Raw genomic sequence first — 72,089 nt, forward strand, 5'->3', positions numbered from 1 at the left:
ATTGGTGGAATACTAAAGCTTCAGTTGTTCCGAAAGAAGAAATTACATGGGAATTCTTTCAGACTGAGTTCAGAAAAAAATATATCAGCCAGAGGTTCCTTGACCAGAAAAGAAAAGAATTTCTTGAGCTGAAACAGGGCAATAGATCAGTATCTGAATATGAGAGAGAATTTGTTCGATTGAGTAAATATGCTCGAGAATGGGTACAGTCATAAACTGAAATGTGCAAACGATTCGAAGAAGGGTTGAATGAAGACATTAAGTTACTGATCGAAATTCTTGAAATTCGAGAGTTTGCTACATTGGCAGAGAGAGCTTATAAAGCAAAAGAATTGAGCAAAGAAAAGAAATAGGCTGAGAGGGAAGCTCGAATTTTTTGTAAAAGACCGATGGGAAAATTCCAGTTTTCTACTTCAAAGAAATTGAAGAAATATCAGGATCGTTCTACTTCAGCCATTGGGTATTCGGGCAAAGAGCGAAGTTCTCAACGCACTAATCCAAGGCCTTCTACTCCATCAGTGACCAGTGTTGGCAGTGTTGGCACTCCTAAATCGAGATGCCAGTACTGTAATAAAGCTTATTTTGGTGAATGCCGATTTAAGAGTAGGGCTTGTTACCGATGTGGTTCTTTTGACCATTTCCTCAGAGATTGTCCTGAAAGGGTTGAAAAAGAAGTTGAACATATATCGAAGCCGAGTAATCTAGTTTCGAGGGGCAGACCACCTCGACCATCTGGTAATGTCAGTGGTAGTCGAGGAGCTGCAAAAGATACTATAGGTAGGCCTGAGGTACGAGCACCTGCTAGGACATATGCCATTGTGCCAGAGAAGATGCTTCAGCACCCGATGTTATTACTGGTACATTTTCTTTACTTGATACTGATATTACTGCATTGATTGATCCTGGTTCTACGCATTCATATATATGTGTTAAACTTGCAATTGTTAAAAATTTATCTGTTGAACCTACTGAATTTGTGGTTAAAATCTCGAACCCCCTGGGCCAGTCTGTGTTAGTGGATAAAATTTGTAAAAATTGTCCACTGATGGTAAGAGGTTATTGTTTCCCGGCTGATTTGATGTTACTGCCATTTGATGAATTTGACGTGATATTGGGTATGGATTGGTTAACCGAGCATGATGCGGTAGTAAATTGTAAACAAAAATATATTGTGCTAAAATGTCAGAATGGTGAGTTGCTCCGGGTTAAATCTGACCAGACAGAGGGGTATCTGATATGATTTCAGTAATGGCAGCACAGAGGTATGTCAAAAAGGGGTATGATGCTTACTTGGCTTATGTACTCGACAACAAGGTATCTGAGTCAAAGATACAGGCAGTTCCAATGGTATGTGAATTTTTCGATGTGTTTCCAAAAGAATTACCAGGATTGCCACCAGAAAGAGAAGTGGAATTTTCTATAGATTTGATTCCAAGAACTACTCCGATCTCCATAGCTCCGTACCAGATGGCTCCTATAGAATTAAAAGAGTTAAAGACACAGTTGCAAGAGCTTGTTGACAAGGGTTTTGTCCGACCGAGTCATTCACCTTGGGGTGCTCCGGTTCTGTTTGTGAAAAAGAAAGATGGGTCTTTGAGATTGTGTATCGACTACCGACAGCTTAATAAAGTAACCATAAAGAATAAGTACCCATTACCCTGGATTGATGATTTATTTGATCAGCTGAAAGGTGCTACTATGTTTTCAAAGATTGATCTTCGATCAGGTTATTATTAGTTACGGGTAAAGGAGTCAGATGTGCCAAAAACAGCCTTTAGAACCAGGTACGGGCATTATGAGTTTCTAGTTATGCCGTTTGGGCTAACTAATGCACCTGCAGTATTCATGGATTTGATGAACCAGATATTCAAACCTTACTTAGATAGATTTGTAGTAGTATTCATTGATGATATTTTGGTTTATTCTCGGGATGAAGAAGAACATGTAGAACATTTGAGAATTGTGTTGCAAATTCTACGAGAGAAGCAGTTGTATGCTAAATTCAGTAAATGTGAATTTTGGCTTCGAGAAGTGGGTTTTCTTGGACACATTGTATCTGGTGAAGGCATCAGGGTAGATCCAAGTAAAATCTCAGTTATTGTCAATTGGAGTCCACCGAAGAATGTATCTGAAGTTAGAAGTTTCTTGGGTTTAGCTGGTTATTATCGGAGGTTTGTACAGGGATTCTCTATGATAGCTTCTCCAATGACTCGATTATTGCAGAAAGATGTAAAGTTCAAGTGGACTGATGAATGTCAACAAAGTTTCAACCGATTGAAAGACCTATTAACGAAAGCACCTGTATTAGTGCAGCCTGAACCGGGTAAGGAATTTGTTATTTACAGTGATGCCTCATTAAATGGTTTAGGTTGTGTTTTGATGCAAGAAGGTAAAGTAATAGCCTATGCTTCAAGACAACTTAAACCACATGAAAGAAATTACCCAGTACATGATCTTGAATTAGCTGCTATTGTATTTGCGCTAAAGATATGGCGGCAGTACTTGTATGGTGAGAAATGTCATATTTATACTGATCATAAAAGCTTGAAATATTTGATGACACAGAAAGATTTGAATTTGAGACAGCGCAGGTGGCTTGAACTGATAAAGAACTATGATTTGATTATTGATTACCATCTAGGTAAGGCTAATGTTGTAGCTGATGCTTTGAGCCGGAAATCTCTGTTTGCTTTACGAGCTATGAATACCTGGTTACCATTGACTGATGATGGTTCAATCCTAGCTAAATTGAGAGCTAAACCGACATTTTTTACAGCAAATATGTGAAGCTCAGAAGAATGATGAGAAGTTACAGGTTAAACGGGCACAGTGTGAGTCAGGTAATGATTCTGAATTTCAGATTGGTTCTAATGATTGTTTATTATTCAGAGGTAGGGTATGTGTACCTCAGAATTCAGAGCTCATACAGAAGATTCTACGTGAGGCCCACAGTAGTACTATATCTGTACATCCGGGGAGTAATAAAATGTATAATGATCTGAAAAAGATGTACTGGTGGTCGGGAATGAAACGTGATATCTCTGAGTTTGTATCAAGGTGTTTAATATGTCAACAAGTTAAAGCTAAACATCAGGTACCTTCGGGGTTACTTCAGCCAATCACTATACCGGAATGGAAATGGGAAAGAATCACTATGGATTTTGTAGCGGGGCTACCTTTGTCTCTGAGGAAAAAAGATGCTATTTGGGTGATTCTTGATCGATTAACAAAGTCAGCTCACTTTATTCCGGTACGTATGGATTATTCTTTAGATAAACTAGCTGAACTGTATATATCTGAGATTGTCAGGTTACATGGAGTGCCTATCTCCATTATATCAGATAGAGATCCCCGATTTACGTCTCGTTTCTGGGACAAATTGCAAGAAGCCTTGGGTACTCAGTTGTATTTCAGCACTGCATTTCATCCTCAGACAAATGGTCAATCTGAGCGTGTAATTCAAGTATTGGAAGATATGCTCCGATGTTGTATACTAGATTTTGAAGGTAATTGGGAGAGGTATCTACCTTTGATTGAATTTGCTTACAATAACAGTTATCAGTCTAGTATTAAAATGGCTCCGTATGAAGCTTTGTATGGTAGAAAATGTAGAACACCGTTATATTGGACAGAGCTCAGTGAAAGGAAGATACATGGGGTTGATTTGATCTGGGAAACAGAAGAAAAAGTAAAGGTTATTCGAGATAGTCTAAAAGCAGCTTTCGATCGTCAAAAATCATATGCCGACCTTAAGCGAAAAGAGATTGAATTTCAAGTCGGTGACAAGGTATTTCTGAAAGTGTCTCCTTGGAAGAAAGTTCTTCGATTCGGTCGAAAGGGTAAATTAAGTCCAAGATTTATCGAGCCCTATGAAATCATAGAAAGAATTGGACCGATCGCTTATCGATTGGTATTACCACCGGAACTTGATAGAATCCATAATGTTTTTCATGTATCTATGTTACGACGATATCGATCAGATCCTTCACATGTTATTTCTCCAATAGAAGTAGAGATTCAACCGGATATGACTTACAGGGAAGAACCGGTCAAGATATTGTCACGGGAGACAAAAGAGCTTAGAAATAAAAAGATAAATTTGGTGAAAGTATTGTGGCCAAAGCACGGGATTGAGGAAGCAACATGGGAACCGGAGGAGGCAATGAGGAAACAATACCCAAACCTCTTTACTCGTAAGATTTTCGAGGACGAAAATCCTTAAAAGGGGGGGAGAGTTGTAATGGCCTAAATTCAAGGTTATCAGAACAATGGTTTCGTAACCATAGATTCGATTTAAAGAGAAATTTATTTCAATATTTTTGCTTGAAAATTGATATGATAGGAAAATCGTATGAAAATATTGATAGGAAAATTTTATCGATTTAGTGATTAGTTAGAAAAAGAAATTATTGAAGAAATTGGGTAAAATAAGGTATCGGGACCTCTATCTAGTAAAACCGAGTCGAAAATAATTTTATAAATATTTATGAAATGTTATTAATATGGTATTAAAATTTCGTTAGGAAATTTTAATGTTTGGGTAGTCAATTAAATGAAAAGGACTAAATTGTAATAGGTGTAAAAGTTGTTAGAGTGATTAAATAGCTTAAGAGTCTAATGAGAAAGGATTTAAAAGGAAATTAGACCCAAAAGTTATTTGGGCTAGACGGCAAGGGTATGAAATCAGCAGAAAAATTGATAAATTAAGGGTAAAATTGGAATACTGCAAAATTAACTAAATAAAACTAGGACTAAATAGGAAATATCTAAATTTCTCTTCATTTCTCTTCAATTCCAGCAGCTAAAAATGCCATAGGAGGGTTCTCTAAGCTGGTATTTCATAATTTTTGCACCAAGTGAGTTAATCCTTGCCTTTTTCTTGTAATTTTTATGTTTCTAAGACTTTTACAACTAGGTCCTACTATTAATTCATTAGTTTTTGATTTCATGGATGAAATTGAAAGTCACCATGGTTGAGTGCTGTAAGTTTATGATGAAATAGAATGAAATTAAAGTTTTAATTTGTTTATGAGATGATTTTATTAGGCAATTTCAATGGAAATTGATTTTTAGGACCTAATTGTGAAAATGTTTGGAATTAAAGTCTATTGCTGAAATTCTGATTCCTAAAGGTTGTAAACTAGTTTAAGGTGATAGAATAAAATGTTAATTGAGAAAAATCGGCTCAATTGAGAGGCTAATTGAGTAGGGACTTAAATTTATATGTCTAGAATTCTGAATGAGTCTATTTTTAATAGAAACAAACGAGAACATCATTTGAATTCTGTATAAAGAGATAATTTATTTTTAGTGAAGAAGGGTCAGAACTGTTAGACAACAGAACAGGGGTGACTTTGAAGAATAAACTGTACTGATTGGCTAAACCAAAAATTCTGAAAATTTTATGGTAAAAATATATATGAGTCTAGTTTCAGGGAAAATTAACGGATCTTAATTTGGAGTTCCGTAGCTCAAGTTATAAATAATTTAGTGACTATGACTCAAGTAGACAGCTTTGAATGAACTATAAATAATAGTTGAATTATAGAGAATGTTGCATATGAACATGAAATGTATTAAATTGATAATTAAATTTATTTATTTAGATCTACAAGATTCAAATACGAAGCTAGATCGAGGAAAGGAAAAAGTTCGGGATTAGTAGATTTTTACTGTTTACAAACAAGTATCAAGGTAAGTTCGTGTAACTTGAATTATATTCTTAAATGCTTGAGATTGTATGTTATTGATGTGAATATGATTTGAATGTTCATTGTATGAAAATGAATGAAACATTGATATATTTGATAAAATGGGAAGAAATCCCGGTTGAATGAAAGGAAAATTCGATGGATCTCTGAAAAGGAATTGACAGTAAAAAGGATCTAGCCCGGACGGGTGATCCTATCTTGATATAGCCCTCCCGAAGAATATGTGTAAAATGGATTTAGCCCGGACGGGTAATCCGAATTAGGGTCTGAATTTAGCCTGGACTGGTAATTCAGATCCAAGCTCATTAGAGTAATTGTCGTTGCAGGGGATTTAGCCTGGACTGGTAATCCCGACAATACTCTATAAGTTTATATTGCAGGGGATTTAGCCTGGACTGGAAATCCCGCTGCAAGGTTGAGGTCCGCGGGAGTGTGCTCTCTGAAATGGAAATGTGCGTACATGAATATGAATTGACAGACCCGAAATTGTACACTAAAAGAGTACCTCTGAAAATCCATCGAAAATTCCAAGAAATTCAACGGGATAAATATGGAAAAATAACAAGGAAATGGAAATCATGGTATTGACGAACTCATCAATCATAGTATATATTATTGGTACATGGAAATTATTGTACTAACTTGACTGTTGAGTTTGTGCATATTAGGGTAACAATGCATTGAATGGATATATGGATGTTTATTGTATTGTATTGAAAATATTAGGTAAGTATAATTCTTGTTACATGAGCTTACTAAGCACAAAGTGCTTACCCCGTTTCCTTTTTCCCTGTTTTGTAGTGTTAAGAGCTCGGAGGTCGGATTTGGTCGGAGACACATCACACTGTCAACCTCAGGATTTCGGTATATAAAGAAACTTTATTTTGGAAATCAATGGCATGTATAAGCTAACAAAGTAAATGTTAACGTGAAATGAATGTAAAGTTAGCCATTAGTATGGTTAACAAACCTGGTTTTAGATATGTGATGACGTTATCTTATATAAATGCATGAATCTATCATGAAAATATGTTGAATTGATTTGGTTGATGTGGATTGGTCTCGATTTAATATTACAGGGAAGGTTAGATATTTATAAAAGGGCTATATTGAATATAAAAATAAAATTTAATTCGTAAACTCCGGTAATGCCTCGTACCCTATTTCGGCAATGAATACGGGTAGGGGTATTACAATGAGGTTCGCAGGAGTGTGCTCTCTAAAAAGGAAATGTGCACACATGAATATGAATTGACGGACCCGGAAATTATACACTAAAAGTGTACCTCTGAAAATCCATCGAAAATTTCGAGAAATTCAACAGGATAAATATTGAAAAATAACAAGGGAATGGAAATCATGGTATTGATGAACTCATCAATCATGGTATATATATTATTGACACATGGAAATTATTAGACTAACTTGAATGTTGAGTTTGTGCATGTTAGGGTAATAATGCATTGAATGGATATTTGAATGTTTATTGCATTGTATTGAAAATATTAGGTAAGTATAATTCTTGTTACATGAGCTTACTAAGCACAAGGTGCTTACCCTATTTCCTTTTTTCCTGTTTTGTAGTGTTAAGAGCTCGGAGGTCGAATTGGATCGGAGACACATGACACTATCAACTTTAAGATTTCAGTATATCAAGAAACTTTATTTTGGAAATCAATGACATGTATAAGCTAATAAAGTAAACATGAATGTAAGGTCAGCTATTGGTGTGGCTAACAAATCTTGGTTTTGGTATATGATGAGGTTATCTTATAAAAATGCATGAATCTATCTTGAAAATATGTTGAATTGGATTGGTTGATGTGGATTAGTCTCGGTTTAATATTGCAGGGAAGGTTAGATATCTATAAAGGGACTATATTGAGTAAAAAAAATTAATTCGTAAACTCCGGTAATGCCTTGTACCCTATTTCGGCAACGAATACGGGTAGGGGGTATTACACTTCCAAAGCAACCGAACCCTAGCTCATTCCTATGGCTATTTCTTCTTCTCAAAATCGATTGAAGACATTAAAGATGACAAACTTTTAATTTGTTTTATTTATTTTTACTTAAATTAACCAAATTACTAAATTAATCTTATTATTAACTCAAAATTTCAATTATGCTAAGCCATTATCATCCACTAACAACATAAATGGTCTATTTACTACTTAAGGACCTCCAATTTAATATTGCATGGCTATTTTAAACTTTTAGCTATTAAAACTCAAGTTTTACACTTTACGCGATTTAGTCCTTTTTATCGAATTAACTAACCAAACGATAAAATTTCTAAACGAAACTTTCACATAATCACTCAATCATGCTATAAATATTAAAATAATAATAAAATAAATATTTTGAATTCAGATTTGTGGTCCCAAAATCACTGTTCTGATTTGACTAAAAACGGGCTGTTACAGCAAACCAGGGATGTGAGATATATTTCAGCCAAAGTAGTAGGAAAAGTTATTTTAAATTTTGATAATTTTAGGAAAATTATTTTAAATTATGTGTTTTATGTACCTCATTTTAAGAGGAACTTAATTTTTGTAGCATGTTTATTTAATGACGGTTTTTCTGTGATATTTAATAAAGGGATTGCTATTCACAAAAATTATTTTTTGATCTATAATGGATGGATGGAAAATCTCTACTTTATCAAACCAAATAACTACTCGATACTTCAAACTAAAATGGTGAATAAGAAGCTTAAAAATTCTCACTCTAATAAGGGGTACCTATGAAACTTAAGACCTGGTCATATTAACCAAGAAAGAATCACTAGACTTGTGAAAGATGGTCCCTTAAGTATGCTTAAGGAAGTTAGTCTTCCACAATGTGAATTTTGCTTAGAAGGTCAAATGACTAAGAGGTTTTTTAATGCGAAAGGTACAAGGGCCAACCAACCTTTAAAACTTGTGCACACTAATGTATGTGGCCTCATGAGTATCAGTGCCCTAGGAGGTTATGATTATTACGTGACTTTCATCGATGACTTTCACCATTGGCTATGTTGTCAAAGGAAAGGAGCAAAAAGTTTGCAAACTACTAAGAGCCATTTATGGACTTAAGTAGACATCCCGCTCATGGAATAAAAGATTTGATCAAACGATTAAGACTTTTGGGTTTGAGAAAAATGCCAATAAACTTTGTGTTTATAAGTGTATAAAGGACAAAAATTTAGTCTTCCTCGCTCTGTATATCGATGATATTCTACTTGTCAGAAACGATATAGGAGAATTGTTATCGATTAAATTATGGCTAGCTCAATAGTTTAACGTGAAAGACTTGGGTGAAGTTGGTCATATTCTTGGAATTCGAATCCTTAAGGATCGAAAGAATAAAAAGATAGCTCTATCACAAGCTTCATACATCGATAAAGTATTGGAATGGTTTGCAATGACTGATGCAAAGCCAGACACTCAACCGACTGCATAACCAATTTAGTATATTTGTCAATTATCAATACTTAACCATATACTCATTTAACATTATTCATGAATCAAATGCATACATTTGTTTACCTTTATTAGTATGTTATCTAATGTCATATTCAATTTAACATCATTTACTTATTTGACTATCTTTTAATCTCTTCTTGGAGTCGTTTGACTTATTCACAATCATTTTGGCCCCCGAGCTTGTTTCCAACTGATTTGCACATAAGGTTACTTGTTTTATCTATCACAAATCACTTATGCACACAATTCATCTCATATCATTATAATATCTCATTTATATGCCATTTACCAACTTTACCAATTATATACCCCTATTAATGTGACTCGAACGAATACATGGATCGTCCAACCAATACAACAAAATAGCACCGAACTGCATCATTGAATAAACTAAAGTAGGGTAAACTGGTACGTAAAGTGCATCATCGGATAGACCGAAGTAGGATAACCTGGCATGTAAAGTGCATACTGGAGCTTGAAATGCATCACTGGCGTACAAAGAGCATAGTGGCAATGAAGTGCATCCTAGCATACAAAAAGCATCCCAGAACACAAGGTGCAACCTGACGCATAAGCGCATAATCTCGTACACAATCAAATCCTATGGCATGCCAACTATATCCGACTCGACCTAACTAGCTAATAAGGTATCAATGTTCAAGTATATTATACAACATGATACGTATACCATTTATCATCATATACATAATCATAAGCCTATTTCATCATCAAGCACATATATTTCTTATCATATGGCATACCTCATTTCAATTCTCATTTTACATATTGCAATTCAAATATTTCATGCCATTTTCCATTTTATTCATTTTAGTCCTCTATTTCGATAATCTATACCAAAACAAATCAAAACCAATCACAGCATCACCATGTACTTACCTTGACATATATTCATCTAATTAACACATATAGGCAATCAATTAATCTATCCTAAATCATAAAAGTACAAATTATGGTCTCGCATCACTCATCGATAACGCTCATTTTTTCTTTCCTTCTCTAAGGTTTCGTGCCAATGTTAGCTACGATTAGCCATAAACCATAACATACTATCAATTTCCAGCCAATTCATAACCAAATATCAATTTGCACATATTTTTTATTTCTTCAATTTAATCCCTAAAATCGAGACAAGCATAACTTTCAATTTAAAACTCTAGATTAAAATTCGATTTTACATATATTCATTAGGGACCCTCTAGTTCCTATTCCTATCAAAATTTCATGACAATTTTTCATTTTATTTAATTTGATCCCTAATGTACCAAACTAACAATTAAGGTTTACAGTTTAGTCCGTATCTTAATTTAAGCTTAATTTCTAATACTTTTACACCTAAATCATTCAATTATCAACAATGTAAACTTACCAAAATTTCACCAATTGATCAAATTGATCCATGGGCTAGCTTAATCTAACTCCCATGATAAAAAATACATAAAATTTAATGAAAAATGGCTAAGGACTTACTTGGAATCAAAACCAAAAGCTCAAGGACTAAAAATGGCGTCCTCCCTTAGGTTTTCTTACTTTGGCCAATTGGAGAAGATGAATTATCATCTCTTATTCCACTAATTTCCTTTTTATATTATGATTAAGTTTTAGTTAATCTTATTTAACTTTTAATTAATCATGTTCTTATGTTTTTAACTATAATTAATTAGCTAAATTACGAACCATCATTACATTCCATTATCATATATTCTAAAATAGTTTATTTTCTATTTTAATCCTTTAGATAATTTCTATCTAAGTCTCCAAGTCTTTTTTTAATTAAAAATCTATAGCGATTAAAATTTTACAATATAGTTCCTAAGCCTGAATTAACCACATTTTCGACTAAATTACTTAACCAAATTTTAATTCATCAATATAATAACTCTGTAAACATCTCTATTTATATTTACGGACTCGATTTATGAAAACAATGTCCCAAAATCGCATTTTTCAACACCACTAGAAACCCAGTCATTATAATTCTAAACTTCTAAATGGTTGCATGGCTAATTTTATTATTCCTTTTTTAAACTCTCGAAATTGTTTTTATAGAAGAAAAACTTCCTTATATATATAAAAACTAGGTAGTTTTTCAGTAACTGCTTCTTAATAACTTTAGTGGGCTTAAGTTCTACCCCATTATGGGTGGATCCAATCCGATTCGATCTAATATTTCCAACAAAATAATAAAAAAAGAACATTTTAAGAAAATTAGAAACATACTAGGTATGAATTTGATTAATACATTACTCATACGATGTAAAAGTATATATGAACAATTGATGTGGCTGAATGGTTAAAGCCTCATACTTATCTAAATTTTGCTCAGTCAAGAGCCAAAATTAATGTTGACATCAAATTTTTCACCATTCTCGAAAAGATAGAATAAAATAATTCAATCAAATAAATCATAATTAATCATGAATTAACTAATTAAAAAAATTAATTCAATATAAAGCATTAAATAAAAGAAACTTCCTGAAAGATTTTGCATCTTGCTGTCTGTGATCTCAAAGAATAAATCTGATATTCAATCTTTGATTGAATAAATCTAATCAAATATAGATAAAAGGTTTTTATAAATTTCGTGGCATTGTATAGCCTAAAGGTTGGAGTAGCTGAGTGGTTGAAAGCAATGATGATATTCAGAGGGCGCAAGTTTGATAAAGATGGAATGTTTACAATACTTTTTCAAATTATGTATTTATAAAAATAAGAAGTATATATAATATAAAACTATACTTCTAATAAACATTATAATCCTAAAATACATCAAACTTATCTTAATCTTGATAAGCATCTGCTTAATAATATAATATTTATAAAACAATATGTTTTTATTTGTTGTTAATAGCTCTAGCTAAATTACAATGACAATTTTCAAATTAATGTTTTTGCTTAAAGCTTAAACTATCATTTTTCTTTTATCTACTACTATATAAATTTAAAGTTCAAATAAATAGTTTTTTTTTAAAATAATTTTTCAATTTTTTATAGATATTATAAGAAAAAGTAATTCTGTTAATTTTGATATAGAAATTTGCAAATAATATCTATTATATGTTATAAGGTTTAAGACTCAAAATTAATATGAACAATTTACTTAATTTACTTAACTAGCATGTGGATAATTATTATTTTTAACAATTTTAAATAAATAAAATTTGAAAGGATTAGGTAAATTTTGAAGATTTTACATAAATTTTTATGTAAAAGAAAGAAAAATGTAATATTATTATAAATATAAATATAAATATAAATATAAATATAAATATAAATATTATTTAATTATCATTAATATAAATAATATTTATTTTAATATTTAAATTTTTATCATTCGATTTTAAAAATTACCATTATAATTTAATTTAATATAATTTAATTTTGAATTGTTTAAAATTTATTTTAAATTACTGTATTAAATTTAAAAACTATCATGAAATATGTATTATTTAATTTAAATTTAAATTTAAGATAATTAGATATATAAATTTTTAAAGTTTAAAAATTCTATATAAATATCTGCAATTATTATACAAAATTATTTTAAAAATTAGTATTTTAATTTCTTTATTTTTAACATATCTTTTTATTTTTTATGTTCTTACTTTTATGTGTCATTAATTCTTTTAAATTCTTTAGTATTAAATTTAAAATAAATTATATTTTAATTAATACAATCAACATGTCCATCACTTGTGAAAGAAACTAGTATATATAATATAAACAGGTACTAAAGCATAATATTATGGCAAGTGACACACTTCTATTTTTCTTTTTTAAAGATACTTAAATAAACAATTTATTTTTATAAATTAAATTAAATAAATAAATTAAAATTTTCAAATATTTATTTAATTAACTATTTATCTTCAAAATAAAGCTTTAAAATGTTTTTAATTAACTAATATGTTAAAATAAAAATGTATTTATCCATTTAATCTATAACATCTATAACAATAAATAAAAGTGAGATAGATGGGAGCACGGTAGATGTGCCTACCCATGTATCTTACACATGTTTTCAAGTGCTTCTTTTTTTTATTCATCTAAGCTAAAATTTCACCTACATAAGTTATTAAATCAACTATATTTTTTAAGAAATATTTATTACTTAATTTTTTTTATTTTATTTTTTAATTACATTTTTATTTTTTAACTAAAAAATGGATTTAGAATTCACAAGTGATCAATTAAGGAAAAAGTTCAAAAAAATATTTGAAAATTAATTATTTTAAATTTAGATAATGTATTCAAAGATTTTTGAATATTTACTTAGGATAGTAGAGAATTTTCTGTAGTTTATTTGCTTGCAAAATATTTTTTATTAAATAACATATTTAAATGATTTAGTTTGTTTAGCCACATATTAGTTTAACGTTATGTGGAGTTTTTTTTTTTTAATTTCACGAGTGTAATTGAAAAAGTGATATGTGTTTTATTTGTTTTTATATTTAATATTTAAATTTTACTATACTTTTTAAGAGAGGAATTATTAAATAAACTCATCCTTTCATATCTACCATGGTCACGATTAAATTTCTACTAAATGCCGAAAATTTTTAAAATTTATTAAAGAATTATGAGAATATGTTGATTTTACAAAATACTTCCACGAAGACGCATTTTTAGGTGAAATGTCAAAAAATACTTCCAACCGAAACTGCTTTCTACCAGATCAGCACTAAAAGTGGCAACACCAATATTTTTTCTTATTTCCTGGTACCACTTATTGATGTGGAAATAAAATTTACAAAACAGGTTTTTGTATAAACCCAAAGTCTCGTTTCTCTTATTTTTTTAAGCGATGTGGGATATGAGATATGGATATATATAGACTCATAATCCATTTCTAACTTGTTACTAGACAATGTGGGATTACTATATCTTATACCAACATCTTTTCCCATGTTTGGTGTTGTTAATTAAGGGATGTGTGTGTGAGAGATATTATTAAATAATAATTTAATTTAATTTAATTTTTAATATTATTAAAAATGCCATGTATCAACTCTTAATTAGTTGAAAAAAATTTTCTAACAAATATAATAGTAACGCTCATAAATAGAATTTTTAATATTATTAAAATTTTACTTTAGTAGTCGGCAAAGCCACGGTAGTTTGAAGTGTCACTTTCCAACTAATGACACAATTCCCGAAAGCAAATAAGTAACCTGTGAGAAACCTTTTTTGATCTAAGTCTCTTACATAATCAAAATCAACATATCCAACTAGACCCTTTTGAGTTCTTCCAAACTCTAAGCATATGTTAGAAGTACCCCGTAAATATCTGAAAATCCATTTAACTGTATGTCAGTGTAACTTACTAGGATTTGCCATGTATCGGCTAACAACACTAACAACATGTGAAATATCTAGACAAGTGTATACCATTGCATACATCAAACTTCCAACTGCACTTAAATAAGGTACTTTTGACATATACCTTTCATCTTCTTTATTCTGTGAGGAATCTGAAATTGAGAGTTTAAAGTGTGCAACTAAAGGAGTACTTACCGGTTTTGCATCTAGCATCTCAAATAGTTAAAGGATTTTTTTGATATACCTTTGTTGCGATAAAAATAATTTCCTGGAATGTCTATCTCTCAAAACTTTCATCCAAAAATTTTCTTTGTTGCACCTAAATTCTTGATTTCAAACTTAGAATTAAGCATAATTTTAAGACGATCAATTTCAGATGGATTCTTAGCCGCAATTAACATATCATTAACATAAAGCAATAAATATATAAAAGAACCATCATTAAGACCTTGTAGATAAACACAATAATTATACTTACTTCGAGGAAAACTAATACTCAACATGAAGGAGTCAAACTTTTTATACCATCTCCGAGGAGACTGCTTCAAACCGTACAATGACTTTTGCAAGAGACAAACATGATCTTCTTTACCTTCAAATTTAAAGCGTTCCGGTTGTTGCATGTTGATGTCTTCCTCAAGATCACCGAGAAGGAAAGCATTCATTACATCTAACTACTCTAACTCAAGATTATTTGATGCAACAAGGGCCAAAAGTGCCTGAATGGACGTATGTTTCACAATGGGGAAGAAATGAAAATCGACTTATTCCATTTGACTCTAGCCCTTTTCAACCAATCTTGCCTTGTACCTAGTGTCGTTAGGACCCCAACCTTCGTTCTTTTTAAATGCCCATTTGCAACCAACGATTCTTTTACGGATGGGTAGTTTAACTAGCCTCAAAGTCTTGTTATTTTAAAGTGATTCTATCTCTTCTTCCATTGTAATGAGCCATTTGCTAGAATTGGAGGCTCAAACTGCCTTATAATAGCATGAAGGATCGGTTGAATCAATGCTCTCGGTAACACTTAAAATATAAGCCACTAAGTTTCCTTCACAATATTTCTGTGGTGGTCAAATTTCTCGCATTTCCCTGTCAGAGCCAACTTATAATTAGTTAACTGAGATGGTGAAGATACCCAAGGATTGGATGGAGCTCCAAATAAATCCGAAACGACTTCAAACATGCAAGAATCAAAATTTTGTTGTGCTGTCGCGAAGTCATGTGACTCTTCGTCAGGATAAGATATATTTTCATCGCATCATTGCGATGTTGGGATTTGCTTGTCGGGACGTCACTCCCTATTTCAGTTTTGACTTTACCTTGCTTGTGACACTCTGATTTATTGTGTCTTTAAAAGTAAAAGTCCTATTTTCTAATCAAAACATGGCAGATTCATCAAACATACATCTCTTCTAACAATTATTTTTCCGAATTTCGAACATCACAACTTAAAACCTTTTGTACCCATAGAATATCCCCAAAAAATGCATTTAATGACCCTTGGTTCAAGCTTTCCCTGTCTAAATTTAACATAAGTAGGACAACCGAAAATTCTAACATTAGCATAATTGAGAAGATTACCTAATTATATCTCTTTTGGAACTTTACCGTTCAATGCTTAATGGGCGTCGAAACCACCGAATATAAATTCCTACGACAAGATAACACTAAATAGTAGTATAGAGCGGTTGGGTCGAATCCACAGGGACTAATTATCCAATTTTGCCTTTTCTCGTGACTAGAATTACTATCGCGGTCACAGTCGTGCCCACGACCTGTACGTAGCAATACTAAAAAATGGAAAAAGGGTTTTAGTTGATAAAAGTAATAAAATAAATATATATGTAATGTAATAAAATGAAAACAGATTCAAAATTGCAAAAATAAATTTTAAGAAAATAAATAAATGGGTAAATAAAATATTTTAAAGCTTAGCCTTAGCCTCGGTACACTCCGAACTTGAACCGCTCCTTGAAAAAAGGTTTTCCTTCCAACTGATAAGTTGGTTATAGCGATCGAGGACGCCTTAAACCATCAACTTTTCCTCTTGTAGTCAGTTCCGGTACAACCTGCAAATCGACCCTTGTTGAATTTCTAACCACATGACACTTGCCCATAATTTAATACTTCGACAACCTTGTGATCTAAAAAGCCCAACTCGAATCAACAATCTAAACCGTGTAGGTTGTTTAAATTTGATCACTATCTCCCTTGATGGAACTCAACTAGCTTTTCCCACCTGAACACGCCAACTTGTTTGCGAGATTTTGAATATAGCACGACCGACTCAACTTTCCAACTGTACGCCAAACGATTCCAACCCAACGCGCGCTTTTGAGTTGAAATCGAATCAACTTTAAGGGACGAATTTGTACTATCACATATATCAGAGAGATAACGAATACCGAATTGCAAAGTATTTAGTGTGGGTTCATATATCACGATTACTTTGTTGGAGCGATAATTGGATTAAGGCTAAAAAAGGGATTATTAAGCATGAAATTAATCATGCTAGATGGAGTATAGAATTAGCTTTTTAATGGAAATGGTGGAAAGTGAAAAAGGGAAAAGACTTGGGAGGCAATTTAGCCAAAATGCTAAAAATAGAAAAAGAATGGCAAAATGTCAAATTCACTGACGCATGAATGAAGAAAATAAAGGAATTGTTTTTATTCAAAAAGCCAAGTCTGCCTAGTGGTTATAGCCACTAAGTATTTATACATACTTCTAATGCTAAAACTTAGTTAGATTTTTCTTAAACATTATCACTAGATAAATCAAAATTTAAAAATCAAATTTAAACTAATTACAGAATTTTAACAATATAAAAAATAAGTTGATCTTTATCCAACCAATTTCAAATATTTAATCTTTATCCAGCCAACTTCAAATCTTCAATCTTTCAATCTACCCCTCCTCTTTACTTTTTGTTCCAATTTAGCCCCTTTTTAAATGATTTTGAATTTCAACACACCAACTTCATTTCTGATAATAAAAACCAAATTTAATAGCATCTTATTCGATAATTAGCCAAAAATAAATACATTAAAAATAAAAAAATTATCTTGTTATCAATGCTCAATGAGGAGATCGATTTACCAAATAACTTTCCAAGTTTATTGCTTCAGCCCAAAATTCTTTCCCTAAGCCTGCATTTGAAAGCATGCATCGAGCCTTTTTCCAATAATTTTCTGTTCATTCTTTCTGCAACTCCATTTTACTGTGAATTTCCAACAACGGTTCGATGTCTTTCGATTCCTTCCTATTTGCAAAAATCATTAAACTCTGAAGAACAAAACTCAAGACCATTATCCGTTCTCAATCGCTTCATGAATTTTTTGGTTTATTTTTCTAATAGTGCCTTCCACTGCTTGAAGATTCCTAAGACTTCGCTTTTTTTTTTAAGAAATAAACCCAAATTTTTCTAGAGTGATCACCAATAAAAGTTAGGAAATATTTATTACCTCTTTTTGAGATGTTAGAAGATGGACCCCATAAATTGGAATAAATGTAATCTAGAGTCCCTTTTATTTTGTGCGCTGCTAAATCGAAATGACTCCGGTTTGTTTCCCGAAAATGTAATGCTTGCAAAAACCTAACTTACCAAATCCAGCGTCTTTGAGAAGCCCTCTATTGCACAAGACTGTCATACTTTCTCACTCATATGACCCAGTTGCATGTGCCAAAGTTTGGTTGAATCAGAATCAATGGAGAAAGAGTCACGTTGTGTTGTCGCGGCATCGGGTTGATTCTTGTCATGACGTGATGGTAATTTTGGCTTTCTTCGATAATCGCAGCTGCTTCAGTAATCTTTGACTTTTGCAGAACGTATAGACTACCATTTTTCTATCCTCTCATCACAAGAAGAGCCCCACGAGAAACTTCTAAATCTTTTGATTCAATGACTATCCTGCAATTATTAAAATCCAAAATTCCTAATGAGATAAGATTTTTCTTTAAATTAGGAGCATACCTGACATCTTACAGTGTCAGAATAATTTCGTTGTACATTCTAATTTGTACTGTTCTAATTCTAGATATTTCACATGGAGAGTTATTCCCCGTCAGCACAACTCCACCTTCAGTTGAACTATATGTGGAGAACCAGTCCTTGTTTGGACACATGTGATAGGAGCACCCTAAATCTAAGATCCATTCGAAAGTAAGATGAGAGCATTTGCTTGTTGACAGCAACAAGAAACCATTACATCTTTCCTCGACTATACTAGCATTAACAACTTCGGCTTTCTGCTTATCTTTCTCGTTGTTTTCAGCATCTTTTTTTATTTTATTTTATTTTGAAGTTTCCAACATTCTTCCTTAACGTGACCCACCTTTTTATAATAGCCACAATATTTGTCACGATTTTTGGATTTGGATCTTGCTTTAAACTTGTTTCGATCTATCTTTCTGGTTTGTTGTCTGCCTCTTGCATCTAGAATTGAGGCTTACCTATCTGATTTTTTATTTGGGCCTAACTCATTGTAAATTTTATCCTTGCTCAAAAGATTCCCCTCCGCATCCTCAAACGAGAGATTATCTCTTCCATAAATCAGAGTTTTCCTGAAATTTTTATAAAAAGAGGACAAATAGTATAACAACAACATAGCTTGATCCTCGTCACTAATCTTTGCTTCAAGATTCTTTAAGTCATTAAGTAGTGTAATAAACTCACTATATGAGTTCTAATTGGCTCACATTCTGTCATTCTGAACGTGTAAAGGCGTTGTTTTAAAACTAACCTGTTGACCAAATATTTCGTCATATATAAGGCTTCTAGTTTTTTCCATAACACAAACAAAATTTTCTCCATCAGAACCTCCTGTAACACATTATTCGTGAGGCATAATTGAATAGCGGATAGAGCCTTCTCATCGAGCTCTTCCTATTCTGACTGATCCATATCTACGGGCTTCTTCCCTGTAACGACCTTTTTCAGACTGTTTTGAACTAGTATTGTCGTCATCCGAACTTGCCATAAACTGTAATTTGTAATTCTATCGAACTTCTCAATATTGAACCTTGACGTTGCCATATTTGAACGAGTTGGTTGCGAAAATTGAACTAGCTCTGATACTAGTCTATAAGGGATAAACCCGATTAAACAACGAATAAAGCAAAGAAAATAAGAATTGAAAAGATCGAACACACAAATTTTTCATGGAAAAAATCCTTAAAAAAGGATAAAATACCACGGGTAAAAGGAGAATTCACTACAATAAAGAAGAGTACAAAAAATGGAGAGAATTAAAAGAAAAATCTGAAACCCCACAAAAAAAAATCTTTTCAAAATAAAGAACAAAATTCTCTTAATCTAAATATTTTTTTGTGTAAAACCTAGAGTAAGTAAGGCCTATTTGTAGGCTGAAAATTCGTAGCATATATAACTACAATAACTCAAGGTTAATCAGAATTAAGTGGAAACCTGAAAACATAGTTTAACTGGGAGAAAAAAAAAGCCAAAATAAAAATTTGGTCAAAATTAGAGGCATTCTCCCTCAAAATATATAGCAAAAAATTAAAAAAATTAAAAAACTTTTTTAAATGTTTGTAATTGTAAAAACTTTTTACGTCAACTTTTACTTCAATTATAATTATTTTAACTAAACGTTTTTAAGTAATATTTTTAAATTAAAATATAATTATTTTTAAATGTCAATTTAATAATATATTAAAAAATAAAAGGTATTCTTGTTGGTTCAAAATTTTTTTTAAACTTATTTTTTTATATATTAAAACATTACTTTTGAATTTACTATTATTTTAATCATATTATTAATTTAACCAATAATTATCTAATATCTTCTTTTCATGTTCTAGATATTTCGAAGAAAATTACCAGCAACTCATGGCACGATAAATGTGATTTATATTTATGAAATAATTTTCGTTAAATTATTTGTTTTGTTGTAGAAACTTTATGTTAAATAAACATATATAATGTCAGTAATTAATAATAGTATTGACGAAATATTACTACAAATTTTGATACAAACAAACAATATTCTAAAAATTATTTTTTATGTATAGTAATTCATGTTAAAATTGATATTTTAGATATTAAATTCTTTTTATATTAATAAATAATTTTTTATTTAAATTTGATATTTTTTCTAATATGATACTTAAGTTTTTTTTATTATCTAATTTAATTCTTATATTTACAAAATTTATATATTTTGATATCCATTATCTAACTGACTATTATTTGCACTTTCTTTTGTCTATTATTAATTGACCCAATTTAGTCCTTATATTATTAAAAAAATTAAATAAGATTAATTTTCAACAAAATTAGTATTTATTGTTTAAATAAATGTTCATTTACTATTTAATATAATTAATATTTTGAAAATTTAATGATTTTGCAAATGAAGTATTTCGTTTAAAATTGAACCATGAAAATTTTTAATTAATAAATATTAACTCTACAATTTAATTTTATTTAAAAATTTTAATACATAAATTCCACGGACATACTTATATTGATGAGGTTATTTGTTGACGCATTTTGTTGAATTCTGACCAAGGAAGTGGAAGTCCATGATTTAGTCATTGGATTCCTATATGTACAGAATTCATTCAAAAAATAAGTTCATCCCAATAATAATGGTTACACAAAATGGACTCAACTACCACTTAGTGGTAGCTATTTTTTTCTTTAAAATTACAGGATGGATAATTTCGCATTATAAAGACATGAAGTAGGGTGATGCATTATTTTCTCCTTTAATGAAATTATTGAAATTGATACATTCAACCTCCTCTTAACACCCACGATCTTAACTGGATTCGTCAAATCAAGGCCGTTCATCACGTGGAAAAAAAATTCTGATCCGATCTTTATTTTATTGGACAGCGACGGTTAGAAAGGGGCGTCGCCTTTTTATTATTCTCAATTTTCTTTTCTTTTCTTTTTGGGGGTTCATTTGATTCGCAATTTTGTTAGCGCCAATAGTAAATTGGATTTCTTTATAACGTCGTCAGTCGTCACCGTATATTTTTCGTATTTACAATATACTCCTTTGGGATTTTTTTTGTTTCAGCCCAAAATGAAAAAGATATTACTAAAGTATGCAAAAACTATGAGCCCATTTTAGCTATATTTTAAATTAACGGTTATAAATATATTGAGAACAAAGTTGGAGGGGCATGGACATAAATACGGAGAATGAAGGTGGAAAATATGGAAAGGAAAAGACAAGTTGGTGTTTAACTACGGCGGCTGGTAAGAAAAAGATCCCACACATTGAGACAAGGGGAGTTGGTGACAGAACAACAAGAGCGATACAAAGACTGCAATATAACCTCAAGCTCTGACGCCCACTTTTCAAACCTTAACACCAAACTCATACCAACCACTCTCGCTCTATATATCTGCCTCTCTTTCTTTCTTTACAATTCTCAGGTTTCATTGTTCTTTGAATCCTGCTTTCAAGGTTTGTTTCACTTCTTTATCTCAGGTTCTTCATTCTTTCTTCCCAAACATGGTTTTATTGATATGATTGGTTTTCTCATTTGATCTGGGTTTTGAGTTTTTAATGTAAAGTCTGTTTCTTTATGGGATCCATGCAATGAAAAGTTTGCATATTTTTTTGTATGTTTCTTTTGCATGTTCTTCACAAACCTTTGATTTCATATCTTTATTAAGCCAATTGTCATTTAGTTGAGTGAAAGTGAACTCTTATGTCACGCTCTGTTTCAGTTTTGGCAGATTAATCAAATCATTTAATAGATATATGGGCAAAACGTGATTTTATTGAGCTTAATTTCATTGGTTTTCTCCTTTGATTTGGATTCTGAGTCGAGTTTTGAGTATTTCATTTAGAATTTGTTTCTTTTGAAAAGTTTGTAATTTTCTTTAACCTTTCTTTTGCATGTTGTTGATAAAAGTTGAGCAAAAATGAAGTCTTTTTGTTTTGCGTACAGCTTACATTTCTTTGAGTACAGGTCATAAAAGAAACAAAGAAAGGCAAAGCTTAGAAGATGGGATCAGGTGAATGGTGCCTTCAAAAACGAGATAGTTTCAAGAGTGAAACGCTTGTAGGCAATGAGACTGTGCCGGAAATTGGGTGCCTTTCAATTATTGTTCTTGGTGCCTCTGGTGATCTTGCCAAAAAGAAGACTTTCCCTGCTCTCTTTCATCTTTATTGCCAGGTTCAAGTGTTTTAGATTCATTGATCAACTTTGGCTTCCCTGATAAGGCTAACCTTAGATGGTAATTGTGTGTATGCAGGGATTTCTGCCACCAATTGAGGTGCACATTTTCGGCTATGCAAGGACTAAGATTTCAGATGACGAATTGAGAAATCGCATTCGTGGGTGAGACGTCTCCACCTATTACTAATCGGTTTTAGTCCAATGCTTAACATGGTATCAGATTCCAGAGTTTGTTATGTTATTCTTCCTACCTAACCCCATGTGTGGTTGACTGCCCCTACGTGAGGTTGAGTGTTAAGTAGTGGTATCCCACATCTGTTTAGTATTAAAGTCAACTCCTTCCATTATTATTGCTTGGTTTTAGGTCGGATGCTTAATGAATAGTTGCTCACACTTTAGCCAAATTGCGTTAATTTATGAATAATTGAAATGGCAGATATCTTGTGAGTGAAAGGAGTGCTTCACCATCAAAAGATGTATCAAAGTTCTTACAGCTGGTCAGTACAAGCCTAGTTATATGTTCAACATGCTTCACTCCTATTGTTTTTGCTTCTTAGCTTTTAACTAGCGATTGTTATGATTTGCAGATTAAATATGTAAGCGGATCATATGATGCCGCAGAGGGCTTTCAAATGTTAGACAAGGAGATTTCAAAGCATGAAACCTCGAAAAATAGCCTAGAAGGGTCATCTCGGAGGCTCTTTTATCTCGCTCTTCCACCATCAGTATATCCATCTGTTTGCAGGATGATCAGGAGATACTGCATGAAAAAATGTAGGTGCTTTTGTTCCTCAAAGTTCTCCTCCATGATTAGAAGACAATATCTTATGTATGTCTTGTTTTCCAGCTAATCTTGGCGGATGGACTCGGATTGTTGTTGAGAAACCATTTGGAAGAGATTTAGGCTCTGCAGAGGAACTAAGTTCCCAGATTGGCGAGTTGTTTGATGAACCACAAATTTACCGTATTGATCACTATTTGGGAAAGGAATTGGTCCAGAACCTGGTAATGAATGTGTAAACAGTCGCTTTGTATTTCTTGATTTCTTTATCAGCTCGGCTCAAATCTGGCTTTGTGGCACCTGCAGCTGGTTCTTCGTTTTGCAAATCGCTTCTTCTTACCCCTTTGGAATCGTGACAACATTGATAATGTACAGGTGAGTATCCTTTTGTTTAGGATATTGCAGATGTTCACACCATTGGTGGACTGTCGGAGCTTTGTTAATAAATTATGATTATTCTTTTGAATATTAATCTCTATTTTCTTCGTTTCTTCGGGTAGATTGTGTTCAGAGAGGACTTTGGAACTGAAGGTCGAGGTGGATATTTTGATGAATACGGGTGTGTTTGATATCATTTATTTTCCCTAGCATCTTGTATGTGATTTCTATGTTAAGTATTTGCTTCTTAGTTCATTTTCCTTTTGTGCTCTTTGTGCAGCATTATCCGCGATATTATCCAAAATCACCTGTTGCAGGTAATTGTTATAAACTGAAGTGCCTTAGATCTTTACCGAAACAAAAACAAGCTGGAGGAAAAACATGCTATGTACCATTAGCCTACTTATTTATCGAGTTCATACCAACTGCAGGTCCTTTGTCTTGTTGCTATGGAGAAGCCTGTATCTCTCAAACCTGAGCGCATTCGTGATGAAAAAGTGAAGGTGTGCATCTTATAACTCCATACTTTAGGAAGTGACTGTAGTTGTTTCATAACTATGCCTGCAAAACAAGCCAATTATGTTCCTATCCATTTTGAAGTAGTATATGCTTGATGTAACGCACCTAATTTCTATTTTTCCTTATATTTTAGGCGCTCTAAGTTTGCGCTTTCTTTACCATATGCTGATTACCATATGAAATCCAGGTTCTTCAATCGGTACTTCCAATTAAAGACGAAGAGGTTGTACTCGGACAATATGAAGGTTACAGAGATGATCCGACAGTTCCTGATCACTCAAACACCCCAACGTTTGCAACTGTTATTCTCCGTATACACAACGAAAGATGGGAAGGTAATAATTCTATACAAGCTTAAATTTAATTTAAATTTCTCATCAGATTAGCTAATTTGAATTATTGGTTTGTTTCCAGGTGTTCCCTTTATACTAAAGGCAGGGAAAGCATTGAATTCGAGAAAGGCGGAGATTCGTGTTCAATTTAAGGATGTTCCTGGTGATATATTCAAATGTATAACAATAAATCTTTAAGATTCTTTGTAACTTTGCTTATATTATTGCTTATTCCCACCGAACTGCTTATGTAGTCTCTTCGATAAAATCATGAAGAGATGTGATGAATCTTTATTCAGGTAAAAAGCAAGGGAGAAATGAGTTCGTCATCCGCCTGCAACCTTCTGAAGCCATGTACATGAAGCTAATGGTGAGTTTTATAATCTTATTGTGTCGATCTGAAAGCTATTATAAACTTTAAAAACACTGCATATATGTTCCTCTGCTAAACTTGCATATTGACTAGTACTTCATCACCGATGCAGGTGAAGCAGCCTGGACTGGAGATGTCAACAGTTCAAAGTGAACTAGACTTGTCATACAGGCAACGCTATCAAGGTGTTACGATCCCAGAGGCTTATGAACGTCTCATTCTCGACACTTATGATCCTTGCCCATTTTTATCCTTGAAATATTATTGTTTGCAATGCTTACCCTTACAGCTGGTAGGTTTGGTAATGTGGATCACAAACTATGATAACTAGTTTCGTTTTCTGGTTTTATGTTTCCTGTGTAATGAACAGCAGAACTTTTTTTGGTTATGTAGGATAAGAGGTGATCAACAGCATTTTGTTCGTAGAGACGAGTTGAAGGTAAGAATTTGTATATACTCTGGAAGAAGATAATTTATAAGGGATTCAATCTGTAACATTCATATTGCTTTGTTCATCAGGCAGCATGGGAGATTTTCACGCCTCTTCTACATAGAATTGACAACGGTGAAATGAAACCGATTCCATACCAAGCAGGCAGCCGTGGACCAGCAGAAGCGGATGAGCTTTTGGAGAAAGCCGGTTACGTTCAAACACATGGATATATTTGGATTCCTCCCACCTTGTAGAAACTTGCTGTCTAGCTAGTGGTTTTCCATCACCATCACCATCTACATATAAGTTGAGGTTTGGTTAAAGGCCTCTTTGTAACACATCGAATAACCAGGCCTGCCGGTTGTAGCGAGTTTCGAAAATACTGTAAGCCTAAGAGCTTGTTACCCTACATATTTGATGTACCGTGTGTAGAGTATGATCCAATATTGTATTCGGAATGGTTCCGATCGGGTTAACTAGACCCCGGAATAAAAAGCTCTTCCAAACCTGTTTATTTTTTAGTTCAGTTGGGTTCAAACTTGATCGAGTATTATTATTAAACTTAATCAAGTACTATTATCCAAGATTTCGAGTTAAGCTTGTTTACACGAGTTGGAGCTTTTGAGTTGACATGTTTCGCATTCACTAGGCAAATGCCCACACTTCCCCGAGGATATTTTATCAAACTAATACTTAGTAACAATCATTTTTATTTTTAATATTTTTTAAATTTATTGATGATATCTCTTAATATGGAATATGAAACATCATCATAATATAAAAATAATAATTAAAGCATGATAGAAAAATTATATAAAAAATTAACACTATGTAACTATTATTAGTATGTTAAAATTTACATAATATATAATTTTTAAATATAATTACGGTATGTAACTATGCAACACAAAATGCGAAACTTAATTAAAATACGGTATAAAAATAATATAAATATAACACAAATATACAAATATACCAAAATGTTAAAACGTAATTGAAAGGACTAATAAATTTTCAAATTTATAAAAATATAAAAGATATTATGCAATTATTATATAAAGCATAACATTAATATACATTTTTTTTTCTTTTTCTCAATACCCTTCACGCCTAATTTATGTCTAAGATTACTTGTCCAAAGCACAACTCACTAATTGAAATTGAGAAACTCATTAGGGTTAAATGCTTCTTTTTTTTATAAAATAATTAAAAAAAGGTCAAATAAATTTTTAATCAGAAGGTAGTGATCATATAAATATTATTTAAAAAATGTAAAAAAATTAAAAATATATAAAATTAGTCGATGGTTGTTATTCTTTTTATTTTTTACCGCCAGACATTTGTATTCTTATCGTATCTAATTCTCTTTTAATTTTTCTTTTACACTTGGATTAGGAAATAAATAAATAGTGATTGTGGATTTGCATGAAAAACTAAAAAATGTTTGACATCTTTTTTATAAATAGATAAGGTTGAAAATGTTAGATTTGTAGATTGAACTCAATTTTGTTATATCATGTAAAATAATAGAGATAAATAAATAAATGATTGTGGATTTGTATGAAAAAAACTAAAAAAATGTTTGATTTTTTTTATTATAATTATAGATAAGGTTGAAAATGTTAGGCTTATTGATTCAACTCAAATTTTTATTCCGAGGGACATTTTTAATAAAACTAAATTCAACAGGTGATCAAGTATTCAAGTTTATTAATTAGCGTAAATGAAAACAAAAGACACGTCAAAGTAGGCTGCTGAGAGAATATTGTTAACTCTTTAATCGAGTTATGAATTTTATTGTTGCTACTAAAATTATGTCATACATAACTCATTTGCCAAACATACCGAATATGGGCTCGATCATCTTTAGAGCATAAGTCTCCACTTATATCAAAGCATATGAGTTACATACACATGGTCAGTCACTAACTCATATTTAGGTAAATCATATCATGAACGTCATAAGTGAATTAATTCACAAACAGATTCAAAATTAATTCAATTTGAGTCCAATCCAATGTATCATTCTTCCAATGAGTACATCTATGTCTCTACTTGTGGAGTCAACTGCTCCTATAGCCAAAACTAACTATTTCCTCAATTAGAATTGTAGATGACATAATAATCTTTCTTAAGTATTTGAATCAAATGCTCACTTTGATTCTTTTATGAGATTACGGACTCGTTTAGATTATCTACTGAAGTAAGTTGTCTTTCTCGCAATGTAAACATTCTTACAGTGCCACTTATAATCAGTTTGAACTTAGACAATCAATAAGCTAACATTTATGTAAAGCCAAATTTTTCAGTGGTGTCGGAAACAGTGATTCGAGATCACTAAATCCGACTAGTAAGTTTAGAAATTTTAACAAATAATAATTATAGGCCAAGCGCGAACTTAAAAGAATTATTTTTAATTAGTGAATTTTGCGATTTTAAAAGAATTAATCAGGTAAATTTGGTTGAAAACGAGGTATCGAGACCTCAGATTTATAAACCGAGCTATAAATATTTTTATAAATATTTATGGAGTGTTATTAAGTTAGTATTAAAGTTTCGTTAGAAAATTTTAACGTTTGGTTAGTCAATTAATTAAAAAGGACTAAATTGAAAATAGTGTGAAATTTATTAAATTGTGATTAAATAGTTTAAGTGATTAAAAAGGAGGGATTTAAAAGGCAATTGGACCCATATTGTATGGGCTGGACGGTTGGGCAAGAAAATCAGCAAAAAAGACAAGGAGAAACAAGGGCAAAATGGGAAATTTTACAAATTAAACATATAAAACAAGACAAATTTGAAAAATCTAGAGATATCATCATTTTTCTTCAGCAAAAACGCCATGGGAGGTCTGAAAGCGGCTGGTTTTTCATACTTTGACATATGTGAGTTCAATTCTTACCCTTTTCTTTGAGATTTTTATGTTTTTGTGACTTTTACAATTAGGTCCAAGTGTTTAATTCATTAGTTTTTGATTTTATGAACAAAATTAAAAGCTATCATTGATAAGTGTTAGCTGTTTATGATGAAATAAAATGAATTTGAAGCTTTGATTTTGTTGTTTGATGATTTTATCAAGTAATTTCAATAGAAATTGATTTTAGGACCTAATTGTGAAAAAGTTGTGAGTTAAGGTTTAGTGTTAAAATTCTGATTTTTAAAGATTGTGTAATAGTTTAGAATGATGGAATAAAATGTTAATTGAGAAAAATTAGCTTAATAGATGGGCTAATTGAGCAAGGACTGAATTGTATGACCTTTGAAATTTAGAGGAAAAATGGTAATAAACATCTTGAACTAAAACAATATTGGACTGCAGAAGTAGACTAGCTTTGAAAAATCACCATAAATTGTATAAATCGAATTAGAAGATGAATAAAATATGAAATTAAAGCTTATTGAGTCTAGTTTTTCATAGAAGAAACGGTGTAAGCAATGGATTTGTAAATTATGAGATATAATGAATTTTGTGAGACAATATTAGAATGAATTCGGGTTCCCCTGTTTTGATTTTGGAAAATCACCAAAAATTGGATAAAATTAATTAGAGCCTCAAATTTATATGCTTAGAATCCTTAATGAGTCTATTTTCAATATAAATCAATGGGAACATTATCCGAGTTTTTTACTATGATATAATTAATTTTTAGTGAAGAGAGGTCGGAACTGTTGGATAGTGAAACAGGGGAAACTTAAATGAATAAACTGTACTAATTGGCTAAACCAAAAATTCTTAAAATTTTATGGTGGAATGATATGTAAGTCTAGTTTTAGAGAAAATTTACGGATCTTAATTTTGAGCTCTGTAGCTCAAATTATAAATAATTGAGTGACTATGACTCGTGTGAACAGATTGATGTGAGCATTAATAAGTAAATTGTGAAATCGTACTTACAAGAATGTTATATACATTAAGGATGTGGAATGGAGAGGAGGAGGAGGAAAAATATATATGAATATTCAGTTAGCATGGCTAATTTGCATGTTTTAAGCTCATGGACTAAATTGAATAAAAGTAAAACTTTAGGGGGCAATTTTGTAAAAATGTCAAAAATGACTAAATTGAAGGGAATAAATTGTTTTATTATCTAAATTAATAAATTGAATGAAATTATCAATTTAAGGTTGGGTGAAATTTGGGAAAATGGTAAATTACCAATATGCCCCTAAATCTTGGTATTTCTGCAATTTAGTCAGGTAGGTTCAGATACCCTGAATGAGCATGTAAATATGAAAATTTAAGTATTGTATCGTATTTTATATGATATTTTGAATTGAATATATGAAAAGGATGTTACATGAAACATGAAAATGAATACTAAATAATATAAATTAATTGAAATTATTCTGAAAATTTCGGTAATGCCTCGTATCCTATCCCGGTCTCAGGTACGGGTATGGGGTATTACAATTTACTTGTCACAATTTCATTATGCATGCAAAACATAAAAGACAAAAACACAAAAGAGATAATAATGACATGTGAAATCAACTTTATTTATTCATTGTTCAAATATATAAAAAATAGTTACATGTTTACTACAATATGGACACATTTCGCAACATCATCAATATAAAGTAGCAAATATATGAATGAACCATCATCAAGACATTGTAAATATACACAATTGTCATACTTACTTCGTGAAAAACCAATACTTAACATGAAAGAATCAAACTTTTTGTACCATTGCTGAGGAGACTATTTCAAACCATACATGATTTTTAAGAAGGCAAACATGATATTTATTTCCTTCAGTTCTGAAGCCTTTCGATTACTACATGTAAATGTCTTCCTCAAGGTCATCATGAAGGAAATCAATCTTCACATTTAACTACTCTAATTCAAGATTGTTTGATGCAACAAGAGCCAAAAGTGTCCGAATGGATGTATGTTCCACAACGGGAGAGAAAACATCATAAAAATCAACTCTCTCCACTTGAATTAGGCCCTTTGCAACCAATCTTGCTTTGTACCTATTTTTGTTTGGACTCGAACCTTCCTTCTTCTTAAACACTTATTTGCAGCCAACTATTTTCTTACCGATGGGTGGTTTTACTAGCCGCCAAGTCTCATTCTTTTGAAGTGATTTCATCTCTTTTTCCATAGCAACAAGCTATTTTCTAGAATCGAAGGCTTCAACTGCCTGGAAATAGCATGAAGGATCGGTCGAATCAATGCTCTCTACAACACTTAGAGTATATGCCACTAGGTTTCCTTCACAGTACTTCTGCGGTGGTCGAATTTCTCACCTTTTCCTGTCATGAGCCAACTTATAATTAGTTAAATGAAATGGTAAGGGTACTTAAGGGTCATATGAAGTTCCAAATGGATCCAAAATAGTTTCAATTTCGCAAGAATCTAGATTTCATCGTGTTGTCGCGGCGTTGCTTGCTTTCTCGTCGAGACGACAATCTTGTTTATCGTAACATTGCAACGAGGCTTTTCGTGTCGTTATGACGTCACCCCCTATTTTGGTATTTGACTCCACCTTGCTTGAGACACTCTGATTTGTTGTATCTTTAAAAATAAGTGGCCTCTTTTTTGATCGAAACATGGCAGATTCATCGAACGTAACATCTCTACTAACAATAGTTTTGTTTGTTTCTGGACACCATAGTTTGAAACCTTTTGTACCAATAGAGTAACCCAAATAAATGCACTTTATGACCCTTGAATTTAGCTTTCTCTAGATAACTTTAGCATAAGTAGGACAACTGAAAATTTTAAGATTAGAATAATTGGGAGGATTACCTAACCATATCTCTTCTGGAACTTTACCATTCAATGCTTGATGTGGAGGTCGATTTACCAAATAGTTTTCCAAATTTACAGCTTCAGCCCAAAACTTCTTTCCTAGTCTTGCATTTGAAAGCATGCATCGGGCCTTTTCCAACAAGGTTTTGTTCATTTTTTTTGCAACTCCATTCTATTATGGAGTACCTACAACGATGCGATGTCTCTCTATCCCTTCTAGTTTGCAGTGGTCATTAAACTCGGATGAACAAAACTCAAGTCCATTGTCTGTTCTCAACCGCTTCATAGACTTCCCGGTCTATTTGTCTAATAGTGTTTTCCACTGTTTGAAGATTTCGAAGACTTTTTTTTTAAAGAAAATAAACCCAAACTTTTTTGGAATGGTCATTAATAAAAGTTAAAAAATATTTATTACCTCCTTTTAAGATGTAAAGAGTCTGACCCCATAAATCAAAATGGACATAGTCAAGAGTACCTTTTGTTTTGTGTAGTGCTGAATCGAAACTTACTCGCGTTTGCTTCCCACAAGTGTAATGTTCGCAAAACCTAACTTACCAAATCCAGTGTCTTCTAAAAGACCTTGTTTGCACATTGTTGTCATATATTTCTCGCTCATATGATCGAGTTGCATGTTCTAGAGTTTAGTTGAATTGAAATCTGTAGAGAAAGAATCACGTTGCATCGTTGTGACTTTAGGTTGGTTCTCATCGTGGCATGGAGACAATTTTGGCTCATCTTCAGTAATTGCAACTGCACTAGTAACTTTTGACCCTTGCAAAATGAATAGGCTGCCATTTTTATGTCCTCTCATTACAACGGGAGCTCCACAAGAAACTTTTAAGCCATTTGACTCAATGACTATTCTGTAACCGTTAAAATCCAAAATTCCCAACAATATGATATTTTTCTTTAAGTCGGTTACATACATGACATCTGGCAATGTTCGAATAATTCCGTCGTGCATCTTGATTTGTACGGCTCCTATTTCGGTTATCTTACATGGATAATTATTCCCTATTAACACAACTCTACCTTCAACAGAACTGTAGTGGAAAACAAGTCCCTGTTGGGACATATGTAATAGGAGTACCCTAAATATAGGATCTATTCGGAAGTAAGCTTGGAGCTTTCACTCATCGACACTTACAAAAAATCATCACCTCTATCTTCAGCTATACTAGCATTAGTAACTTCGGCTTTCTACTTATCTTTATCGTCATTTTCGACATCCCTTTTAATTTTTTTTAAAGTTTGTAACATTCCGACTTGATGTGCCCCTTATTCTTGTAGTAGTCACATTCTTTGTCTCGGTTTCTAGATTTAGATCCCATGCTAGACTTGTTTCGATCTGGCTTTCTAGATTGTTGTCTGCCCCTTGCGGCTAGAACTGAGGTTTGCCCGTTTGACCTTTTGTTTGGGCCTAACTCGTTTATCAAGTTTATCCTTACTTAGTAGTTCCCATTTACGTCCTCCCCATAACTAAGAGTTTTTCTGAAAGTTTTATAAAAAGAGGCAAAGAACATAACAATAACATAGTTTGATCCTCATCTCTAATTTCTTCTTCGAGATTCTTTAGGTCATTTAGAAGGTAACAAACTCACTAATATAAGCTCTAATAGACTCATCTTCAGCCATTCAGAACATGTAGATATGTTGTTTTAACACTGACCTGTTGGCCAAGGATTTCGTCATGTATAAGGCTTCCAGTTTCTTCCATAATGTAAAAGTTGTTTTTTCTTCAAAACCTATTGTAATACATTATTTGTTAAACATAATTAAATTATGGATAGAGCTTTTTTATCTAACCTATCCCATTTTGACTATTCCATGTTTGTGTGCTTCTTCTCTGTAAGGATCCTCTCAAGATCACTCTGAATCAATATGGCTGACATACGAATTTGCCACAGATTGAAATTTGTGATGTCGCCGAAATTATCAATATCAAATCTTGATGCTGCAATATCTGAATGGGTTGAATGCGAAAATCGAACAAGCTTTGATACCAATTTGTAAGGAAATAACCCGTGTATGCAACGAACAAGTAAATAAAGTAAAATCGACAAGATCAAATACTCAAATTTTACGTGGAAAAACTCCTCATAAGAGGATAAAAAATCATGGGAAAAAAGAGATTTTACTATAATAAAAGGAGAGTACAAAAGATAGAGAGACTCAAAGGAAAACTTGAAACCTCGAAAAAAACCCTTTAAAACAAAGAACAAAATTCTCTCAATCTCAATATTTCTGTCATATGAAACTTAGAGTAACTAAGGCCTATTTATAGGTTGAAATTCGTAACATATGACTAAAATAACCCTAGGTTAATTAGAGTTTAAGTGGCAAACTAAAACAAAGTTTAACTGAGAGAATAAAATTGAGAAAACTTGAAAAACATGTAGCCATATCGTGACGTGGCATTCGCGTCGTCAGGAGGAAGGGGATGTCACATCGTCAGGATGAAAACTCTTTTCTTGTCGTGATGTCGGCTATTCGTCAAAACAAATAACACTTCCTTATTGTGACATCACACACTATTTAGTTTGAAAATGCAAGGCATAACTTCACACCTATAATTCAAAACTCTAGCTACTTCACACATAGTGCAAGTCTCAACCATAGAAACCTTAAAAAAGTAATCATAATCAAATTGGTTGCCAATCCCATACAACTTGAAGATTGCAGCTTCAAAGGAGAGCAATAGCTTAGAAGCTCAAAGATGGAGACGCTAATAAACTCAAGGATCAACTTTAAGGTCTCTAGTGCATTTGTTGAACACAATGTAGGCAAGAAACTGTAGCAAGTTTTGGATAACCAAGTCAGATGATATCCAAAGGAGGAGAAAAAAGATGGTCCAAACCAAGAAAAGGAAACTAAAATAAAAAAAGACTTTGGACAAAGACTCGGGGGAAGACGAGACAAGAGCTCGTGGATAAAACTTCTTCTTGTTTTGTAAATAATATTTGAAAACCTAATTTTCTTGCACGACATAACATTTATTTGGATTTTGTGGGTAAAAAAATAGTACATTTAAATTTTAATACTAGACTAGATAAAATGTCAATATCATGCTATTTTATATTTATTACATAACTTAAAAAAAAGATATGTATACCATTGAAAATTAATTTCCAAACTTTGTTGCTCCTCTTTTTTATCATTTCCCTCTAATTATCTAATATATTAAGTTATTAATTGAGATGGTGTTATAAGTTAATCAAACATTAAGTTGGATAATGATTAAAATATCATTGTTTTACAAATTAAATTATATTATTTTAAAGGTACTTTTATTTTTTTATATCTTATATGTAAAAAAATAGAATGAAATTTAAGCATCAAAAGCTATAGCTTTTAACATCTTTGCTTAACTATTTCAACTTTTTTATATCAACATGTTTAATTGGGGGAAGGCTATTCAATTCCCCCACTTATTACATTTTAACCCCTACAATCCTCTACTATCAATCTTTTTATTGTTAATTTTCATATAACCCAACATCTACCGAATTTTAAAAAGAATGAAAATGAAATAGATAAAAAAAAAGGGAAAAGCTTTTGTTTGTTATTGTTAATCATTTTTAACATGGTTAAACACAGAGACATATCAAATCAAATAAGGAAAATTTGAACCAAAAGTTTTGGAAAAAAATAAAATTTTTACATCTTCTTTTGGATTTATAAAAAGCACTATGGTGGTGGTGGTGGTGGTGGCTGGAATTTGGTTATTGAGGTGATTTCTCCACTTATTTGCATTTTGATGAACTACAATGCTAAAATTTGGGGAGGGGAGAGAAATTAGATAAGAGAAACATTTTAGCAACTTTATATTTTTAAGCATAAAATATGAATTATATATAGTATATTTAATTTCAAGTATAATTATATTATTAGGTTGAAATCAAGATATCCATTCTCAGTAGCAATGACTAATTAATTTGTTGTAGGTGTTCTTTGAAGAGATAATCGATTGACTATGAAATGTGCTCTATTTCCATAGGCAAGAATAAAACTACCCATAGGTCAGGTTGAGGCTTAATTCCAAAAAAAATTTCACGTCCAAGCCCGCTTTTGAATTGAGACACCCTGCCCAGAAAAACCTATTTTATTGTTCCAATAATAATAAAATATTTAAAAAAAATTTAATTGATATTTTTATTATTTAAATTGAACTTCAACTCAGCTTGAGATACAATTTTTTTTGTCCAAAATCGGCCCAAGTCGAGCCGAATGAGCTACACGATACTTGGACAGATTTAGGTGATGATAATATATAATATTTGTAGATCTTAATTTTTCATACAATATTTTTATTAATATACATTTATTATTGAATACAATTCAAATTTATTTAATTACGATATAATACTATAAATGTATTATGGAAATAGGGATAGTAATCTCAATTTATAATTATTACTTACATTTTATTTAACCCAACAATGCAATACTAATATTATTTTTTTTGCCATTAGTATATTACTTACGGAATAACCCATCCCATTCGTATTTTGTTTCAGTTTAGTGAACCAAACATATTATAATTTTATTTTATTTATTGATGGGCATATATAGAGTGGGCCTCTTTTATTTTCTTTTCGGTTCTTAAATTTGTTAATTCGATTGGGCCTTCATTCATTCTTTCCCAAACTCTGATTACCTAAAGAGAATTTTAATGTTCAATTAATCAAATAAGTCAAATTTGGATAATTATACACCAATTAAGAGGAGAATTCGCTTTGAAATTAATTTGGGTTTTTTTAAGAACAGTATTTTCCTCATTTTTTGTTGCCGCCGTTGTTAGCACTTGAAGCTCTCCCTTTTCTTTTCACAAATTTTATTTTGCTTTCATCAGAAATATCTGCCCATGGAGAACGGAGAAATCCCAGAAAACGCCAATGAACGTATGTTTTCTCAGTCAGTTTTGTGGATTACTTTTTTTTTTTTTATAGTTTATTAATTTTCTTCATTCCTCTTCAGATTGTCCGGGTCCTCAATCGGAGTCAGCTGGTAAATCCGATGCATGCCAAGGTTGCCCTAATCAAGAAGTTTGTGCCACCGCCCCTAAGGGCCCTGACCCGGGTTTGCCCTTTCTTTCCAATATTTTCATTATATTTTCTAAGTTTGGGTTTTATTTTGTTTTTCATTAAGTATTATTACTTTCATGGTGATCTGGTGACCTGTTTTTGGTAGCTAAATTAGAATTTATGGTTTCTTTAGCATATGAAGCCTTATTATTTCTTTCTTTTTGTTCGAAGCATATGAAGCTTTACTAGAGAAAATAGCAGCTGTTGTAGATGTCACCAGTATGGTTCTCTCATAATCGATTGGAGCTAGAATTTGTTAATAGCCATTAGTAGTGATGGAGCTCTTATGTTTTCAATGATAAGTTATTGCTTCAAAAGTTCTAGTATTGTATATGTTAAGGAAGCTTACTCATGAAGTGGGGTTGAATAGCTTAGCACTTTAATTGGAATTTCGGATCTTGTAGGAGATTGGAATTAGTATTAGATGATTTCGGAAATTGACTCTTCGACATTCATATGCTATGGTGGTAGTTCAATAGTTTTTTAGTATTAAGTTGTGTTGCATATACTAGTGCATTGGGTCTTATCTATACGAGGGCTTTGACTTTTGACACGGTTTATCACCCTTTAACTGTTCCATGTTTTGGTTGTCCTTGTAATTTCATTTAATTATTTTTACACTTCTTGATTTAAACTTTGATAATGGTCTGTAAAAATATGCTCTCTTATAATTGCTTTAACTGTCTAAAGCTTAATAAATTTGACCTCATATATTAATGAGGAGAACTGTTTGCAGTGAACATATATGCCATAAATGAGAAGTGATGAATTCTTTTGGGCTATGTAACTTGCTCTCTCCATTTTAGTTTCCTTTTTCATCTGTTCTATTTTATATTTGGCATATTGTGGGTTTTGTATGGAAGGATTATCAACTATCTTTATATGGCTATATAATTTATGAAACATAAAGTTCTTTGCTTCTTTCCTAGCTTGACCGTGTTATCCAGAGTATGAATCTGTTATTGGACGTACTAATATTTATAATGTTTTGCATTTTGAAGACTTGGTTGCAATTGCAGAGAGAATGGCTACTGTTAAGCATAAGATACTGGTTTTATCGGGGAAGGGAGGGGTTGGCAAAAGCACTTTCTCTGCCCAACTCTCATTTGCACTAGCAGCTAAGGATTTCCAGGTGGGTCTACTGGACATTGATATTTGTGGTCCAAGCATTCCGAAAATGCTTGGCCTAGAAGGTCAAGACATTCACCAAAGTAACCTTGGCTGGTCTCCTGTTTATGTTGAGTCCAACCTTGGGGTAATGTCAATTGGGTTCATGCTCCCCAACCCTGATGAAGCTGTCATTTGGAGAGGACCGCGTAAAAATGGGCTCATCAAACAATTCCTTAAAGATGTATACTGGGGAGAGCTTGATTTTCTGGTTGTTGATGCCCCTCCTGGGACCTCTGATGAGCACATCTCAATCGTTCAGTTCCTACAGGCTACTGGGATAGATGGAGCTATCATCGTCACTACGCCGCAGCAAGTCTCTTTGATTGATGTGCGTAAAGAAGTTAGTTTCTGCAAAAAAGTTGGAGTACCAGTTCTTGGAGTTGTTGAGAACATGAGTGGCTTGTGTCAGCCATTGAAAGATTTCAGGTTTTTGAGGATGACAGAGAATGGTGAACATACTGATCTCACAGAGAAGGTTATTGAGTATATGAAGGAGAAAGCACCTGAAATGCTAGATCTCATTGCTGCCAGTGAAATCTTTGATAGCAGTGGTGGTGGTGCAGCAAAAATGTGTACAGAAATGGGAGTACCATTTCTCGGAAAGGTTCCATTGGATCCACAGCTTTGCAAGGCAGCTGAAGAAGGCAAATCTTGTTTTTCTGAACAGAAGTGCAGTATTAGCGCTCCTGCATTGAAGAGTATTGTTGAGAAGCTGATGGCGAAGTATTGGTGTAAAGAAATGTCTGTGGAACAGTAGCCCAGGGTGAACTAATGTTCAGCTGTACTTGGAGATCTTTGTGTAATAGAAGTTTGTTTGCATGTCATGTAATATTCATATAATTATTCCTTATTTTCTGGAATTTTCTGTGAGTTATAATACTTGAGTTATAGAAGTTCAGTACCCTACAGTCTGGACACCGAAACTTTACAAATTAGTACTGTAATTTTCTTTGGTAATTCTGAACTTTGTTTTTGTAATGTTCGCTTAATGGGATCACTCAGCCCTTAGAACAGATCTCCTGGTGCTCACCAGGATGCATTCATACACAGCTGCACTTTTAAGTTTATAGAGAGTTGGGTCGGTGTCAATACCCTTTGCAGGTGCTTTGTGGATTCTTGTGTAAAATGATTTAATGCTCTTACTTTGATGTGAAAAGCTTCACCATTTGGTTTATAGCAGGTTACCGGTCAACAGCTAAACCAGATCAGGCATTAGATCATGGTGGTGACATTCCGGTCATTACTGTCACTAAGGTTTCTTCTTCCTCTCATTTTTGATTTTATTCTTGGAACTTGATCAAGGGTACTGTAGGTACAACTAACGAAGCAGTTGTCTTTGTCTAGGTGATGAACTAAACAAGTGTTTAGTTAGAGGATGAGGACATCCTTTTAGGAAATCATGCTCTCCGTCTCGATAAGGGTATTTAAGGTACTTAACTTGAGCATTTCATATAATGAAATTGCAAAATTGTTCATCAGAAGCTGTCGTACAAATCCTTGTGTTTGTTGGCAGGGAATGAATTGTGCCTTCAAACTGAAGTTGAGTGCAAAACCATTGGCACTGTGGTTGTACACAAAAGATGATCTCCATGCCTTGACTTGACAGGGTTAAGAGAGACAAACACAGATGCATCACATATTAAAGCAAATGAAAGTAACGCATACCTCAAGCATGGTTAATCAATTGATTAGATTTCAAACATGAAAATTTTAATAAAAGAAAAGAAAATGAAAGAAAAAAAAATTATAATCACAGAAGCGAATGTTGTTGAAGAAATTCAAGATATAACTAATTAGGGAACTCAAAAAGAGATTTAAGTATTTGAAAATGAAAACGAAAATAATTAAAGATTTTGATACATTATATCAATACGATAAAATATATAATCAAAATGAAAAAATTGCCGACAACATTTATATATATAATATTACCTAAATCTATCCTCTAATATAGACATTTGAATGATTGGTCAAAATAAAAAGCTCAATTCATAGAATTAAATCCACTTACAAATTGTGAAAATATTGGATAAAAGGTGTAAAATCAGTAGGCCGAATTGATAGTTTTGTGAAAATGAAATGAAAAAAATTGAAGTTTTAAGGTATAAAACCTAATTTTTAATATAAGGGTTTTTGCAAAAATCATGACATTCACTATGAAAGATATAATATTCTTTTGTGGGGATGCAATCACTTTTAAATATCTTATTAATTTTGTAGTTTATATGTATTTAATAAATGTTGTTACAATCTACTTATATGGCTCTTTAGATAGAGAAATTATATTAAAATTTTTGAAGGATTTAGTATCCCATAAGGATGCAATGTTTCCTAGGAAGATTGTACAATTAAACTCTTATACAGATTAAAACAAATTAGGTTCCATTTGTTTCACTAAAAATGACTTTCGGAAAATGATCTCTTTGCTTGTATGTGAGGTTACTTTCAAAAGAGTGATATGTAACAATTGGGGTCATTGTTAGGGTTGTTGGATCTGGTGCCTTGGGTGTAATATATTCGTTTGTAAATTTGTAATTTTTTTACTAATAGATTAGTTAATAAAACAAATTTACAAATTACATTAATATACTTTGTATAATTGTTGTAGAGCTCAAATTTTACCCGGGCCCAACAAGCAGAGCCTAAAACACCAAATAAATTAACAGTCCAATTAACACTTCACTAAACTAACCACTAAACCAACCACTAACTCCATCACCCTACTTGCCTACAAAAAGAAAGAGGCAATCGGTTAGCAAACAAGTTGTAAAATTTGGCTATAAAAGCCATTCAAAACTATTGTAATAGGAGTTCTTTTTTTTGGAGAAAAAAGGAGAGAGTCTCGAATACAAGAAAAAGAGAGACTTTCGATACAAGAAATACACGAGATTAATCAAAAATCAAACCAAAAGAGGTGCTTTTTTCGTCAATTCTCGTTTTAAGTTCCTTGTTTATTTTATTTTATCTTTCAATTTTATTTTATTTTTTACATAAGAAGTAAAAATAAGGGGAAGAAGCTTATCCATTTTGAAATTACCGAAAAAGGGTTTTTTTTTAGGTTCGGCCGTCGTGTACAGTGGTGCCGATGGCGGCGCGTGGAGGTTCGGTGACCAGAGCAAGGCCAGACCGATGGCCAAATTTAGAAGGGAAGGGAAGAGTGTTATTTTTAATATTGTTATTATTATTATTATTATTATTTTATTACTTTTACTATTATTCTATATACTATTACTGATTTATTATCATTATTAATAGTAACGTAATAGTATTTTTATTATTTTATTATTTTTTTACCTTTTTATTACTATTATTATTAACTTACTATTATTATTTTTATCAATATAATATTATTTTTTTTATATTATTATTGTTATTAGCACGTATATTATTATTATTAGTGTATCATTGTTATTTTCTATTTTATTATTACTTTTATACTATTGTTTCTATTTTTATTATTTTCATTTTTCTATTTTATTATTACTTTTATACTATTGTTTCTATTATTATTATTTTCATTACTTCCGTTATTATTATCATTATTTTCTATTATCATTAATATGTCGTTTGTTTATTATTATTTTATTATTATTATTATTAACACTATTATCATCATTATATTTATTTTTTTTAATATCATTTCCATTATTTTTTAAATTATTATTACTATTATTTTTATTATCCGTCCTATTTTTAAACTATTTCATTCAATATTTTGTTGTACGTGTGTTTATTTTCCCCCTCCCGAATTAAATTAAATTTTTATTCGAATTTTCTTTGTTATTCTATCTTTTATCTCTATATTATTTTATTTATTATTATTTTTGTCTAGATTTTTCAAGTAAAGGCAATATTCGATACTTGGAAATTCAAGAAATCGTGTCCTAACGTACTAGGTTTCAGTTTTTCGTTTGATCTAAGTAACCGATTATCCTTTTAAAATAAAATACATGAGTTTTAAATAACATAAAGGCAATATTCCGTATTTAAAAATTCGAGTAGTCGTGCCCTAACATACTGGGTTTCGATTTTCCGTTTGATCTAAATATCCAAATATCCTTTTTAAAATTTAAATACATGTGTTTTAAATGAAATAGAAGGCAAGCTCATAATCGAGGGTCGATGTGTTGTGTCCTAACGTACTGGATATAACATTTTATCTTAAGATGAAACGGTCATTGGCATACGTTTTAATTCATCCAAATACTTCAAAAAAACATTAACACTAAGAGGAATCATATTTTAAACTCTTGTCAAATTTTTAATTTTCAACATTAAGACACTGAATAATCAATTAGGTACTAAATTTGGGCGTGACAAGAGTGATAACCCTTCCTCGCACGTAATCGACTCCCAAACCTGTTTTTCCAATTTTCGCAGACCAAAATTGTTGTTTTGATAAATCAATCTGTTTATTGAAAAACGACCACGTTTTGAGGTGACCCGATCACACTCCATCAAAAAGGATCGGTGGCAACTTTAAAATTTCGTTTTAAACAGTCGATTCCCGTTTTTTAAAAAAATAATTTCGACAGCTTAGAAACTCTAAACTTTCATTTTAAAAAGTCGATTCCTATTTTTCAAAAACAGATTAGTCCTAGAAGATATAATCAGACGTGACGAACTTGACTGATAGACTTAAGAAGAAAAGAAGATCATTAATTCATTTATGGATTTATTCATTCTGCACTGTACTCTTTGATTTTACGTTTTTACCCTTGCTTCTTCTTCTTCTCATCATCATCCAAGTGACACGTGAGCTACGACCCCACTTTCCTCGTGAGAATCTCCGTCATTTGCCCTTTTCTATCATTCTGTCACCAACACTTCCTCTCGTATATAAACAACCCTCCTTTTTACTCATTTTTTCCTCTCAATTCTCACTTCCTTTACTTCCGTTCTTTTGCCGTCGTATTTTTTTTCAGAGATTTGTTTTTTTTCGCTTCTTTCGATATGGGGAAGATCAAGATCGGAATCAACGGTACTATTATTATTATTATTGATTTTGTTTTTAAATTATGGATCTGATTTTCTTTTTCTGTTTGGTGAAGGATTTGGAAGGATCGGGCGTTTGGTTGCCAGAGTTGCTCTCCAAAGTGAAGATGTTGAGCTCGTTGCTGTTAACGATCCTTTCATCACCACCGATTACATGGTTCGTACACTGTATTTTCCTTCCTATTTCTCACTTATTTACTAGGTTTTGGCATTAGTCTCCGTGCATGTTTGTATTATATTGGTTTTAGTTTTAAGAAAGCTGATCTGATCTTCTCTGCTCTGAGATGAGTGATGATTTGAATTTTTTTCTTTCTTTCTTTCTTGTGATATGATTCTTGAACTTTTAGTGTTACCTAACAGAGCATGATGAAATAGTTTAAATTTCAACTGGTAAACTGATGTATTTCTTGTTCGATCTTTAAGAGATTTATTATAAACTTACTGGTTCTGCTTAGGTTTTTTTTAGTGAGCGAATCTTGTGTCTAATTTGAAAAGAAAGGATGAAAAATGAAGAACCGTTTTAATCAGTTTTTTTAACGATTTAATTATTGATGTGATTTGATAATTGTATTTGTACAGACCTACATGTTTAAGTATGACAGTGTTCACGGTCAATGGAAGCACCATGAGCTTAAGGTGAAGGACTCAAAAACCCTTCTCTTTGGTGAAAAGCCTGTCACTGTTTTCGGCATCAGGTGATATCATGTGTTTCTTTTTCAAAATGGGTTGTTGTAATTGACTTGAGGAACATGGTGAGTTTTCCATTTAGGAGCTATTTTTTTTATTGGCTTTTGATTTATGCCAGAAACCCTGAAGAAATCCCTTGGGGTGAGACTGGAGCTGATTATGTCGTTGAGTCTACTGGTGTTTTCACTGACAAGGACAAAGCTGCTGCCCATTTGAAGGTTTGTGATAATAATTTGATCCTATGCTTTTTTGGAGTTAAGGCCCCCAAAAGTTGTGTTTGGAACTTGATTTTCTTCTTCTTATCTTCGTGTATGGTATTCTCATCTGATCTATGCTTTTTCACTTTTTAGGGTGGTGCAAAGAAGGTAATCATCTCTGCTCCCAGTAAGGATGCTCCCATGTTTGTTGTGGGTGTCAATGAGAAGGAATACAAGCCTGACCTTCACATTGTATCCAATGCTAGCTGCACTACCAACTGCCTTGCTCCATTGGCTAAGGTAATAGTGGTTTCCCTTTTATTTGTTTTGGAGCTTCTGACAAATAGTTTTATCTTCATGGTAATAATGGTCTTGTAAACATGGTGGCAGGTCATCCATGACAAATTTGGCATTGTTGAGGGTCTTATGACCACTGTCCATTCGATTACTGGTAAGTATATATGGTGTTTTATTGCTTTCTGTTGCTATCCGTATGTATTGTTTATTGATTAGTCTCTTCACTTCAGCTACTCAAAAGACCGTTGATGGTCCATCAATGAAGGACTGGAGAGGTGGTAGAGCTGCTTCGTTCAATATCATTCCTAGCAGCACTGGAGCTGCCAAGGTATATAATCATCTTTAGATTTTCAAATACTAATAACTGTATTCACCTTTGAATAAATGTATTATGATCAACAATGACTGTCTTTATTATTTTTAAATAGTCGTTGGATTCGAAGTTTGACAGTTTATATTGTAATTGTATAGGCTGTTGGCAAAGTGTTGCCATCATTGAATGGCAAGCTGACTGGAATGGCATTCCGTGTTCCCACAGTTGATGTCTCTGTAGTTGACCTCACGGTTAGGCTTGAGAAGAAGGCTTCTTATGAAGATATCAAGGCCACTATCAAGTAAGGATTAGAATATTTTTATATTGTAATGATATTTTTAATATTTCAGAATATAATATTATCTATATAATGTACCTAAATAATATATATTTTTATGTAGGGCGGAATCTGAAACTAATTTAAAAGGAATTCTTGGCTACGTAGATGAAGACTTGGTATCAACTGACTTTGTTGGGGACAGCAGGTGTGAAAGCTTCATTCTTAATGCCTGTCATAATGTTGATTTGCATGCTTGAGAGAGTTCTTTGTTGATCAGTCAATTCTGACCCAAGTCCGTAGAAGTCAACAATCAAACTCGATAATGATTTGAACAAGAAATTACCTGAATTTGAAATAACCTGAACAACTAACTTAAATTGATCAAAACTTGAGTTTCAAAAATATGAAATTTCTCCAACTTGGAATGACCTAACCTAAAAACCCTGATTGTCGAACCTGAATGAGTTGAACTCAAAACTGCCCAAACTTGAATAGACCTAAACCTGAAGCAGCTTGAACTCGAAATTGACTTGAATACAAAATGTCTTGAAAATTTTGACACTTAGATTGATCTTCTCTAGATTTACCTGATCTGAACCCAATCCATTCTGTCCTATTGTGATTAAGGTGATACAAATATATAAATGGAACTTACCTTCTGTTGTATTCTGACAGGTCAAGCATCTTTGATGCCAAGGCTGGCATTGCATTAAATGACAATTTTGTTAAGCTTGTCGCGTGGTACGATAACGAATGGGGTTACAGGTAAACTAACATTTCGTTATTAGCTTGAGATATATGTACATATATATATGCTTGTTCTCCGCTGCTTTTTTGACGGTGTCATGATTTTCTGTCACAGTTCTCGTGTGATCGACTTGATCCGGCACATGGCTTCTGCCTAAGTGAGTGATTTTGGTGAACCAAACTCATTTCATAATGGACTTTTTAATAATAGCCTCGTTCTTCAGCTTTAGCAAAATATGGAAGAGATGCTATGGGAATAATAATAGAAATTGCTCGGGATTCTGGGAGTTTCTAATTTTACACTGTAATTGTGTTCTGTCTGAAACACTTGTAATATATATAATTACAAGGAACCAAACAAACAAGGCAAGGCTAAGGTAAACTTGGGAACAAGAGCTAAACATTCTATTTAGCATCAAAACTTAAAGAATTTAATTTACTTGTTTAAATCTAAAACCGGCGTACTTAAAATGGTTAAACGGGAATGTTAGACCTGTTTTTTTATTATATACACATCATTACAGGCGTACTAATTCAAAGAAAAAGGTTGAAACGTTAAAAGGCATAAATGTCGATTTTAAAACTTAATTGAGTGATTAGGCCGATTTTTGTACGCGTTTTTCTCTCTCTTTGGTTGGATTTTGGTATTAGGGTTTTTTTGGTTTGGGTTAGGGTTTTGGTTAAGGTAGTAGTTGGATTAGAGTTTTTAAGGGTTTAGGGAGGTTGATTTATTCGTGTTTGTATTTTAGGTAGATATTGTGAAAATTCAAAGGTATATTTCAATTGTGGGTGATGTGATAGCGCTAGGAGATTTATATATTTTATCTGTCGTGTCGAGATGAAACTGTTGTCTTAGAAGTCGATATTGATATTGAAGCTTGAGATAATAATTGTAGGGAAAAGTCAAGGGCTTTCCTGTATAACCATATTATTATTTTTCTCCATCTCCAAAATGAGGATCGATAACCTACTTATTGTTCGACACAGTGAAAGTGACCTATTAGTTAGGTAGGAGAGGTCAAGAAGTAATATTGTTTAGTAAATAATTAATCATCATTAAAATCCGAATTTTCCTGTAACCATTAAAGCAATTTAATCTTCTGCTTGTTAATCGGATATAGGCTAAAACTCTCATTATTGACACTAGGAATAGAAAATTCTATTAGATTAATTTAGGGTAATTAATTTAATTAGTTTAATTAGTTTTTCAATTTGGATTCGCACTACTAACTTGTAAATTGATTAAATTAGTAATTATTCTTTGTAATTAATTTAATAATAAAAATTTTCAATCTACAATTTCTTAGGTACGATCTTCGGAATATTTATCGATGTTTCATTGTAACACTTCTATATTACAAATTGACCTGTTTGTTTGCAAATACAACACTTAATATATATATTATTTGCACGATTTTTACTCAAAACGGTCGCACGTTTAGAGGCGGTCAGTACACTAATCCAATCTTATGATATGTCAACTATACTTAACTTTGTTCGAGACAGTTAATAAGATAACTAATGAATCAATACATATATGTTTATTATCACATCTCATAGTTTCATGCCATGGTCATTTATACTATGCTTTTCTTAATTTAAATTATTGACATTCTATATCATCGTATACAAACTAAATCATGAGACAATAGAATGCTTACCTCCATAAGCTAGTTTTTAACAAATCATGTATACATGCATATTGAACTCAAATCATAAAAATACAAATCGTATTTTTTTTACTCGTCTACGACCTCATCTTTTCTTTCTCTCGAGATGACCCGACGTTGTCTTAGTTACGTTTGATAATTTAATTATGAAAATAGCTTTAGTTCGTATCCAAATCACATTCAAACCCAAAATCAACATATTTTACATTTTATTCATTTTAGTCCTTATATATGAAATACTCATTTTTCTTATATTTAACATCGGTTCAAAATCCGATTTCACATCCTTATATTAAGGACCTTATACTATTTATCTATAACATAATTTCATGATAGCTTTCACTTTATTTAATTTTGTTCCTAATGTCACAAAATCTTCTAACAAGCTTCACTTAAGTTCTAACTTCATCTTTAACATAATCTAAGTTCACTATCTAACAATCTCTTCAATTTCAAACTTAATTTCATCAGTTATGCTTTAATGACAACTTGCTAAACATCAAATGATTGAAGAAATTAACACATGAACTAACTACATTAAATTTCCATGATTCAAATTCCATAAAAATATTAAAGATTTGGCTTAATTCCCTTAGTGAATTGGTGGCCGAATGTTTGCTTAAGAAAATTAAGGTTTTTCTTTCTTCTTAATAATTTAGACGATTGAAGGAAGGACAAGATGGCGATGTTAATTTATCTCTTCACTAACTTGCTTATATATTACTATCAACACTTAATTTAGTTAATTTAATCATGTTTAGTTAAAGAAATTTTAAGCTTTTATTATATGTTATAATGATAATTGTAAAGTTTAATCACCGTCGTTATCATCCACTATAGTACAAGAAACCATGGTTTCGTAATTATTTAGGCCCTTTGGATAATTGCTAATTAAGTCCTCAAACATTTTCTAATTTAAAATTTAATAGTGATTGAATTTTTATAATTTAAACTTTGTACTTTAATTAACGATTTTCTCTATTAAATTACTTAACTGATCTTTAATATATTTTCATACTAATACCGTACATCTTCCAATTTTATCATTACAAACTCAATTTACAGAAATAAAATTTCGAAACCGCATTTGTCGTCACCGAAAAAATCGAATTGTTACATAGAGGCTATTGGGTGAATGATTTCATGAAGATTATTGGGTTATGCTCAGACTTTCATGCGGAGCTATGGGACATGTACGAGGGATTTTGAATGGCTTGGGAGCTGAGTATTAAGCAGCTAACCATTGAATCTGATAATATGAGTATTGTGCGGATGATTTCCAAGTGTGATGGCCATAGCAACCTACCACTGCGAAAAATTCGTTCGCTATTACAATTCAACTGGACTGTGAGGCTATCGGGAATGTAATATTCCGGCTGATGTATTAGTAAAGGCTGCGATGGACTGCCCAATGGGACTGAAAATCCCTCAATCACCACCGGATGTGGTCTTACAAGCTTTGCATGATGATATTAGTCAGATAGGAAATGCATAGGGACTGTTTTGGTTACGTAGCTATTACTTCTGTTTTAGTTTCCTTCAAATCAAAATATAAAGAAGCAAACGTTTGGATATGACGTGGAAGAGGACATTGGCGGGACAAGAAATGAAGAATGATCTCATTCAAGCTTTGAACCCAACTTCCAACTTACGCCCCCACTGGATGTAGAAGTACTAAAGAACTAAACAGGTACTTTTTGTATTTTTATGGTTATTAGTCTTGCAAATTCCTTCAGTGAGATTTATACCAACAGACCGTCAAGTATGCACTAGTGAACAACAATGATTAACTGATACCTTCGAAGAATTTTATTATCAATAAGCAACCTTACATGGTAAGATTAAGGAATACTTTGGGAACAATAAGAAGTGGACATATATTTAGCATCAAAACCATCTTTAAAGTTGTAAAATAACTGATTTCTACTAGTAATCTAATTCTAAAAGGCATATGTTCTCCAACTGGACATCAAAAACACCTTAAAGCTAAGCATGGTCCTTCAAACTTTATTTTCTTTTTCCTAGACATAAGATGGTTTCAAACATCACAAAGTTCCCATCAATGATAATGCAATAAAAATACGTAAATTCACAACCAGTCGAGCCTCATTCCAAGTCATAAGCTCCTGCAACAACCAAAAGGGAAAACAAAAGCAGAACCATTAAAACAGCAGTAAAATATCATAGTCGATCTTCACCATAAGGCCTGAATTACAAATTGTAGAATTACACATACAGCCTTCTATGAAGGTATCATAATTGCATGAGCCATGTAATCAAAACATAATAAAAATAATAAATGATGTTAAAACCCGATAACATATTATGAGGAGAGCAGATGACTGTAGGCATTCGTACTTCTAAGCTACATCAAGTTCCCATTGAAATAGGATCCATACAAGGAAAATCACTTGCCATTAGTTGGTTATTAGCAGCACCCCGAATAACATTTGAGTCAAAGTATCACTTTCAAATTAAGTTCTGAATTAGTAGATGTGCCAAAGGGAGTGGCAATGCCATACGCGATAAGGAAGACACTCGTAGATTGGCAGAGGCAAATTGTGCCTTAGCAGCAAGGTATCAAATTTGGTTTATTTTATGTTGCTTCCTTTCTAAATCTATTACTTCCTTCATTCGTTAATTGTAACAGTTCTTTACTTGGAAGGTTTGATATCTCCATTCTGTATGTATTCCATTCTGTATGTATTCATCCCTGAAACTGACATTTGGTATCTAATATCAAAATAGGAAAAATGCATTAATAAGAGGATGTTGAAAGGAACCATACTTCATAATTAGTTGAAACAATTCAGATGCAGACAAACATGACCTAATGAAAGCTAGAGCAAGTTGCCAAACAGCCTCACCACAGATAAGCAAATATAGTCTTCAAAAAATTCATTCTCTGGGTAACGGTTAAATCAAGTACTATGTAATAACAACAGAAAATAAACACCAGTATCCATTTTCAGTCAGCAAATTCATGCAATGTTTGACACAGAGATTATTGAGAAAGCATGATAAGTAGTGATGTAACAATAACTGTAAATGCCATGACACATATATAGGTAATGAAAAAGGAAATTACCATCATGGCCTAGATGAATTCATAGCGATGGCACATATAGGTAATGAAAAAGGAAATTACCATCATGGCCTAGATGGATTCATAGCGAGAAGCATGTTTTGTCCACCAGGAATATATTGCACGTTGGGTGACTTAGCAAGGGTTCCAGCAATTTCCCTTGATGCCTCAATCCTCCTTAGCTCAATCAGTCCCATACCAGCAGTCAGAGTTGCTTCCGAAATTAACTTCGCAGCCTCACTTTCACCTTCTGCTCGGATAACAGCAGCCCTCCTTTCCTGATCAGCTTTCGCCACAACGTACCTTGACCGCTCTGCCTCCTGTTGTGCCACCTGCTTTTGCTCCACTGCTCTTGAGAATTCGGCACCATACGACAAGTGTGTAATCGCTACATCGGCTAGCTCAATGTTAAAGTCCCTCGCACGCTGTGTCAGTGAATTCCGGACCAATGCAGACACTTGGGGGCGCTCGGTGAGAAGCTGATCAGCATTGGACTGTGCAACCACAGCTTTCAACACCTCATTTCCAATGGAGGGAAGCACTTTCTCATCGTACTCGAGACCAAGGCGTTGATAAATTTCAGGAAGCTTATCCACCTTTTTCGCAAAAATACAACCAATCAAACATTAATCTTTAAATAACAAACTAAACCGTAGCATTCATCAAGCATACATACATGATCAAAACTGCAATGTTAGTAGAATAAAAACTCCGGTCATAGCATCAAAAAAGACTTTTCTTTTCTTAAAATGCAAAAAGCAAAAACCAGAACCTTCATTAACCCATTTCATAATTACATACAAAAAAGTCATGCCTAATCAAGATTTAGTTCTTCATACATATATGTAAAATAAAACCCATTTAATTTGAATAAAAAAAAACGAGAGGCTTTCTTGATTACCTTAGGTTTAGAAAGGACTCGAAGAGTGAGGTTAACCATCTGGAGATCCTTGGTTCCGGAAATAGATGAGAAGGTGTGAGGCTTCATACGTATATCATAGATGAAAGGCTTCTGCAGCCATGGGACCAAAAAGTGGGTACCTTCTTCGGCCGTTTTGTCCAACACTCCTCTTAAACGATCAAAGATTACAGCTCTTTCGCCACCGTCCACGGTGTACATGGAGGCATTGAGGAGAGTTGCAGCGGCACCGAGGCCAAAAGCTGCGCGTGCGATGTTGGTTAAGAAAGACACTGCAGCTTGATTGCTTCCCATTTTTCTGGAATTCCTTGTTTGATTTGCTTTCTGCCTGTTGACAGGGAGTTATGATTTTTTTGGGCAAGTGGGGGTTATATTATTAGGGTTTATCTATGTATATATATATTTATATAAAGAGGGGCTTAATTCATATTTTAGTCCCTAAAAATACTGTTTTTCTCACTTTGGTCTTTAAAGGTTCAGTCCCTAACGTTATTATAAGTTCATAGGTTTAGTCATTTGGATGTAAAAAAAATTAGATGATATATCTAACCAATCATAAATTTATAAAAGAAGTAGTAATTTATTATTTACTGAATATCTCAACTGAATTTTTTTAAGGACTGAGCTGACTGTTAATGTTAGGAATTGAAGCAGGCCAAAAAAAAAAATTAAAGATAAAAATAGAAAAAGAAAAATACTTTAGGGACTAAAATATGCATAAGCTACGATTTAGCCTTTTACTAATATTAGTTTTTCAATTTGATTTGTACAATTTTAGTTCTTAAATTACTATATTTGTTATTGCTTACAAAAAAAAAAAAACATGCTACTTGACACATTCTTATTGGATGCTAATAAATTTTCAGATAAAATTGGATGAAAATAATAATTCTCTGATTAAAGTGAGATAAAAAATGTATAATTCAAAGGCCTAATTTTAAATAAAGCCGAATTTTAAAGTGGATTAGGTTCATATTTAAGAGCTAAACAATGAGCCCGAATTAGCCCAAACGGATTCCAGTTTCCTTCATCTTCCGCTTATAGCTCTTTTCGTTTCTATTTCAATCAAGAATTACCGTAAATCCCCAAATTTGAATCCAACAAATTGAGGCGTAAGGATTCAATTTTACGACCTCTCAAGAAAGGTAACTTCTTTTACTTGTAATTCTTTTTTATATTGTGCCATTAAACTCCTAGAAATCAAACAAAGGAAACTCATTTCCATTTTTCATACACTACCCGGTTCATCTCTCTTCATTTTACTTCAAACCCCGTAAGAAGAAGAAACACTTTTTCCTCTTTTCTTCTTTGTTGGGATTGATTGAATTTTCTGCTGAATGGATGTTTCTTTGTTGGGGTTGATTAAATTTCTAGTACAACGGCTCCATGGTACTTTTTCTATTTTTTGCTTTCAGACATTAATCAAAGTTGGCTAGTCTCAACACATTTCAATTTAATCAAAGTTCTTTGCCCATAGGACTCAAGAATGGCTGGGAAAGCAGCACAATCTGTGGTGAACGCAGTGGGAGAATACCAATATCCATGGCGTGAAAAGTTGGCTAAGTACAAATTAGAGTTATCAAAGGGAGTATGGGCTATTGGGAATTTGGAGCTTGGAATCCTCTAGGCATCAGCGCCAGGCATCGACCTAGACACTGAAAAAAAATGCTTCTAGCGGGCCAAGATTGGTCGTACGATCCAGAGAAGAAAGAGATGAGAAGCAAGATGAAAGGTCACAAGTGCGACAGAATAGCTGCTGAGAGAAGGGAGAATACTGCTAATTTGATGCAGAAAATGCCTGAGATGTTGCTTGCTTATAAGAAACGCAGGTGGGAGAAGAAAATGAAGGACGAAGAGAAAGCTAAAGATAAATAAATCTGCATTTTTTCCTTATTTGGGTGGTTGAATCTTGTACTAATGAATTCAATGTTGGGTTTTTTGTTTAAATTATTATGTATTGGCTGAATAATATTGATACACATGTTACTAATGAGATAGAGCTATGGGTTCTTAGGGTGCTTCTCAGATAATGAATTAAATGTTGTTTCTTTTGCAGGATTACTGTTTTGTATAGTTCACTAGTTCAAAGGATTTTATCCTTTTGGAAAGGTTTAAATATAAAATTGTTATTCAAATTTGTACTTGCATTTTTTTTTGTGACATTGGCCAATCGAGCGACATCCTCTTGTACCTATTTTTCTTTTTCTTTTTCTTTTCCCTTCTCCTCTTCTCCTTTTCTTTCTTTTCTTATGTTTATTTTCTTTTTCTAGCCTTACTTCTACACTTTTCATCTTTCTTCTGCCAAAAATTTATAAAATTTTCTCATTTTCTTACTATCCAATCACCAAACAAAATCACATCTCTTAAACTCTTTTCGTTTTCTTCTTCATTTTCCAACCACCATCAACTAATCCCCACCACTTCCCCTCCTCCTTTCAAACTAACCCACAAAGACAAAATCTAATAGAAATATCAGGATAGAAATATTTCAATTCTTTCTTCTATTTCTTTTTACAGTTACACGAAAATTATATATCATATTATCATTCACATTTATGTTCACGTTTGAAACTTTAATTTTTTTGCATATAGAGTCGACTTCAAATTTTAGATTTTAATTTTTTATTAGATTATTTATTAACCAAAATAATAAAAACAAAAGAAAATAAAACAAAATCCTTAAACCTAAAATCCTTAAAAAAATTGAACCCATCAGTTGGAAGAAAATTAACATCACAAAAAAAAACCAAAAATATCCCCAAGAACACAGAACCTAGAAAATTTTCAAACCCCAACAAACATATTGGCGGCGGCTCGCAATTGCTAGCTCCACCGCCAGTGATAACATAGGCAAGTGAATGCATGGTGGTTTTGGTTGTAACACCACAGATCTGGCAGGTCTAAAGTTTTGGGTGTATAGCAGTAAATAGTCTGTTTGGCGAAGTGTTATTCGCCCAAATGATTATTTTGGCGTATAGTAATCGCCAGATGAGTCAGTAACAATTTCACTTCATGACATTCTGCTATATTAAAAAGAAGTTCTTCTTAATTGATAAAATGGTAAGTATGGAATGAGTATTCGCCAAAGGTATAGTACGCCTGGTTTGTATAGAATACTATGTTAGTTAGATTCCGAGTAATTTGGTTAGAAATCAACGAGTTAGCCTAGCTTGATAATTCTAATTGGAAGGTGCTTATTTATATTTCCCTTGGAATCTGTATGCCATTAAGAAGACAAGTTTTGAAACGTATGACACTTGTTAAATTCCATTAAGTGGAGTCATATTTATATATGAAAGATGAGTTCTGAAAGGGTTTTTCTTTCTTCTTCCTTTTCCTTAAGTGGTATTTAATGATACCTTCCTTAATTTTGAATGTATCTTACATCAATGATCTAGAAGCTATGGTTCTTTTATGATCAAAGGTTATTTCGTATCAGGGTAAGTATTTTAGCTCTGCATGTTAAGTTTTGGATGAGTAAATCTGTATGTGGTGATTGAACAGTAAGACTGTAAGTATAAGGTTTTCACATGAGATTGTCAACGATTAATATGATAAGTCTTTCGTATGTACAAGAGTGGTAATAGTGAAATTTTGTTTCTAAATAGCGGTTGCTACTGGTTTGAGATGGATATCTGGATCTGGAGTTTTGAACTGTAGTAAGTGTGAATCAGGTGAGTCTTTACTTTGAATCTTACATGTGAACAATACTAGTAAGTAATTTATATAGTGATGAATTTTGAGTATTTAGTGAACGAGCAAAACATAAGAAAGATGTTGCATGTGCAAAGATAATATGTACAAAGTATTTTAGGAATAGGAAGTTGAATGATAAGTATGCAGGTAAAGTTCGATACGAAAAGGTAAGAATCAGTCAGGTGAGTTTCTACTCTAGCTCTTGCATGTATGAAGCGTGTTATGAAATTATGAAATCTTGGGTTTGAGATGTATTTGGCTAGTAGAGTTTGTAAGGTGAGTTGAGTCACCACGGTGCTAAATAAGAAAATTTGTCAGGACAGTAAACATGATCTCTAATATAAAACTCTGAAGAAAAAAGTCCATGGTGATAACATACTCCGAAAAAGAATTGTTGAATGACAATTTATCTAATAAGGTTCTTTCTGTGTCCTAGGGCAGTGATGGGCAAGTCTCACTCATTGTGAGTTTAGGAAAATCCATATCACAAACATGACTGTTTTGGAATGCCTATGTGGCATCCTGTCAGCCTTTGTGGCATACTCTAAATGAATCGCCTTTGTGGCGTACTCTGATTAATTTGCTTTAGAACGTATTCTGTAATAAGGACTTATGGTGCATTCGGTATATTATTTGTTTGATGTGTTCTGTGAAGCCTACCGGGACAGTAAACAAGAGGTTCTATATGACTGCCTGTATGGCGTGCTTTGTTAGGTCTACATGGCGTGAACTGCCAGGAATTTCTGGAAAGATTTGAGTTTAAATATCTGTCTCTATGGTAAAATAAGAGTAAATTCTTGCAGTTCTATAATAAATATAGTTAAGAAGATGTATTAATGTGTTCTGAGTTAAGAATGAATAAATCTTAAGGGTTTCCATGAAAAAGAGATGTGTATATGTATGTTAAGAAGGGAATCTGCTATGATGATTTGTAAATGTAGAAAGCGAAGGGGTATTTAATATTCTTCTAGACTTATTCTGAATCTGAATTAGTGTTATCTTGAGTTATGAGATTCTAATATAATACGATATGAAATTTGAATAAATGGTCTAGTAGTACTCTTCTGCACGAGTATGAGTAGTGTTGAACCAGGATATGTTTGAAGATGAAATTGATGGTATCTAGTTCTACATAAGAATTTGCCAAACTTTATGTATTTGTCCGTGATAAATGTTATTGAACAAATATTTGAAATAAGAGTATGTGTTAAGATATGGTTTTTGGAAGTGGACTCGGAGGGTATGTCTGCAAAGAATTTATTCTGTGACGAGATTTATGGAAGTTTTGGAAGGATTTCTTAGTTAACTGGATAGAAAGATTGAATATGACAAGAGCATGATAACTGGCGTATAAGAATATGATAAAATTGTAGTGGTATCTGCCGAAATAAATGATGCAAAATAATGGTTGACACAATAGTTCATATAAGATTTCAATTATCCATCAAGGTATTATTGTGTTAAGCTCACTAAATACTCGTGTAGTTACAAGATTTGTTATTGTTTTTCAGGTACTTGAGATAAGCCATCGCCTGAAGGGACAATGATAGGAGTACGCCAAAATGGTTGCAGAGTGGGCTATTATGCATACAATGGAGATGAGGCGTGCTCTAGGAATACACCTTTTGAGTCTATATTAAATAAACTTCCATTTTGTAAGGATTTGTATTGAGTCTATTGTCATAAGATTATTTCAAATTACTTGCCTTGTTTTCATACAATAAGTTTCTAATTAAAATGTCAAATAACATGCTTAAAGAAATGAGAAATTGTAAATTGTTTTCGTTAATGGTTTAGCTTTGTGAAGTAACACATGAAATTCGAACTCGGTGAATCGGGTCAGGTTTTGGGCGTTACACTGGTGGTGTTCAAAAGTTGTTTTGACCAAACCTTGGTCGAAAAGAAAATGCTAGAGAAAACCCAATTGTTGACCCTAAATATCTCATGTATTGAAATGCTTTCTATTTTTTAACTGGAAGAATAACAAAAAGAAACAAAGGCTTTAGAAGGTGAAAAACCTTCTCGAAAATCAATTTTGTGAGCAGATTTTGTCTATGATTTTGGTTTGGTTTAAAGTAATTAATGGTGAATCTTGAAAGTGGGATGACAAACAAAAGCAGCTATGGAAGCTGGTGGGGGTGTAACGACCTGAAAGTTGGGGTTGTTGAAAAACATACTTCCGGGACCCCGCCTTTGTGTGTCGGGTTTAAAAATATTAATATTATAGTGTTTGAAGTTTTCTTTAGAAGTTAATCTTATAGTAAAGTAGTAAATTTAATTGATAGGGACTAAATTAAGTACGAGAAAGAAATAGTTACAATGACTATTTAAGTAAATAACTCATTAATTATATTAGTCAAATGGAGTTAGTGGACATATATATATATATAGATATGTAGGTGATATCATCAATAGTTATTATAGGATGACAATTATATTTTAGAGTTAGTAAAAGAAATAAATAAAAGAAAAGAAATAGAAGAGTTAGTAGAAAAAGAAGAAGAAGAAAAAGCTTCATCTTTGCTCTTACCTGTCGAAAATGGAGAGAAAGATTTCAGACATTTTGTTCAATCTTTAAAGCCCAAATTGGTTAGTAATTTTTAGTTTTTGTTTCATGGATTTTGTGTTTTTAGAGTCCTGAGATCATGAGCTAGTTTACCCAAGTTGAAATTTTAAGAATGAATGGAAATTATGAAAGTTTCCATGGTTGAGAAGCTTAAAATTTTTGGGGTTATTTGTTGAATACTAAATGTATTTGAGGTGATAATGTGAGTATAAGTTTTGTAGACTAAGTGGGTCATGTTCTGAGTGATTTTATTGGTAAAAAATTCTAGAGATTTGAATGTAGTAAACTCAAAGAGACATAGTTAAATAGTTAAATTTTTGGTAAAAATAGTGGATTGATTTGGGTGGATTATATTTAATTGGAATTCTTTTAAGTTAAATATAAATTTTGAGGATTGAATGTGGTTAAATTCTATGTTTGGTATTAGGGATCAAATTAAATAAGTGATTAAATGTTGGGATAAATTTATAATAATAGTAGAATAATGTGATTGTATAAATGTAATTATTAAATTGATGAAATAGCATTGATTGAATGAGATTGTGAACTTTGGTTAAGGAATGAATCAATCAGACATGAATTGAGGAAAAACGAAGGTAACAGAGTAGCTATCAGCCTCACTAATACGACTATTTTGTTAAGGTAAGTTTGTAGACTCGAACTTGATTTTACTTCTAATTAACATTTAAATTAAGTAATGTTAAATTTGCTCGTGATATGAAATGTATCTATGTTATTGAATAATAATAAAGAAAATAAGTGAGGAAAAATGTTGAAGTAAACAATTGTATAATCGTCGATATGTTCAACTAGCACTGGGCGTAAATCTTCGTCAGCTTGTCTGACTAGTGCTGGGCACATTTCTGTCGGTTAATTCGATTAGCGCTGAGTGCAATTACTGTTGGTTTATCCAACTAGGGCTGGTTCATAATTATTATCGTCGGTGTATCCGACTAGCACTGGGTGTAAACATTGTTGGTTAATCCAACTAGGGCTGGGCTCACCTTCATTATTGTCAGATAATCCTGCTAGTGTTGTGCGCAACCCTTTTTTGCAGTTTACCGCTAGGCACTGGGTGCCATATCGTTAATTGATCTCATGATAAAGTTACTTGAATTATTGAGAGAGTTGAAATCTTATTTGGCTAAGTTAGAATTTCATATTATGCGAGGTTGGAATTGGGTTTAGCTAATAAATGAAACCTATTAATGATAAATTGACTTACATGCTGCAGGTTAGATATATAGTAGAATTGGACTCGGCATCCAGTGAAAATCTCGTACTCAAAGTTGGTGACGTTTTTTTTTGTGTTTTAGCATGTACCTAGGTTACATGTAACACCCCTGACCCATATTCATTGCCAGAATAAGGTTACGAGGCATTACCAATCAAATCACATCAATATTACATACTTTAAACATTCATAATCAAAATCCATTGTACACACTCACATTGTTCCTTATAAGGCTCTACGATACCTTAAAACATGCTTAAAAGAGGTTCGAGACTAAACCGATAACATTTGCAAACTTTGGGAAATTTAGAAAATTCTCATGCATTCAAGGGTCACACGCCCGTGTGAACAGGCTATGTGCCTCACACGGCCACCAGACATGCCTGTGTCACAAGCAGTGTGAAAATAGGGCATACATACTGACTTGCACCATATGGCCGAGGACACGCCCGTGTGCCATGGCCGTGGGAAATCTAGAAGGGTTACTGACTTGGGTCACGTGGCCGGCCACACGCCCATGTGCCAGCCCGTGTGTCACATACGGCTAGTAGACATGCCCGTGTGTCTAGGCCGTGCCAAACCTGTAGGGTATACTAACTTAATTCGAAGAGCTACCCTAGGGGAATACGGCCGTGTAACATGACCGTGTGTCATACACGACTGAGACTGTAACACCATATGACCCTCATCCGTCGCTGGAATAGATTCACAAGGTATTACCTATCAGAAGATAGATCAGACTAACCATTCATAATCAATCATGCATAAAATATAGTTTCTTTGATCTTTCAACCATGAACGAATTTTAACCAAATTAAAATAACTAATAAATTTCAAAATAATCAACACATAAGTCCATTGAACCATATACTCATGTTTAGGAATTAAGCAAGCCATTTTCGCATGGCTAGAATATTTTCAATTTCAAAATATAACTTGTTTCAAAAGAGAGCTAAGCCTATACATGCCATCTTTGTAACATCCCAAAATAGGGCCTAAACGGAATAGTGGTTGCGAAACCAAAAATCTGAGGTAGAAAAATTTATTTTATTATTATTTTAAGGTTCATGGTATGATTGCATGATTGTGTGAAAATTTCGTGATGAAATTCCATGCATAAAGTGCTTAAGTTGAGGTTAGGGACTAAATTGAATAATTTGCAAAACTTGCATTCTAGAAGTTTTAGTATGAAATTACTTTGGAATATTAATTAGGAGGGTTTAAATAACAATTTGACCAATTTTAAGTTCATGGACAAAAATTAGGACATGGAAGGAATTTTTGAAAGTTTAGTAAGGAGGGGTAATTTGGTCATTTGGATATTAAATGAATTAAATAGGGAAAAATAACACAAAAATGGTCATCTTCTCAATTAGTTTCTGCCGATTTTTGCTCTCCTCCATAGCTGGGGTTTCTTCAACTTTCAAGCTTCATAGTAAGTGATTCCAAGCCCCGTTTTTAATGATCTTTACGTTTTTGGAGTCCCGGTAACTTGATTAAGCTTATTCTAGCAATAATTCAGCCTAGGGTTCATATTTGGAAAAATACCCATGGCTGAAATTTGTGTATTTTGGTATCTTATGATAGAATATGAGGTTTTAAATTATGTTAAACAACTTATGCTACTCGGTTTTAAGTGAAAACGAGTAAAAAGGCTTAAATTGGAAAAAATACCAATAGTCATAAGTATATGTTAGAGTGTGATTTTGATATTGCCATAGAAGGGAAAAATGATCAGCATGTCATAAAACATAAGAAAATAGGATGAAGTTTAATTTATGAGCCTTGGGGCAAAAGTGCAAATATGTGAAAGTTTAGGGGTAAAAATATAATTTTGCAAAAGTTTGGGTCAAGGACTGTTTTAATAAATGTGAATATTAAATAAGTTAAATTTGCTATTATAGATCAAGAAGAACGAAATTCGGGAGTAGATCGGGGAAAAGAAAAAGTAAAGGACTAAATTGTAAAGTTTAGTCACATTTTGTATCAAGGTAAGTTACAGTAAATAAATGCAATATTCTTTTATTTTACATTATTATTGTCAATTTCCAGCATTTATATACTTATGTTATGAAAATATGTAAAGTCGAATTTAAGGTGGAGTGACAGAGGAAAAGTGTTAGAAAGCCCCGGTTGAACCCTAGGAATGTTAGGATATTAGAGTTGACAGGACAGAACAGAAATGAGCCATGTAAGTCCATATTAGAAATATGGCTTTGGAGACAGGATTGAGCCATGTAAGTCCATATTATATATGGCATTGGAGACAGGAATAATTCATGTAAGTCCATGTCAAAGACATGGCATTGGCAGGATATTGATAGACAGGAACGACCCTAGTATCCTTAGTATTCCGAGTGGTTCAACGGGTCAGGATACGAGTTAAATTACAGTGAATTAACAGCAAAGGAAAAATAGATTATACTTATGAAAAAGGAGAGGTCAGGTAAGAAAGAAGGTAAGGGAATAAAGAAGAAGATACAAATTGAGAAGTAAAGAAATTTATGATGTTAGATGATATTATGCATAATTATCCATTATGTTGAATGTTGTGATTTATTTGCTTGTAAGCTTACTAAGCCTAGTGCTTAATCTCTTTATTTTCTTCTTCTTATAGTACTTATCTAGTCACTCGGGGATCGAAGGAAACGTCGGAGGCCGATCACACTATCAAAGAAATAACTCGGTATAACTAGACGTTTTGTTTTGGGTATGGCATGTATAGAAACTTGCTACTTTTGGTATAATATGAACAATGAATGATGTGTAAATACTTGCTAGTGATTAGCTAATAAAATAGCCGATGATATACATATTTATTAATATGTATGATTGATTGATGATTATCACATGAAAATTATGAAAAATGTGAAAGTAACCTAAAAACAGATTCAAGTAACAGAAATAACGTAACTTTCAAAAATCACTAAAAATTTCAGAAACATAGTTTGAAGATGAATAATATATGAAATTAAAGATTATTATGTATATTTTCTTATGGAATAAGCAAAACAGGTAAAGGTATTATATTTTATGAGATATCTGAGTTTTAGTGAAACAGGGTCAGAGCGATTTCTGGATCCCCTGTTTCAAATTTGGAAATTCACCATAAATTGTACAAAACTAATTAGAAGGTGTAATTTATATGGTTAGAATCCTTGTTGAATCTAGTTTTGAGAGAAACAAACGGCTTAATCATATGAATTTTTTTACATGAAGAAACATGGCTCGTAGTAAGAAGAGGGCAGTGTAGTTGAGTTTTGAAACAGGGGAAACTTTAACTAATAAACTGTACTAATTGGCCAAGTCAAAAATTCTAAAAAAAAATTAGTAGATAGATATATGAGTCTAGTTTCAGGAAAAAATTATGGATCTTAATTTTGAGTTTTGAAACTCGAGAAATGAATTTTTAAGCAACCATGACGCAGAAAAATAGTTTATTCCAAAAATTAAAATAAGTGGTTTAGAGTTGTTTAAAAGGTAAGATAAGTTTAGTAACACCTCAAGCTTGACTCCGGTGACGGTTTCGGGCGTGGGGGTGTTACATTATTGGTATCAGAGCAGGTTTAGTCGGTTCTCGGAACAGTTAGTGTGAGAAAAAGTCTAGCTATACATGCTATACTTGTATTTTGATAGTGTGACGACTCCTGACGATTTTAAATATTTTGTTTTATAGTAATGGATCCCGGACGAGCTGGTGATGATGATGTAGAAAGTAATGCGCCTGCTCCCATAGAAGGGGCAGCGCCATCTAAGAATAGGCCAGTAATAGTTGATCAGGGAGGAGTGACTCGAGAAGCTCTCTTCCGAGCTTTGAATGATTTGTTTGCCGAGTTCGTTCGTACGAATCCGGCAGTTAGACCTCCACCCCCTCATGATTCTCAGGCTACCCATGTAGCTCAAGCTTCCCTAGTCACAGGTACAGTGGTAAGAGAAAAGCCACCAATTGATAGAATCAGGAAACAAAGGGCAGAAGAGTTCCGAGCAACAAAAGATGATGATGCAGAAAGAGCAGAATTTTGGTTAGAAAATACTATCAGAGTCTTTGACGAATTATCTTGTACACCCGAGGAATGTATGAAATGTGTAGTATCACTTCTTAGAGACTCAGCCTACTACTGGTGGAAGACACTTGTATCAGTTGTACCAAAGGAGAAGGTCACTTGGGATTTCTTTCAAGAGGAATTTCGTAAAAAGTACATCAGTCAGAGGTTTATTGACCAGAAGAGAAAGGAATTCCTAGAATTGAAACAAGGTACTATGACAGTGACCGATTATGAGCGCGAATTTGTCAGGCTTAGTAAATATGCTTGAGAATGTGTGTCCACAGAGGCTAGCATGTGTAAAAGGTTTGAGGATGGGTTAAATGATGATATCCGACTGTCAGTGGGTGTCCTAGACATAAAAGAGTTCGTTATTTTAGTTGAGAGAGCCTGTAAGGCAGAGGAGCTGTTAAAAAGAAAAGGCAAAGTTGAGATAGAGACACAAGATACAAAGAAGAGACAGATGAGCAGATCATTTCAGGCTACATCCAAGAAGCCCAAAGAGTTTTCTACCAGATCTAGCTTTTCAGCAGGGCAATCTAGTCAGAATAGAGGTAACAGATTTAAGGATCCGAAGGCTCAGACCACCTCGACTACGAGTGTAGGTAATGTCAGACAGGGTAGATCAGGGTGTCCACAGTGTGGTAGACTTCATTATGGTCCTTGTCGGGCAGGCGAAAATGTTTGCTATAAATGTGGTGCTCCAGATCATTTTGTACGAGAATGTCCAGAAGTGGCTAGCCGAGAAGTAACACAGGGTGCTAGATCCGGAAATGCTCCTACTAGAGGCAGATCACCGAGGCAACCGGGAGTAGGAGCAAGTAACAGAGGTACCTTTAGAGATTCGGCTGTGAGACCAGATGTTAGAGCCCCTGCAAGGACTTATGCTATTCGTGCACGCGAAGAGGCATCCTCCCCCGATGTGATTACGGGTACATTTTCTCTATATGATATTAATGTCATTACTCTGATTGATCCGGGTTCGACTCATTCTTATGTTTGTATGAAATTGATGCCTAGTATAAGTATGCGTATAGAATCTACAGAATTTGTGATTAAAGTATCGAATCCATTAGGCAAGCATGTATTAGTAGATAAAGTATGTAGAAATTGTCCTTTAATGATTAGAGGCTACTGTTTTCCGGCTGATCTCATGCTATTGCCATTTGATGAGTATGATGTGATTCTTGGTATGGATTGATTGACTACACATGATGTGATAGTGAATTGTAGAAAGAAATTCATTGAGTTGAAGTGTGAAAATGGTGAAATTCTTCGGGTTAATTCAGAAGAGTCAGATAGTTTATTTCCCATAATTTCTGTTATGTCTGCTCAGAAATGTTTGAGAAAATGGTATGAAGCTTATCTTGCTTTTGTGTTAAACACTAAAGATCCAGAATTGAAAATTGAATCAGTGCCTGTGGTATGTGAGTTTCCCGATGTGTTTCCGGAAGAACTACCAGGTTTGCCTCCTGTTAGAGAAGTTGAGTTTGGTATTGAGTTGATTCCAGGTACCACGCCCATTTCTATTGCTCCTTATAGAATGGCTCCGTTGGAATTGAAAGAATTGAAAGCTCAGTTGCAAGAATTAACAGATAAAGGCTTGGTAAGACCCAGTAGTTCACCATGGGGTGCACCAGTGCTATTTGTGAAAAAGAAAGACGGATCGATGAGATTATGCATAGATTATCGGTAACTTAACAAGGTAACAGTAAAGAACAAGTATCCATTGCCTAGAATTGATGATTTGTTTGATCAATTGAAGGGAGCTACTGTGTTTTCCAAAATAGATTTGAGATCCGGATACTATCAGTTGCGAGTTAAAGAGTCAGATGTCCTGAAGACTGCTTTTCGGACTAGGTATGGTCATTATGAGTTCCTTGTGATGCCATTTGGCTTGACTAATGCTCCTGCCATTTTCATGGACTTAATGAACCGAATTTTCAGATCGTATTTAGATAAGTTTGTAGTTGTGTTCATTGATGATATTTTGATTTATTCTCATGATGAGACTGAGCATGCAGAGCATTTGAGAACAGTTTTACAAATTCTGAGAGATAATCAGTTGTATGCCAAGTTCAGCAAAAGTGAGTTCTGGTTACGAGAAGTTGGTTTTCTTGGACATATTGTCTCAGGTGAAGGTATTAAGGTTGATACGAGCAAGATTTTAGCCATTGTTGATTGGAAGCTTCCTAGAAATGTATCAGAAGTTAGAAGTTTTCTTGGTCTTGCCGGATATTATAGACGATTTGTGGAGGGATTTTCCATGATAGCTACCCCGTTGACGAGACTGCTACGGAAGGATGTTAAGTTTGAATGGACTGAGAAGTGCCAACAAAGTTTTGACAAGTTAAAGGCATTGTTGACGGAAGCTCCTATCTTAGTACAGCCAGAACCGAGTAAAGAATTTGTGATTTACAGTGATGCATCCTTGAATGGGCTCGGTTGTGTACTCATGCAGGAAGGAAAGGTAATTGCTTATGCCTCTAGACAATTGAAGCCACATGAGAAATATTATCCGACACATGATTTAGAGCTAGCTGCTATTGTATTTGCATTGAAGATTTGGAAACATTATTTGTATGGTGAAAGGTGCCGGATATTTACCGATCATAAAAGCTTGAAATACTTGATGACTAAAAAAGATTTGAATTTGAGGCAAAGAAGATGGTTGGAATTGCTTAAAGATTATGAGTTAGTGATTGATTATCACCCAGGTAAGGCAAATGTAGTTGCTGACGCTTTAAGTAGGAAACTTTTATTTACATTGCGAGCTTTGAATACCAATTTAGCCATGTCAGATGATGGTTCTATTTTAGCTGAATTGAGAGCTAAACCGGTATTTCTTGAAGAGATTTGTGAAGCTCAGAAAGATGATAATGAGTTACAAGCTAAAAGAGCTCAATGTGAGTCAGGCATAGAATCAGATTTCTGGATTGGTTCTGATGGTTGTTTGATGTTTAGAGACAGAATATGTGTACTAAAGAATGATGAGCTTATTCGGAAGATTTTACAGGAAGCACATAGCAGTCCTTTATCTATTCATCCAGGCAGTACAAAAATGTATAATGATTTGAAAAAATTGTATTGGTGGGTAGGAATAAAAAGAGATATTTCAGAGTTTGTTTCTAGATGCTTGATTTGTCAACAGGTAAAGGCCGAACATCAGGTACCCTCAGGATTATTGCAGCCTGTGCTAGTTCCGAAATGGAAATGGGATCGAGTTACTATGGATTTTGTGACAGGATTACCGTTTACACCGAGAAAGAAAGATGCAATATGGGTTGTGATTGATAAGTTAACGAAGTCGGCTCATTTTATCCCAGTTCGTATGGATTATTCACTTGACAAGTTGGCGGAGTTGTATATTTCTGAGATAGTCACATGGGGTACCATTATCGATTATTTCAGATAGAGATCCAAGATTTACTTCACGGTTTTGGAAGAAATTACAAGAGGCTTTGGGCACAAAGTTGAGTTTTAGTACAGCTTTCCATCCTCAAACCGACGGTCAGTCAGAGAGAGTTATTCAAGTACTTGAAGATATGCTTAGATGTTGTGTATTAGAATTTCAAGGTAGTTGGGAAAAATACTTACCATTGGTAGGGTTTGCCTATAATAATAGTTACCAGTCAATTTTGAAGATGACACCTTATGAAGCTTTGTATGGACGTAAATGTCGTACACCTTTATATTGGACAGAGCTTAAAGAAAGCCAGATTTACGGGGTTGATCTAGTTAAAGAAACAGAAGAAAAAGTGAAAGTTATCAGAAATTGTTTAAAAGCAGCTTCAGACAGGCAGAAGTCGTATGCAGATTTAAAAAGAAAAGAGATCGAATATCAAGTTGGTGACAAAGTTTTTTCTGAAAGTATCCCCGTGGAAGAAAGTTCTCAGATTTGGCAAGAAAGGCAAACTAAGTCCACGTTTTATTGGACCGTTTGAAGTAATTGAGAGAGTCGGACCATTAGCATATCGGTTAGCTTTGCCGATTGAGTTAGAGAAGATTCATAATGTATTTCATGTGTCTATGCTACGTCGTTATTGTTCAGATCCATCACATGTGATTTCTCAGACAGAGGTTGAGATTCAGCCAGACATGACTTACGGTGAAGAACCGGCAAAGATTCTAGCTCGAGAGGTAAAGCAATTAAGGAATAAAAGTATTGCACTTGTGAAAGTACTATGGAATAGACACGGGGTAGATGAGGCTACATGGGAACCCGAAGAGGCTATGCGAAAACAGTACCCAAATCTCTTCATAGGTAAGATTTTCGGGACGAAAATCCCTAAAAGGGGGGAGAAATGTAACATCCCAAAATAGGGCCTAAACGGAATAGTGGTTGCGAAACTAGAAATCTGAGGTAGAAAAATTTATTTTATTATTATTTTAAGGTTCATGGTATGATTGCATGATTGTGTGAAAATTTCGTGATGAAATTCCTTGCATAAAGTGCTTAAGTTGAGGTTAGGGACTAAATTGAATAATTTGCAAAACTTGCATTCTAGAAGTTTTTAGTATGAAATTACTTTGGAATATTAATTAGGAGGGTTTAAATAACAATTTGACCAATTTTAAGTTCATGGACAAAAATTAGGACATGGAAGGAATTTTTGAAAGTTTAGTAAGGAGGGGTAATTTGGTCATTTGGATATTAAATGAATTAAATAGGGAAAAATAACACAAAAATGGTCATCTTCTCAATTAGTTTCTGCCGATTTTTGCTCTCCTCCATAGCTGGGGTTTCTTCAACTTTCAAGCTTCATAGTAAGTGATTCCAAGCCCCGTTTTTAATGATCTTTACGTTTTTGGAGTCCCGGTAACTTGATTAAGCTTATTCTAGCAATAATTCAGCCTAGGGTTCATATTTGGAAAAATACCCATGGCTGAAATTTGTGTATTTTGGTGTCTTATGATAGAATATGAGGTTTTAAATTATGTTAAATAACTTATGCTACTCGGTTTTAAGTGAAAACGAGTAAAAGGGCTTAAATTGGAAAAAAATACCAATAGTCATAAGTATATGTTAGAGTGTGATTTTGATATTGCCATAGAAGGGAAAAATGATCAGCATGTCATAAAACATAAGAAAATAGGATGAAGTTTAATTTACGAGCCTTGGGGCAAAAGTGTAAATATGTGAAAGTTTAGGGGTAAAAATATAATTTTGCAAAAGTTTGGGTCAAGGACTGTTTTAATAAATGTGAATATTAAATAAGTTAAATTTTCTATTATAGATCAAGAAGAACGAAATTCGGGAGTAGATCGGGGAAAAGAAAAAGTAAAGGACTAAATTGTAAAGTTTAGTCACATTTTGTATCAAGGTAAGTTACAGTAAATAAATGCAATATTCTTTTATTTTACATTATTATTGTCAATTTCCAGCATTTATATACTTATGTTATGAAAATATGTAAAGTCGAATTTAAGGTGGAGTGACAGAGGAAAAGTGTTAGAAAGCCCCGGTTGAACCCTAGGAATGTTAGGATATTAGAGTTGACAGGACAGAACAGAAATGAGCCATGTAAGTCCATATTAGAAATATGGCTTTGGAGACAGGATTGAGCCATGTAAGTCCATATTATATATGGCATTGGAGACAGGAATAATTCATGTAAGTCCATGTCAAAGACATGGCATTGGCAGGATATTGATAGACAGGAACGACCCTAGTATCCTTAGTATTCCGAGTGGTTCAACGGGTCAGGATACGAGTTAAATTACAGTGAATTAACAGCAAAGGAAAAGTAGATTATACTTATGAAAAAGGAGAGGTCAGGTAAGAAAGAAGGTAAGGGAATAAAGAAGAAGATACAAATTGAGAAGTAAAGAAATTTATGATGTTAGATGATATTATGCATAATTATCCATTATGTTGAATGTTGTGATTTATTTGCTTGTAAGCTTACTAAGCCTAGTGCTTAATCTCTTTATTTTCTTCTTCTTATAGTACTTATCTAGTCACTCGGGGATCGAAGGAAACGTCGGAGGCCGATCACACTATCAAAGAAATAACTCGGTATAACTAGACGTTTTGTTTTGGGTATGGCATGTATAGAAACTTGCTATTTTTGGTATAATATGAACAATGAATGATGTGTAAATACTTGCTAGTGATTAGCTAATAAAATAGCCGATGATATACATATTTATTAATATGTATGATTGATTGATGATTATCACATGCAAATTATGAAAAATGTGAAAGTAACCTAAAAACAGATTCAAGTAATAGAAATGACGTAACTTTCAAAAATCACTAAAAATTGCAGAAACATAGTTTGAAGATGAATAATATATGAAATTAAATCTTATTATGTATATTTTCTTATGGAATAAGCAAAACAGGTAAAGGTATTATATTTTATGAGATATCTGAGTTTTAGTGAAACAGGGTCAGAGCGATTTCTGGATCCCCTGTTTCAAATTTGGAAATTCACCATAAATTGTACAAAACTAATTAGAAGGTGTAATTTATATGGTTAGAATCCTTGTTGAATCTAGTTTTGAGAGAAACAAACTGCTTAATCATATGAATTTTTTTATAGGAAGAAACATGGCTCGTAGTAAGAAGAGGTCAGTGTAGTTGAGTTTTGAAACAGGGAAAACTTTAACTAATAAACTGTACTAATTGGCCAAGTCAAAAATTCTAGAAAAAAATTAGTAGATAGATATATGAGTCTAGTTTCAGGAAAAATTTTCGGATCTTAATTTTGAGTTTTGAAACTCGAGAAATGAATTTTTAAGCAACCATGACGCAGAAAAATAGTTTATTCCAAAAATTAAAATAAGTGGTTTAGAGTTGTTTAAAAGGTAAGATAAGTTTAGTAACACCTCAAGCTTGATTCCGGTGATGGTTTCGGGCGTGGGGGTGTTACAATCTTTCAAAATATAAACTATCAAAAAGTACGAAAACAGTGACGATAGTGTGGATGACTTTGGACTTGAAATCCCCGAGCTTGTAGCTTTCAAACAAGATCTATAAAATAGGACAAACATAAAACATTCATAGTAAGCAATTAAGCTTAGTAAGTCTTAAGTATTTTAAACAACAAAACTTATTTATGCACATTATTCTCATATAACATAATCGAAATGCAACACTAATTAGCCGAATATACATAGCCACATTAAATCCATTTCATTGACTTATCATTTCTTCAAAGTTCGAATTACATAATCACACCATCTAAATGACTCGAAGTAATTCTTTGATTCGACTTTATAAAATTAATTCAGATCACTGCATTCACATATAATTTCAATGATCATAATCATATATATAACATATACTTTCATGTACTAAATTCAAAATGGTCGAATATAAATATACACAACCACATTTCATATACTTCTCATTTCACTTCATAATTTAATTCACATTATCCTTATATGCATAAACAATTTATACGTACCTGGACAATTTAATCTATCGAACGAATCTAGATGCCATATAGCATAAATCTCATATTCATAGACTTTTATTATTTCATCGGCAATTAGCCTGCTAGGTATAAACCTGAACTTATCATCGGCACAAGGCCTGCTAGGTATAAACCTGAATTTATCACCGGCACGAGGCCTGCTAGACATTAAGTCCGAAACTCATTCACCGGCATTATGTCTGCTAGGCTCATGGCCCGAAACAATTTCACCAGCTAAAAGCTTGCTGAGCCATGGGCCCGAATAATAATTCGCATATAAATTTCACAAAATCATAACATATACACTTATTGTATTTATGCATTTCACACAAGTTAATCACATTAGTCCACCTAGACTTCATTCACGTATAATCACTTAATAACTATCACACTATTGCTTCTTAATTTACCATTACATATCTTCTATCTCATGAATATAACTTACGGCAATATGATCATAACAAATTTCCTTATTTCACTTTCATGCATACCATTCGGCTTTATACATGTATATATATATGTATATATGCTAAAGGTATGGCTAAATTCTCGTGACATATCATGATTCATTCAAAAATAACTTATGTTTAAATACTTAAAACTTACCTTGAGTATTTCCGAACAACTACGGGTCAGCTATTCAACTACTTTAGCTTTCCCCTTATCTGAATTTGCCACTCTATGCTCTTGAGCTTAAATTCAACAATTTTAAACTAGTCATTATTCGACTATTCAAGCATTACTTCAAAAATATAATATATATTCGAATTTCACACATATAGATCATAGTAAGTTTATAAGAAAACAATAAGCAACTCATTAACAATTTTTATCAATGTTTACCACATAATCACAAATTCACTACAAGTTGTCTTCCTGAGCAACAGTCACTAAATTATTTATAAATGGATCTACAAAACTCCAAATCAATTGCCGTTAATTTTCCCTGAAAATAGACTCATATATCTTCTATCCATAAAATTTTCAGAATTTTTGGTTTGGCCAATCAATACCAGATTTTTCTTAAAGTTTCCCCTGTTTCACTGTTTGACTAATCTGACCACTCTTCACTACGAATCAAATTTCTCATTGTATAGAATTCAAAATATGTTCTTGTTGATTTCATTTGAAACTAGACTCATTAAAAGTTAATTACATAATTTATTCAGCTTTTAACTCAACTCCCACAATTTATTGTGATTTTCCCAAAATCACGTTACTGCTGCTATCCCAAGCAGATTTACTACAATTTTACTCTTTCACAACTCTTTGCATTCATATTATTTAAACATGAATATCACCAATCAATTTCATCACATATCTATAATTTCACTTAAGCATAATCTCAATACAATACATCATGCTCAATGATTTGCACACAACTGTTCAAATTAGCAATTACAAGATGGTTCCACACATAGTCCACCCTTATCGATAATTTACGTGGTTTTACCCTTACTCACATATATGACATAGACATTTAAATATTTCAGTGTCAACTTTAATTCAACCGAATTCAGCCATTGTACCATTTCATAATCACAGTTACTTTCGTCATTCATATCTAAATGGTATTTCACATAATTCATATAACCTTTCACCATGACCGAATACACACATACACATATCTCATTTCACATTCATGATTCAATTTCAATCGATCTAACATTTTAATACTCAAAATTTTCTCAAATCATTATTCAAGTTCAAATTCGGCTAACACACATATAAATACTAGCAACTAAATATTAACTTTGCATTTCACCATAATAGCCAATTGCCATTAAACAATTAAGCCACAATTACTCAATTTTACCAAGCTTCAAACTTAATTTATAACTATCTAAATCATTTAAAACATCCAACATCAAAATTTCTTTGCATTCATACTATAGCCGAATGCCCATTCCAAGCAATTGAGCCACACATAGTTCAAATTTCAAAATTTAAACTTATAAACTTACAATCACATGGATTTTAACATTATAGTCCATCAAACTTTCATTCATCAATTTCTATCATCAAATACAAAATTTTTGCAATTTCCTATCATGACCGAATGCACAATTAACCAACATTTAACAAATTAATTCATGGGTTTAAAGTAGAACCAAGAGAGGAACTCAAAACATGAATTTTCAACCAAACTACCATGAACTTACCTTGAATTTATCTCCCCCAAATGACCGAATATGCAAGAGCTTCACTTCTTCTTTTTATTTTCTTTAGTTCGGCTAAGTGATAGAAAAAAATAAAGCTCCACTTTGTTTTTATCACCACATTTTATGTTATAAAATAACATATATTATTTTATACCACAATTTAAGTTTATAATTTATTATTATTATTATGCACATGATGCATTAAACCAACCCACTACCGTACACTTAAATAAAGTGGTAAAATAGACATGCAAATTCTCTACTTTAG

At 32.8% G+C, this 72,089-nt stretch overlaps 4 protein-coding genes and 1 pseudogene across 15 annotated transcripts; 4 read left to right on the top strand and 1 right to left on the bottom strand.

Annotated features, from left to right (window-relative positions):
* Positions 1–21,670: 21,670 nt before the first annotated feature.
* On the top strand, positions 21,671–26,015 carry LOC107888699 (glucose-6-phosphate 1-dehydrogenase, cytoplasmic isoform). Of its 4 annotated transcripts, none has more exons than XM_016812871.2 (16): positions 21,671–21,957; positions 22,469–22,675; positions 22,755–22,840; positions 23,115–23,175; positions 23,266–23,452; positions 23,526–23,683; positions 23,766–23,834; positions 23,960–24,018; positions 24,118–24,154; positions 24,269–24,340; positions 24,544–24,691; positions 24,771–24,866; positions 24,988–25,058; positions 25,174–25,289; positions 25,455–25,500; positions 25,581–26,015. In XM_016812871.2, exons 2-16 carry the CDS (start codon positions 22,505–22,507, stop codon positions 25,746–25,748), a joined length of 1,545 nt encoding a protein of 514 aa, XP_016668360.1. In that variant the 5' UTR covers positions 21,671–21,957; positions 22,469–22,504; the 3' UTR covers positions 25,749–26,015. The 4 variants fall into 4 exon arrangements, with proteins under 4 accessions (XP_016668360.1, XP_016668363.1, XP_016668364.1 ...); XM_016812874.2 differs by having other exon boundaries at positions 25,174–25,362; positions 25,581–25,835; XM_016812875.2 differs by having other exon boundaries at positions 25,174–25,353; positions 25,581–25,835.
* A 9,812-nt stretch (positions 26,016–35,827) lies between these two features.
* On the top strand, positions 35,828–38,606 carry LOC107888700 (cytosolic Fe-S cluster assembly factor NBP35). 2 transcript variants are annotated; one of them, XM_016812876.2, is made up of 3 exons: positions 35,828–36,153; positions 36,230–36,331; positions 37,338–38,606. In XM_016812876.2, the coding sequence occupies exons 1-3, from the start codon at positions 36,117–36,119 to the stop codon at positions 38,261–38,263; spliced, it is 1,065 nt and encodes a 354-aa protein (XP_016668365.1). In that variant the 5' UTR covers positions 35,828–36,116; the 3' UTR covers positions 38,264–38,606. The 2 variants fall into 2 exon arrangements, with proteins under 2 accessions (XP_016668365.1, XP_016668366.1); XM_016812877.2 differs by having other exon boundaries at positions 35,888–36,153; positions 37,356–38,606.
* A 3,630-nt stretch (positions 38,607–42,236) lies between these two features.
* Positions 42,237–45,434, top strand: LOC107888701 (glyceraldehyde-3-phosphate dehydrogenase 2, cytosolic). Its single transcript, XM_016812878.2, has 11 exons — positions 42,237–42,487; positions 42,558–42,658; positions 43,081–43,196; positions 43,307–43,406; positions 43,539–43,685; positions 43,776–43,836; positions 43,913–44,010; positions 44,154–44,296; positions 44,397–44,480; positions 44,951–45,040; positions 45,138–45,434. Exons 1-11 carry the CDS (start codon positions 42,460–42,462, stop codon positions 45,178–45,180), a joined length of 1,011 nt encoding a protein of 336 aa, XP_016668367.1. The 5' UTR covers positions 42,237–42,459; the 3' UTR covers positions 45,181–45,434.
* Positions 45,435–48,478: 3,044 nt separating this feature from the next.
* Positions 48,479–51,073, bottom strand: LOC107888702 (prohibitin-3, mitochondrial-like). Of its 8 annotated transcripts, none has more exons than XR_001681452.2 (4): positions 50,679–51,073; positions 49,841–50,373; positions 49,351–49,411; positions 48,479–48,818 (listed from the first exon to the last, which is right to left on the bottom strand). XR_001681452.2 is itself a non-coding variant. In XM_016812879.2 (3 exons), the coding sequence occupies exons 1-2, from the start codon at positions 50,988–50,990 to the stop codon at positions 49,843–49,845; spliced, it is 843 nt and encodes a 280-aa protein (XP_016668368.1). In that variant the 5' UTR covers positions 50,991–51,073; the 3' UTR covers positions 48,479–48,818; positions 49,841–49,842.
* A 1,100-nt stretch (positions 51,074–52,173) lies between these two features.
* Positions 52,174–52,831, top strand: LOC107888703 (uncharacterized; annotated as a pseudogene).
* Positions 52,832–72,089: the final 19,258 nt, after the last annotated feature.

The sequence above is a fragment of the Gossypium hirsutum genome, chromosome A09 (assembly GCF_007990345.1).
Source record: "Gossypium hirsutum isolate 1008001.06 chromosome A09, Gossypium_hirsutum_v2.1, whole genome shotgun sequence".
NCBI classification, from domain to species: domain Eukaryota; kingdom Viridiplantae; phylum Streptophyta; class Magnoliopsida; order Malvales; family Malvaceae; genus Gossypium; species Gossypium hirsutum.

What these genes read in the sequence shown, in the direction of transcription:
- LOC107888699 (XM_016812871.2), top strand. Translation starts at nt 22,505, where the DNA reads ATGGGATCAGGTGAATGGTGCCTTCAAAAACGAGATAGTTTCAAGAGT. An exon ending in CCATGTACATGAAGCTAATG is followed by an intron (nt 25,059 to 25,173) that starts GTGAGTTTTATA and finishes TCACCGATGCAG; the next exon opens with GTGAAGCAGCCTGGACTGGA. An exon ending in GAACGTCTCATTCTCGACAC is followed by an intron (nt 25,290 to 25,454) that starts TTATGATCCTTG and finishes TTGGTTATGTAG; the next exon opens with GATAAGAGGTGATCAACAGC.
- LOC107888700 (XM_016812876.2), top strand. Translation starts at nt 36,117, where the DNA reads ATGGAGAACGGAGAAATCCCAGAAAACGCCAATGAAC. An exon ending in CCCAGAAAACGCCAATGAAC is followed by an intron (nt 36,154 to 36,229) that starts GTATGTTTTCTC and finishes ATTCCTCTTCAG; the next exon opens with ATTGTCCGGGTCCTCAATCG. An exon ending in CCCTAAGGGCCCTGACCCGG is followed by an intron (nt 36,332 to 37,337) that starts GTTTGCCCTTTC and finishes TGCATTTTGAAG; the next exon opens with ACTTGGTTGCAATTGCAGAG.
- LOC107888701 (XM_016812878.2), top strand. Translation starts at nt 42,460, where the DNA reads ATGGGGAAGATCAAGATCGGAATCAACG. An exon ending in CACTGTCCATTCGATTACTG is followed by an intron (nt 43,837 to 43,912) that starts GTAAGTATATAT and finishes TCTTCACTTCAG; the next exon opens with CTACTCAAAAGACCGTTGAT. An exon ending in GATATCAAGGCCACTATCAA is followed by an intron (nt 44,297 to 44,396) that starts GTAAGGATTAGA and finishes ATTTTTATGTAG; the next exon opens with GGCGGAATCTGAAACTAATT.
- LOC107888702 (XM_016812879.2), bottom strand. Translation starts at nt 50,990, where the DNA reads ATGGGAAGCAATCAAGCTGCAGTGTCTTTCTTAACCAACATCGCACGC. An exon ending in GAGTCCTTTCTAAACCTAAG is followed by an intron (nt 50,374 to 50,678) that starts GTAATCAAGAAA and finishes TTTGCGAAAAAG; the next exon opens with GTGGATAAGCTTCCTGAAAT.